We start from the raw sequence: 72,089 nt of genomic DNA on the forward strand, positions 1-72,089 counted from the left end.
ATCTCTAGTCTTTAGCCACAAAAAAGTGAAGATTGCTAAGGTAACACATGACAAAGAGAGGGAAGATATGTTTTTTTAATTTGTTTTTAATGCATCTTTATTGTATGATACTAAAATAACTTCTTTTTTGTTTTTGTGAGAGCAAGCTTTAGTTCATAGATATTTTAAATTTAAAGCAACAATTACTTACTCAACTAGATTTGGTGATGTAAGAAATAGAAAATCTAGTGCACACACTAGATTATTTGATGATGTGTGCAGATATAATAGGTAACTCAACTAGCTGGCCAAAAAATAAAATAACTAAACTAGATTTGATGCCATGTAACGTAACAAGTAAGTCGATCTGTTTTATATATATATATATATATATATTCTTTCTATTTAAAAATAAAAGGTATTTTTAGTGTAATTAATATGCCTTTTTTCAAAAGAACCCCAAATAAATAAATCACTTTATATATTTTAAAGTAAAATACTCTATTAAATAGAGTTAAAATGCCTTACATTTTTTAACGAAAGGGGTATAAAATTTTAAGATGTGTACTAATGAGTGCGTAGCTCAATTGGTAAGAAACTGTACTAACTTAATCAATAGTCTCGAGTTCAAGTCTTGGATATACAGCTATGTTAAATATTCATTAGAAAAGCTTTATAGCTAACATGGTCCTACTTGGCTCAACCCATAATGGGTAATTGTATTAAAAAAATGATTTCATGATGTGTGTTTCTATATTTTACACACACACTTTTATGGGAAAATTCTTGCATGGATCTAATATACCACATTATTCATGTTCTATTCAATAAAAAATATTACATTCATATGACATTAAATATAAATTAATTTAGTTATTAATGATAATAAAGAGAAAAAATATTAAATATTAAATAGGCATTTTATTAGAAAAAATAAAGTTATTAATAAAAATAATGAAAAATAAAATTTTATCTAATTGGATTTACGTAATCTTAGTGGATGAAATATGAATGATATGATGTACCAAATCTTTTATGTAAATACTATATGCATTAGATTTACTACTTACATCATCAAATCTAGTTGAGTCTGCCAACTCGAGAAAGGGAATGTTTGCCATTTCATTATCTGGTGGGAAAATATATTTTATTTTTGGGCTTGAGAAGCAAAAGGTTATTTTAAAATATACCTTTATTAATTATTATATTGTACTATGCAGGTGATTGGACAGTTCTTATCTGATATTATATTGATAATTAAAATATTACACATTAATAAATAATACTTTTTTCATTTAAAAATATAAATTATTTTTTGAGAAATTTGATGTTAAAAAAATAGAAGACATTTTTAATTTTTTGAAGTGTAATTACTACCTTTTTTAAAAGTGCCCTGATAATGACTTTATATTTATTATAGGATATTTAATAGGATAAATATAAAAAGATAAAGTTAGTTTGAAAGTAAGTAACTATTTTATTAAAGGGTGAGATTCGATTAAAAATGTTTTCTATTATTGAATGACTTTTGATTTCATGATCCATACTTTTTTTTTGTTTTTTTTTTATGAAATATGTGCCATCCCTGTTCAAATGGCAAAACATTTCTACCCATATTTCACATACTAGTAAAACTAGTGATTTCTTTATTTTTATAAAAAAATGACATGTCTTTTTTTCCTCAACTCTTTATTATGAAGAGTGAAAAGAAGTGTTTATTTCAATTATATTTTTCATGCCCACATTAATTAATATAAGGATAAATTTTTAAAAAAATACTAATAAACATCTTACATTTTGAATTGAGCTTAGTTTGGAAAAAAAATACATTATAATTTAGACCAATGGGAGTAAGTATTATTTTAAGGGTTACCAATAAATAATGAAACATTAGCAGAGTTCAGTTAATAATGTGAGAATTTAATAAATAAATTGATATAAGTCTTGTAAATTAATTTAAATGATCCATAACTAGAAAAACAGAAAAAGTGGAAGTATAAGAAAAATATTTTTCGCTAGATAAAGAAAAACGATTAACAGATACATTGATCTCCCTAGTCAGTGTTCCGCTTTTTTTTCTTTTTATTGTATGCAATTTTTTTTTTTAATTTGAGTCAATCCTACTTAAGATAAGTCAGACATGTCGGCACCTCTCTTGATAGAGATCAGCTTCGTATTTGCTTGAATAAGAAGCGCCACCATGCTTTTCTCGTTTTCCTAACAAAAACAAGAAAAATATACGATTGCGAGACTATTTAATTTTATTGTAACATTTAGCAAATATTATGGTGAGGAAAAACAGCATAATAATGTGTGTGTGTGTATAAAGAAAATACTCAAATACTTAAAATTGTCGTTTTTAATTAAATTAAGAAATGAAAATTTTTTATATATTATTTATTGAAAAAATTAATCTTTTAGTCCTTTAATTTTTAAGTCATTTATAACTCAGTCCCTCAACTATGACTCAGTTCCTCAACTATAACTTATCTATGATTCAGTTCCTCAACTTTTGAATCACTTACAAATTAGTCCGTTAACTTTTGTTAATTTTTTTTTCATGTTAGCTTATATCTCACATCAATGAGCAAGAGGAGGGTATTTTAAAATAATATATGAGCATTTTTTATCCCTCTTATTTAATAAGAATTTTTAAAAAAAAATTAAAAAATAAGAATCGAGTTATAGGTGAATCAAAAATTTAGGGACTGAGTCACAATGAGTTATAGTTGAGGGACTAAGTCACAAGTAAGTTAAAAGTTGGGGGATTAAAAGATTAATTTTTCTTATTTATTTTATAATAAATTATTATTATTAATATTATTAACACTTAAAAATTCACTTATTCTAATTTGATTGAAGCAAAATATATTAAGTATATAGCGTTAAGGATCTAAGTCTTGCCTTATATCTAATTATATCCAAGTTGAACCTTTCTTTTCAAATTGATCCTGAGGTTCTCTAATTAGACTTACACCTAAATTTTTTCATATTCAATTAAAAACTTAAAATAACAATAGGAAACCAAAATTAAAAAAACTCATGAATGTTACTTACTGAGTAATTTTCTCTTTCAGAATATGATGTTTTCCATGCGTAATTATTAAAAGTTTGTATAGAAAATACATATTAATTAATTAAATTAAAGTAAATTCAATAAAATTTTAATGTCTCCTCTTCTTTAAAAAAGAAAAGTTCCAATGCTTACCACTGAAGTAGAAATTATGTGTATAATTCTCAAAAGTTCCTGAAAGTACTCCTCTTGTTGTTTTGATATGGTGTTGAGTTCTGTTACTTGATATAGAATTCTCTCAACCTGCCACAATAATATCATTAATTAATTAATAAAGCTCTAATCTAATAATAATAGTAATCAAATTATAATTCTAGTCAATTTATTATAATAAGATTAGATATATTAATGACATAAGTTCACTATAAAATTATATCCACTTTATTTTCTCAAATTTAGCAGGTCGGGCTGTATAAAAATTATAGTATTCAAATTTGAACATTGTTGGAGATTCTAGTGAAGTGAATTAAAAAATAATATATAAGTAAGTTATAAAACTTTAATAAAGAGAATATATATATATATATATATTAAAAGAGTAACTGAGTAAGGAAAATTAATTAAATTTTTTTAACTCTGCTCTAATTTTTTAAATTGAACTCATTGGAATCTTCCGTTTTCTCTCCTTCATTTCCCCACCAACCAAACACTATATATGTTGCATGTCAAATGCTAATATATTTGGCTCTCTTGTTATATAATCCATATATGAAAGAATATATTTTTAATACTTCACAATTTTCAAGTTCAAACGTTTTAATTTTTTCGATAATTCAGCTAACTCACTCTAAAATTCAAAATCCAAGTAATCAAGCTACATATGTATATTTTAAAAAAATTATATATTATGAATAATTGAGTATCAAATCAATTAAGGATAGTTGATATCAAAATAATAGTAAAGGGGAAAAAACCTGAGATTGATATCTTGTTATGAGTGGATCAATGCTCTCCATTATTTCCAAGGCCGCTTTCATGGCTTGATGGAGAGAGTCCACGTCTACCTGAAAAAAGAATGCATAAGGAATAATATGAATTACAAAAGATGACACACACACACACACATATAATGGCATTAAAAAATAAAAAATAATTTTAAAAATGCGCAATAATTTTATACTTTTATTTCCTCGAAATAGAAAAATATATATTTTTGACCAACCGAACAAAACATTATATATAGAACAGGACTTTTTCTTGTGTTTTTTTAATTAGCCAACGTTAAATATAATTTTTAAATCAGAAAGCAAGATACAATTATACAAAGCAAACAATTAGACCATAGAAATTGAAAAAAAAAAACAAAAAAAAAACAGACCATTGAAGTAAAATCAGGCCCAATGCCAAGCATTTTTTTGGGATAATACTCACTCCATGCAGTCTTGACCCATAGAACAAGAGAAGGAAACTTTCATAAGACATGGTCATTTATTTTTTTGGATGAAGGACATGGTCAAATAAATTTTGATGAGTGTTGTCAGAATTAGGCTAGACTGAAGGGATTTTGGTTTTTCTCCACTGAACCTCCACTATAAATTTAAACTATTTATATTAAATTTTAACGATATATAGATCAAATTTCAATTATAAAATTCAATTTAACGATATATATCTGCATTGTTTCCTCCGTTGCAGTGGAGGGAAGCTAACACTGGAACTGAACCAGGAATTGGCTACATGTTCAATCCAGAACACCCCCAAAATTGGTTAGAAAGTGAATCAATCAAAAGTGGTAAGAATTGGTGGAAAACTGGTCTTGATTATTTTCCTAAAATAATTTAATAACCCAAAACTATATTATTTTATTTTTTATTTATCTTTTGGTTTCTTTTTTCGCAAGTGTCGTATATATTTTTATGTCCCATTGGTTGTTGTGGTTAATCATGGAAGTTTATGTTGGTTTGATAGTTAATATGATATTTCTGGCAAAAAAAAAAGATAGTTAATATGATATATTTGATTATTTTTCATGATTTGGGTGATTTTTAATAAATAATAAACACTTTTATTCGATCAATTATGAAGTAAACAAGTATGACAGGGATATAAATAAATATTATTTAAGATATTTTTTATTGCTATACAAATTCTTTAAATTATTTTATTTTATTAATTTAATTAAAAACAATCTGACCACAACTTAACAGTTTAATCACAGTCCAAAAATTGAATATTAAAGCGGTATACGTTGCTGATTCAATGCCTAGTTTGGTTTTAAAAGCATTGTTGATTATAAATTTTTTTCTATTTTTAAATAACACATAGATTTCATTCAAGGGGGTCACATTTTTGTGAAAAAATAATACACTTTAGATCAATTTCAAATTCTTTGCATGATTTTTTCTTAAATATATGTATTTAATTAATTTAATAAAAACAGTGCAAGATTTAGGCAAATTCAACACCATCATGAGATAAACATGAAAAAATAATTAAAAAATTAATAAAACCATTAACCATATCAATACCAATCTATCTAGAACATATGTTTCATTTTATTTGACTTTGTTATTAAGTTTTACTATTTGTTAATATAATTTCTCTTTTATTAAAAAAATCAGTCCAGAATATAAAATTTATAATAAATTTAAGAAACGGAAAAAAAGGGTGCAAAAGAGAAGTTTACCTTAATATCAAGAAAAGGCAAACAAATGGACAGAGCTGATAATTTTCTGATCAATCTATTGATATGTTGCTCATATTTTGTCTCCATTTTTTCCCATTCATTCAGGAGACACACTTGTGGATTCACCAGTTGATGTATTTTCATGCCATGCTTCACCTTTTGCCTTTCCATTTTCTTTTCTAATATTCTCTTTCTCAGCATCAGGATCCTCAAGCATACATTAAACAGATTCATCTGATCAATCACAAAGGACAGGTGTAAGAAAATCGCCTTCCTAATTAATTATATATAAATTTTAAGAAGCAAACCTTTGAAGTTGAAATCATGTGAATTCTGGTAAATTTTTTCTTTTTTAATATTTTTTTCATTTTATTATTTTTTACAAAATATAAAGTATGATCTATTTCTTTTTTTTAAATGACAAATTTCATAGAAATTCACATATTCTAAATTTCAGAAGATCCATTCCTAAAATTTATAACAAGCAATAATATTTTCATATTTTTATAAAAAATTAAGGGTCATTTTTGTCTTTGAACTGTACATGAAAGGTTACAAATGGCCCCTAAACTTAAGTATGAATTAATTTTATTTTTTAACTTTAAAAATTTTCTCTGTTATCACCTTGCTATTTTCTCACCATTAGAGGCTTCAATTATATTTTTTAATACTTTTATTATAAAATATTTGAGTTAAGGAGCAAAAATGACTCTTAACCTAATAAAAATATTAAAAAAATAGTGAGATCCATTAATGACTAACAAATGCTAAGTGTTTTTAATTTCAAGATAATTACAAATGAAATTTTTAAAGTTAAGAAATAAAATTTACTTATAGTTAAATTTAAGAGCATTTATTGTGATATTTCGTGCACAATTTAGGAAAAAAAAAAGACCCTTAACCCTTTCATAAATCATATTAGTGTATTTATTTATGTGGAATGGAGAGGCTGCCTATATATTTAATTGTCATACATCAAAATATCTATACTGTGTGTCCTTATGTAAATTTTTTAAATTATTCTAGCCTAGCTATAGTTATGTTTTATCATAAATGACTGTACCGAAAGATTTGCATAATTGATAATAAAGATTTAAGTTTAATGATCAGAATCATTTCTAAATGAGATAAGCTAGTCAAACATGTAGACTTCATATTATATTGAAGAAAAAAAATTAAATGATTAACTAAATTCCAATAAGTATTTCACATAAAAAAAACTAACATCAATATTTTTTTTAATGTCAAGAATATTCTTCAAAGTTTTATATTCTAGACAGAGAGAGAGAGAGAGAGTGTGCGCGTGTTTTTTAATGAGTTTTATTTAATCTTTTATCTCCGCAGACTTTCTCTACAAAGATCTTCTTCTTTATTTTTCCATCGGTATTATTGCAACGAATAAAGAAATCAAGCTATAGATGAGTTAATGATAAAAAAAAAAAAAAACTCAACGCCTGTACACGTTGATAATTGATAATATAAATATTCTAAATTATAATTCAGCAGAAGTAATGAACAAGAAGGGGGGGAAAATGAAAGATGCCAATTCTGATGGGATCACTCAGGCCAAAGTCAATTTAAAAGATCGATTTTGTTTACACCAAAAAAAAAAAGACATGTTTTGTATGAATTTAATTAATGGGTTAGTTATCCATGTTACATAATTTTTAGGGAACATTATGTTTAGACCCTAAGGAAAAAAATTATTTATCGTAAAATTTAAAAACTATATTAGATCTATTAGGATTTGAGTGTAATTTAAAATTAGAGTATAAAGATAATAATATATCCTTATTAAAAATACATTATATCAATTAAGTAATTTACAATTATTTTAACAGTAAATTATAACTATTACTTTAACTTTTTATAACTATAATTTTACGTATCTAATGATTAAATTAATCATATATTATAAGTTTAATACTAGTTATATACATATATCTTATCAGCAATTTAAAATTATTACTTCAACATTTTATACATATAACTTAACATATCTAATAGTTAAACAAATCATGCGTTACTAACAAAAGTTAATACTAATTATTTATAACTATCTCGTTAATAATTTATAATTATCACTTTAATATTTTATAATTATAATTTCACATATTTAATATAGTTATAAATCAATTATGTGCTATTAACAAAGTTTATTAGTAATTAATATAACTATAATTTTAACTTTTTACAACTGTAATTTCACATATTCAATAAGTAAGGGCAATATTATCTTATACTTGCATATCAACTTCAAATTATATTCAGGTCTAAAGGGACATGGTTGTGGTTTATAAATTTTGCAAGACTTATTTATAAATAATTTTATTTCACAGGATCTATATATAATTTTTTCTAATTTTTAATAGAAAACCTAACATGTTATATTTGTTACAATTACGATAAGGAGAAAATATTACTTTTTAGTCTCTCAATTTTCCTTAATTACTAAATTTTGACTTGAAAGTTGGAACAACTTAATTTTTTTATTTTTTTTTTTAATAAAAATATTTTTTATTTTTACTCCGTATAAGTTAATCTATAATTCCTTAATTCAAAAAGCTACGTACAAGAGGTGTATTAAAGTTCATGGAGTAAATCAATAATTAACAAAAGATTATAGACTAAAAGTTAGATTATTTCCATTATAACCTTCTTAATTAACTCATAAGTTAACAAAGTAAATATTTACTGACATACAGAAACTGAACCAGTTTAGCTTCTTTTTAAAAAATAAAAAATAAAAATAAATTTACCGACCTCTGAAGCCTTCTTTACATTAACCATGGCAGCCTCGCCTCTTGCGTTCACAAACCTCCACTGCAACAATCTATTATGCAATATCCTAAACCTGTGATGCTCATCTTCTTGTACCGACGACACTTTCTTTTGCCTGAAGTACTTCAAAACCTTGCTCACACCATTTCCGTGACTTTTCATTTTCCCTGGAGCCTCGGACGCCGCCACCGGAGACGCAAGAAACCGCCCCGGCGACAACGCCCATGCTGACGGAGACTTCGCCGTCACCCTCTTCGAAGACCCGACACCATCTGATGATCTGTTACTATTATGAGAGATCTCTTGGGACTTTCGAGGCGTGGTGCTTGAAGTGGGATTTTCGTACTCTCTTCATTGTTGAAAGTTCTTGCTTTTGATATCGATTTTGAACGTTTGGTGTTGTTGTTGATGAATCTCTGGCTTGAGCCAAACCTGCGTGAGCTGTTTTCTGGGGTTGTCAAGGACGATGATAAATTGCTCCCGCTTTTGCTCCGGCAAAGCCGTGGTGACGGCGATGTGGATCGCAGCACCGTCCGTGGGGTGCGGCGGCCGGAGATAGCGCCACCATTGTTGTTGTTGTCCTTGTCCATGCCAATTGATAGTGTCTTGTGATTTAGAAATTCCAGTTTGGAGTTTCTGCACAATATAATGGTAATGTTGTATATACGTATATAATATACAGAGACAGATTATCACGATCGAGTGAGAATGTTGAAAGCACGTAGTGCGATGGGATGTTGAAAACATGCCTTCACGTCATCGATTTGGAATGTAGTGTTGTTTCCTATTGGTATAAGGGTTGACTTTGTAACGTTCAACTGTTGATTTTTTTTTTTTTTGGGGGGGCTTTTGAACGGATACAATTATAAGCTGGCTGTAGAGAATACCTTCTGTTTGGTTCAATCTCATTGAAGCCCTGCAATGATAATCTTTATTCTATTACTACAGATGGATTATTTGGTTAGACTTATCATGATAAACATGATTGTAATGGTAATACCTTTTGTACACCAAGATGATAATCTTTATTCTATTACAGCCGCGATTAATGGCAATATACCACCACATACCAAGATGATGGTGTTATATTACTAGTGAATCAAGTCTTTGCTGGCTCAGTATAGGGTGGTGGTTGTTCAACAAATATCGAGAGATGCAAATGAAGTTGTTGATATTCTTGCTAAGCAGCTTCTTTCTTGTATTGTTGGATATCATCCTTTTTATTCCTCCCTTTAAACTTGTTATGCATCATTTGGTATAGAGAAATGTTTTTAATAGAGGTGGAAGTAGAAATAGAAATAAAAGTGAAAGTGTATTTAAAAATATGTTTAACATGTAGCTAGAAGTGAAATAAAAATTTTATTTAATAAATATATTTATATTTTAAAAGACTAAAATAACCCTGAAATTAGGGGAAAAAGTCTCAATCATCTCCCTCATCTCCCCAACTGCACCTGCCATGAACTCTATGGAAAGTCACTAATGTAACATCCTAAATTTTGATGCTAGAAGTTCAAGAATATGCTATAATTTAGCAAGTTACTTAGTCTAATTTATTAGGAGTCCTTAAAGTACCTTGAAAAGGTAGAATGACTCTCAAGGACCAAATAATAATTTGAGAGACATTTTTGTAACAAAGTGTAATATTTTTAGAAGCTTAAGGAAGCGTTTGTAATTAAGGAATGAGCAAGTTAAAGTTTAAAAAGTAATGATAGGCTAAAAGGAATAAATAAAGCCTAGGAAGGTAAAATATATCTAATATCAATTTTGAAAAATAATTAGTAAAGTTGCTAGATTATATGAGTAAGAATAAGATCATATCTAAGATTAAATAGTAATTATTAAAAGGCAAGGATATTTGTGGTTAGTGGGATGCAATTAGCAATGCTTAAATTAAATAAAAGATTAGATATTAAACTCTCATTGGATCCTAAGATGACCAACTTTGACTGAGCAAGTTTGAGGGTTAGTCTTACTTCTTATTCGTTACTATTTCCAAGATAGTATCACTTGAAACGTTACCTGTTTGCTTCACTTCTACTATTCTAATGGTTATATTATGCAATAGCTTACCTTAAGGTCCTTATTCCCCTCATATTTGGCCCTAAGTGCCTTATTTTTCTCTAAACACGACCTCTTAAGGTTTAAAGATATGATGAAAATATGGCTTGATTCACAATTGTTGAAACTCATGATACTCTTCTCAATTGTTACACATGTAAAGAGAAATCTATACTTTTTTTTTGCAAAATGCCTCATAAGGCATCATCTAATGTTGGAATAGCCACTGCTGCTACAAGAAAATTTGGTTAACATAGAGGGAGGTATTATCCTAACTATTTGTCAATCATATTCATACCTTTGGCATATCTTCCAAAATTCGAACAATTCGCTTGATCTATCTATACATTAGGTAATAATTGGTACTCAACCTTAAGGGCGTATTTGGTTGAGGTCCCTCCCTTCCAAACCTCCCCCCCCAAATTGGGGGGAGCCCCCCTCCCCTCCTCTTTCCTTCAACCAAACAAACCCTAACCGTGTCCTTATAGCCTACTACAATGACCCCCAAGAATTCCAATTTAATCTTAGGTCTCAACCTGTCACAACCTAGACGGTACCTTACATAGGCCTTACCATCTCATTCTCACACAATCTACTAGTTTCCTCAAATGGATATTGGCCTTATTTGACAATAAATGGTTAATCTCATGAGTTGATTGATGATAACCCAAATAGTATTCTAGCTTGCAGCCATATGAAGTAATCCATTATGAATTTCATGGTGGTATAGTCCCACTTTCGCTTTAGGACACCCTAATGATTGTTGAGCGGTTCTTATAGTGTTAAGTCAAGCATCACGTAACATACTTTGTCCTATCCTCTTTTATATTTGGTCAAAGTCAACCCTACCTTAAATTGTGACACATAGTCATATTCAGATAATTAGGGTAATCAATCCAATTAGCCTTCTTAAGGGATATTATCCTCAACTAAGGGTATTGGTTACAGACACTCTTTTTGTACCCCTTCGTACATCTTTATTGGTCATTTCAAAGGTTGTGGTCTAACCAGTTTCCTAGTCATTCTTAGATTTTTAACAAATTTTACTCGCAGAACATGGAACAAAAGAGTGAAAGGCAATGAAAGAAGAAAGGCTGTGTGGAATAAATTGGGGAAGAAAGACAATGAGGAAAAAGTAAAAAACAGGGGAGTTGACGGAAAGGGAACATGAAAATGACTAAAAAGCAAAGGCAGTGTAGCAACAATGAAGAGGCAGGCAAGAAAAAAGTCAGTGTAGAAACTACAGCAACCACAAGAAGAAACTACAACAAAGGTAGTGGTAGAAACTATAGCAACTACAGAAATGAACCCGATCAGCAACTAGGATGAAAGTTGAAAGAGAGACGAGAGAAAACTGATCGGCTAGAAAGGAACCAAAGTAAAAAATCTAGGGCAAGAGAGGAAACCTCTCCAGAGCAAGAGATATGAAGCTCTCCCTAGAGGAATCTTATTCTAAACATGAGATTCTCTTCAAATTTATTCAATTAAAGATGTTTACGTTGAATGATCAAGAAAAAGATATTTACTTTAACAATTAAGTTTAATTTCTTAAATATAAATTATAATTACAAATTTCAATTTTAATATTTTATAATTATTTTAGTATAAATATTTTTCATTGGGTACGGATGAATTTAGACGATCGAGTTCTCTTTCGGCCCCCTCCCTTGACTGGGGACAAATCGTCTTAAGGACTTCTCTGTCAGTGGCACATTGTAAATATCCTTTTCCCGCCATTTCTCAGCTTCGTACCTCGCCTATCGCCATTCGGCTTCTACTTCATCCACGAAAGGCAGGAATCTAGCAGTTGATCTTTCGTTTGGGTTTCGGACGGAGCGTTGATCGGCCATGACTGATTCATGGGTTCCTTCAGGGCAAAGCCCTCACTTTCATCACCCAACCGCTGGCATCATCAAGAGGGTTCGATTGGAGAACTTCATGTGTCATAGCAGCCTCGAGATTGAGCTTGGAGAGTGGGTCAATTTCATTACTGGTCAAAATGGAAGTTAGTCCTTCTTTCTCTGTTTTTCCCTCCCCACGTCGTTGGAATTCGGGTTTGGGATTTTCTCTGGCTGAACGTTTGTTCTTTTAATTTCTTGGGTTATGCTGTTTTCTTGGGATGAATGATGAATTGGCATTAGAGGAAATGGTTTGTCCATGAAAAATGTCTTTTTCCCCTGGAAGAGTGCAGTAAAATGGTTTGGGCTTGATTCGGAGCTGGTTTTCAACATTTTTTAATTTTCATTCAGGACATTGGGTTTAACAATTTTTTTTTTTGGGTCGTTGAGAGAAAAGAAAAAAGGGTAGAATTCATTTTAATGAATCCGTGTCCTTTTGTTTGGTTAATTACAGGTGGCAAGAGCGCAATCCTAACTGCATTGTGTGTTGCATTTGGATGTCGAGCAAGAGGGACTCAGAGAGCAGCGACTCTGAAGGATTTTATAAAAACTGGCTGCAGGTTTTTACATACTTATTCTTTTTTAAATTTTTAACGAGGTTTGAAGGGAAAAGTTGGGGTGGGGTCATGGGTGGCCGTGAATTGCGGGGGGTTTCCTTACTTATTATGGGCGTTGCATTCATATCTTCTTAAGTTGAGGTCTTTGCCACATCAGGTTTGGTTGCTGGGTATCCTTAGACTATGCCGTACCTATATAATATACATAACAGATTCACCTGACAATTCTAATGCAAAACTTTTCATAAGCTTCTATCAAGCTCTACATCTTCCTCACTGTCTTTCTTCAAGAAAAAAGTGTCTTTTTTAATTGATGATGAGCGAAAAGGATGGGAGGTTTGAACTTGAGACATAGACCATTAGAGGGAGTTATTTCACTGAAGTATTGAACCTATAAATTACTGATGCAAGGCTCATTCGCCTTTCTGAAGGAAAAGCATTCCCATGTTTTTGAAGTTAATTTGTGGTAAAGGGTCTGTTTAAGATGTTAATAAAATGACATATGGAAAAGTCAGAACAAACATATTGGATTATAAGCATTTGTATCATATTTGATCCAACCATGAGACGCGCACAAATATATGATATTTTGCTTATCAAACTCGAAAAATTGCATTACTTTCAATTATATTATGCTCTTTATGTCTTCATCCCAGTTTTATTCCTTTACTCATTCAAAACTGCATGGTTGATTTCTTTGGGTTCTGACTACAGTTTGATATTGCCTCTTGGCAGTTATGCTGTTATCCATGTGGAAATGAAAAATGAAGGGGAAGATGCTTTTAAGCCACAAATATATGGTGATATGATCACCTTAGAACGTAGGATATCTGAATCCACGAGCTCCATTGTGTTAAAAGACTACAAAGGTTTGTTTGTAGTTCTAATGATTTTAAATGTCAAGTTACTTCACTTGTGTGTATATATATATATATGTGATGCTATTGCTTTGTGGGGCTACTCTTGATATATTGTGAAAATCTTTGTTTTAATTCTTTGGTTTTGAGTACTTTACTTTGTTATTTGCTTTATGATGAACTTTTAGATTTGGAATGGAAGTAAGAGTCCAACGCATTGGTTTTTCCCCTGGTGCTTATGGCCTTGTGCGATTAAGGTGCTTAGATGAGGCGCCTTGCTTTATTTACTTGTTTGGATTTCACTTGGTTACAATTTCAATAATTAGGACAATGCAAACCAAATGACTATTGGAATCTTGAGAATCAAAATCAACCACACATATTGCTGAAGAAAGCGCTTGTATGGCATTGTTATCAATCACAAGTCATTTTTTCCTAATAATATTAATTTTTCTGTTGAGAAATGCTGAACAAGTATAGGCTTTAACTTTAGATGAGATATATTTTATGGCGAGAGATGAAGTAATTGGCTAGACAAATATCAAATATTATCAGAAATAATAAAAGGTATTATAGCTAAGATTTGAAGAAATAACAGGAGGTTGTTTACATAAAGCAAATTATCCTGCTTATAAGAGGTATTATAGCAAGAGTTTGTCTAAATTTTAATCAAAAATTGCTTGAAAAAGAATTTGGGTTCTTTCAGGGTTGCATGTTCGTTATCTTGATTTATGTTTGGTATTAATACGAGAGAAAAGAAACTAATAAGTTCTGTTAGTAGCATAAGAAGAGGATGGAAATTGAACTGAGAATGGATCTCAGTCTTTGATGAAATTACCTCACAGATAGCTTTGGAATGTCTGCCATGAAAGACTTTCTGCCTACTAAAATGTGCCAATGTGTCAAAGTTATGAGTCCATTCTACATTATTTTTTACAAGTGTTTCTATTGTTATTTTTGCTCAAGTAAGGTGGAGTGATCCCTTATTTCTCTTACAATAATTACAAGCCTATTTGCTCACTGAGGAGAAATAAAATTGCTTAAAAGACCTGTTACTTTTACTTTAGAAATTGCCATAGTGAGCCTTATTCCCCTGTAAAATCGTGAGCCTGCTTAATTTGATGATTTCTTTTTTATCATTCTCTCTCTTCAAAAATTATAAACCAAACTTGTGATATAGCTTTTTTTCCCCATTGTTTATGAACTAATCACTGATTTAATTTTGCGTGTATTTTAGTTTTTTTAATTGTATATTTATTTGTTTGTGAACTTAAACAAGTCTCTTTGATCTGCAGATACTGCATTCATTTTTATGTTCTATGTTAACAGGAAAGAAGGTTGCCAGTCGGAAAGCAGAACTCCAGGAAATGGTTGAGCATTTTAATGTAGGGTTCTCTCATCCTCTATAATGCTTATAATGGGTTGTAAATGAATAATTACTTTATAAAGGATGTAAATGTCTTCATGTGGGAATAATGTCAATAATCTAGTTGTTGGCAATCTGAAAGCCCTAAACTTGGGCCCATTTGTTTATGATTGCTTAATGTCCTTTCATAGTTTTTAGATTTTATTAGAATAATCTTGAGTTTATTTGTTATTGACTTCTTATTTGATTCTTGGACTAGCTGGCTTGTTGCTATTTTGTCTCCTTTGTCATGTAATCCAATATTGGGTTTCTTCATTAGTGTAGGGCCTTTGTTATAATGACAACCACTTAATGTTAGGATCAAACATGGTGAAAGTCAACTATCCTGTGTTCAAGTTTCTCCTTTATTAAGTTTCCGTCCAGCTGTACATGCTATGTCCAATCATGATGAATTGGATTCCTCAGATTGTTGATGGTAGCCATATTGTCATATTCTACTTCCATAGAACCCTATAAAATTGGTTCCCTGATTAACTATCATGTCTTTGAGTTTTCCAAGCCAAACCAAGCCATTCTCTCTAAATGCAAATGGATAGAAGTTTAAGGTTGTCTCTAACCCTTGCATTTCTAGCTTGAGATGTTTACAGTTATGATTATTGTATCTTGGAAACCCATCACCAACCACTATTCTATATATCTTAGTGGTGGTTTGCAACTGAAGCTTGTCTATCAAATGTACAGAAATGAAGTTATGTGTGGCATTGCTATCTATAAGCACTGCCAGCCACCTCTTCAGCTTTCAACTTTACTATAATCTTCTTTGTTTTATGGTTGCCTAGAGCCACCAAGGATAGGAATACATAGATTGTTCCATGCAAGTTTCAGGCTCCTCAACAGCTCCTTCTTCACCGTTCTTTCCCTCTTGTATCTCCTTCCCCATCAATATCCTGGCATTCTCTTCTTCATATATGGTAAGAACTATCATTTGCAATTGCAAATTGATTATTTTCTCCAACAGAAAATGGCTTACAATAGCTGGATTTTAGTTCACTTCACTTGGGGAACAGAGTTGTCTATACTCTTGCTCATTTTCTTCTGTGTTTCCTTTTCCAGCACTCAGTTCCTACCTTCTATTTGAGGTTTTCGTAATGAAGACTGCCTCATCACCTCCTTTGATTGACCCTTGTTCCTACTTCCAGTTTGAAGAGCATGTAGCTTGGCTTGCATCTCCATGATAAAATTTTTGCATAATTGCCATATTTGAGCTCATGCTATCTAGCTTCTCATTCTCTATAGCTTTGAGTACTGCCTCCATTTTGTTGCTATGATTCCCTTCTTCAAGCCTGGTCTGGTATCAAAACTGATGGGAATTTTGGAGCTTTGTATTATTTATGTAAAATTACATTTAGGCCCTGTTTGGTACGTAGACCTCAATTTAGAGGGATTGGTATTGGGATTGAGATTGGATTGGTAATGGGAGTGAGAGTTTAAAATTATGTTTGGTGTGAGGTAATACTTACAGAGAATACTTATTTTTATTTTATTTTACATTAAACGTCAATTATGAAGAGAGTATAATACCCCTTAAAATTTAAAAAAAAAAAGATTTGCATCTGATCCTCCTTCCTGTTCACCTTCTCGACAAGCTACAATGGCAAAGCATAGAATATCATCTTCTCCGACCACACTCCATGCTCCATCACCCCTTTCGCTATGAGTTCCAGAGGCGGGTGGTTGCGAGATCGGAGAAGGAGAAGGCGGTGGGGTTTTGTGAGACCCAGGGGCCAGTGGTTGCGGTGGGGTTTGTAAGACCCAGAGGCCGGTGGCTGCAAGATCAGAGGAGGAGAAGGTGGTGGGATTTGTGAGACCCAGAGGTTGGTGGCTGTGAGATCAGAGGAGGAGAAGGCAGCAGCGGCGTTTGTGAGACCCAAAGGCCAGTGGGTGCGAGATTGGAGAAAAAGGCGAATGCATTGAAGATGAAGGTGGAGATGCGAGATTGGACGTGTATGACGGATCTGAGCAAACTGAAGAAGATGATTGATGCGAGCAAACACAATGATGGAGATCATCTTTTGGAACCAGATTTGGAATCTATCGAACTAAAGACGACGGCAGTGGTGGCAGATCTGCATGGGAGATAGGGTAAGGGCATTTAGGTCTTTACAAAAATCAATCCTAGGTTTGATTTTACAATACTAAGGGTGGTGGTACTGAATATCTCACTTAGGTGGGATTGGGATTGGGGTTAAAATCTTCATTCCCACCTACCAAACACAAAAAGCTTGGGATTAATCTATCCCAATCCTAATACCACTCCCTCATTCCTCCATACCAAACATGACCCTGGATTACTGTCTGAATGAGCACAAGAATCAATTGAAAAAAAAAAAATCTCCTGATAGTTACAGAAAATGGAAATAAAAGGAAAATCAGAAAAGATGTTCTTCTGAGGTTTTTGGGTCCCCCGAACACTTCTCACACAATTTCCTTATCCATACTCCCTCTTGCACAGAATATTTTCCTCACATGTCGTTAGGCCCTGTTGTTATTTTCCTCTTCTGTTCTCAATCATTGAGTGTCCCTTGCATTGGGCTGCCAGCCACTCTCTTCCTTTTATAAATCATCTCAACTTCATTCTGGGCTCACTCTTTTGCCATAGTTTCTCCTCTGTTAAGTATCCATGGGTTGCACAACGATTTTGATTGTTGAATTCTGTCAGCTTTAGGATGCTTGAGTATGCTGAAATCAAGAACAAAAGTGATGGCATGGTTGATGATTGTCTTTTTTCTATTTTTTTTTTTTGATACATTGATGATTGTCTTTCTTTGGAACAATTTTTGCTATTTTTTATTAGGTTGTTAATGGTTTATTTCATTAATAATTAACAATTTTCTTTAATTGGATTTGCTGAGTGAGAACCTTTGTGGTATGTCATGTGATATGCCTTGTGAAAGTATTATTTCTTCCTACTCTGTTCATTGCTGACTAGAGTCTCCAAATATACATTTTAGTTAATATTATTTTCTTTGAGTTTATTTTTATTTTTATTTTTTTGCAGATTGATGTGGAGAATCCGTGTGTAGTTATGAGCCAAGACAAAAGCAGGGAATTTTTGCATTCGGGAAATGATAAGGATAAATTTAAGGTGATGTTTGCATGTCTTCCTCCAGTAAAGTTTGTTAAGGTGATCTACTGATACTAAAAACGAACTCTTACACAGTTCTTTTACAAAGCTACACTTCTTCAGCAAGTTGATGATCTTTTGGAAAGTGTTTCTAAAGGATTAGAGCATTCATTTGGACTTCTTGGAGGATTGGAGGCTACAATAAGGCCTGTAGAGAAGGAGCTTAATGAGTTGAGAGTCAAAATTACAAACATGGAACAAGTTGAACAAATATCACTGCAGATTCAGCAATTAAAGAAAAAACTTGCTTGGTCATGGGTTTATGATGTGGACAAGCAAATCCGGGATCAATATTCAAAGATTGATAAATTAAAGGATCGAATACCTACTTGCCAAGCCAAAATTGATGACCAACTGGTAAGTTTTCCTTAGCTGACATCATATATTCTTAATGCAGCATAAGGAGTTACATATGGTGCAAATTGATGGCTAGAAAGTTTGCTTTCATAAAGCGTGGACAGAATCTGCTTAACCATTCCTGCTTTTACAGCTCTAAAGTACTTCCAGATTTTAGTATAATAAATTTAATTAGAAGGAGAAAGGAAAATCATAGTGAGGGAGATAAAATATTGTCTTAAACGGAAAAAATGCAAGAATTTTTTCCCCCATTCCATAATATTTGCATGGGCATAATACCCTCCTTTAAAATGCTTGCATTGTATTGTCATGAGATGCAGTAGAGAATTAGTAAAACTGTACACCACCACAAAGTTTTAGCCTTTGTTCCTCCCAAAATAAAAAATTTATAATGAAGAATTGCTGCAATGGGCGAACACCAATTATTTACCAAGCATTCCGATCCAAACAGACTATTCTGTAAATTTCAAGTTGTAACATCCTAACAATTAAAATATTTATTGTTTTATGAATATACCTTTTTCATAACTCATATTAGGTTAGCTTTATGAGGTCTGGGAGTTTGCAATAATATATTAATATACATCAATTGAGTATTGATGTAAAAATTCCAAATGAAAATTTGACGCTATAAAATGTTCTACTATGCTGGATATTCAATGCTCTCCATCATTTATTCATTTTCTTTTTGCTGGTTTTTCTTTTCAACCGTGTTATATATTCATGTCACATATTACTTTGTTCTTCTAAGGACTATTTATTCTGCAGCATCGGGTTGAAGAGTTGAGGGCATATTTACATAATAAGAAAGGGCATATCAAAAACTTATTTGAAAAGACATCAGAAGTGAAGCAGAAGAAGCAAAATTTACAACAATCTATATCTATGGTACGTTAGATTTGAGGTGGTTTCCTCCAACCTTTTTAAAACGCATGAATAACAGGAAGATGAAAATTTCATCCTACAGTGAGTCAACTGTATGTTGAAACTAGACGTTTCTGTTTCTATGTGAGCTTAATGTTTTTAAGTTGTCAACTACACATTTTCTTTTTCTGTTTTGGGACTAAGAGGGGCTTAATTACTGCTTACTTTTTTAATGATTTCATTTGAATAAATTATTTTTTTAATCTTTTTTTGCTTAAGAGTTAGTCTGTTGGAAATCATTGAGATGATATGAGATTTCATTTGTCTTATTTTATTAAGTTATGCATTATTTGTTTTATCATTTAAGATATTCCTTTTCTTTTGTTTATTTTTGGGATTTCACATACGATAATGAGTCTAGCCAGATTAGGTATGATTTTAGTGGTAGAATTTTCTGGAATCTTGACTAAAATAAGGTAGGCTTGTTGCCTTACCTATCTATATTTTTTCTAGTTATTGAATGAGTAAATTTAACGCCCCAATGTTTTTGGCTGACTTAATAGAGCCATAATTAAGCTTATTGCTTTCCAAGCCATGACTATTGTGTCTCGTTACTAGCAAGCAACAAAATCAAGGAAGCAATGTGCCACCTTCACTGGAGCCTAATAAGCTATGATCATGTATGATCGTTCGGCATTGTCTTGATGGACAAAACTATCTCTAGTGGCCACAAAGCTTCCTCATGTCTGTTTGAGGAAAATGGAATATTATATTAGTTGGAAAGTATTAGCACTAAGTGTTTATGATCATTCACGATGTCGGTGGTTGAGAACAGCCAATTCATGTCTTGATTGATGAATTTTTTTGTGGGATTTTGAGGGGGAAAATATTATTCTTATTGATTCAAAATTGTGTGTTACAACCGGTATATATACACTGAGAGATAAAAATAATAAATATTAATAACTCCTAATAATCAACTAATAATCCCTAATAATCAAGGTAGAACATTTACAATAAATTCAATATCACCATACTCTTCCTTGAGTTGAATGATAGACGCTAATCATGTCCAACTTGTTTATACAACTTTCAAATGCAGGCTTATGGAGCCCCTTAGTTAGAGCATCCATAGCTTGAAGATTGGTAGGGAAATCAGTCAAGCATATGATTCACTCTTTCACAGTAGAGTTTTAGTGATAAGTCTGCCTTGACATGTATCCCTTCCATTATTCCCTGAGCTAATGCTCTTAATTCAGACTCAATACTGCTCTTAAAGACAATTTTTTGCTTTTGACTCTTTCAAGTAACTAGGTTTCCCCATACTAAGGAACAATAACTAGAGGTTGATCTTCTATCGGGATGAGTTCCTCCCCATTTTGCATCTATATAAACCTCTATGGTTCTCTATTCTTGTTTTTGGAATAATAACCCTCTACCAAGAGCACCTAGGTACCTCAAAATCTTTTAGGCTGCTTCCGTATGCTTCTTCTTTGATTCATTCATGTATTGGCTAGCCACACTCATTTCAAAGGCAATATCTGGTCTTGTATGGAAGGGATAAATTAGCTTCCCGACGAGTCTCTATTTGTCAGCGGCCTCTTCTTTCTCATTATCTTCTTTAACCTTATCGTCAAGATCTTTTTCTTCTTCTTCTGACTCTTCCTTATTCTTCTTAAGGCTTCTTTTTCTTTGGAACCACAATAGGCATTCTAGTAAGCCCACATCCTAACATAACTGTTTCCTCTAGAAGATCAAGTACATGCTTCCTTTGAGATGTACAGATGCCTTTCTTTGACCTTGCGACTTCCATCTCAAGAAAGTATTTTAAGTTACCAAGGTCCTTTACCTCAAATTCTTTTCCCAGAGCAATCTTTATTCTTGTTATTTCCTCGAGATAATCTCTTGTGAGCATAATGTCATCAACATATATATATAATGAGAATGCACCTCTTCCTCCATCAGCTTTAACAAACATTGTATGGTTTGACAATCCCTACCTGTAGCCCTCTAGCTTGAGGAATTTCAAGAGCCTGTCAAACCATGCCTTATGAGACTGCTTTAAGCCATATAGAGATTTCTTCAATCCGTATATTTGATCACTTCTGCCCTTACCAAATTCCAAAAGTAGAGTCATGTATACTTCTTCTCTAAGCTCTCTATTTAGGAAGGCATTCTTGATATCAGGTTAATAGAGCGGCCATTCTAGGTTGGCTGCCACAAATAATAAAACTTTGATGGTGTTTAATTTCGCCACTAGTGCAAAAGTTTCTTTGTAGTCAATACCATATGTCTAAGTGAATCCTGTTGCTACCAAGCGTGCTTTTAACTTGTCAAGAGTACCATCAGCCTAGTACTTAGGGATATAGACCTACTTGCAACTTACAAGCTTCTTGCCACTCGATCTTAGAACAATCTCCCATGTACCATTTTTCTTTAAAGCTTTCATTTCTTCCATGACTGCATTTCTCCATTTTGGTATTTCCAGTGCCTCTTGAATGCTGTTGGGAATTACCACTTTATCCAAATTAGTGACAAATGTTCGGTAATTTGGAGAGAGCCTTGTAGGACATATGCTTCTATATTGGATATAAGGTGCAAGATCAAGGATGTTTTTGGAGAGCAATGGGTAAATCAAGATCAAATTGATCACTTACCTATTTAGAAATTTGCAGAAGTGGTTTAGGAGCTACCATTGGTTTAGACTCTTTTGGTGCTTCAGATACAATGTGCTCGCCTTCCTTGGACTTTTGCTTTTGTAAATAAATCAACGAGTCTTTTTCTTTTTGCTTCCCTTCTCCCCCTTCTTTTAAGTTATCTTTTGTGACCGGCATAAGAGATGGTGGGATTGAGGGTTCTGGTGAGGGTGATGGTTTTGGTAATTGTGATGGTAATGGCTTTGTTGTTGTAAACCAAGGATCAATGAGCACACGTTTGTTGCTAGTTTCTTGTTCCTAAGCCTGAGATTCCCTTATCTAAATTGAAGAATTGGATAGAAAGGTGTGTCTTAATGAAAAGTAACATTAAGGCTTACAAATGTGTGTTTGGAAACAGGATCAAAATATTTGTATCCCTTTTGAGTGGGAGAATAGCTAAGGAAGATGCATTTTGTAGCATAAGGTCAAAGTTTACTTTTTGGATGGATATAAACAAAGGCATTGCACCTAAACACACGAAGAGGAAGGTTGGTTTCAATATGAGATATGGAAAAAATACTTTGCAATTTTTGGAGAGGAGTGTCAAAGGATAAAATACGACTGGACATTCGACTGATGAGGTAGGTTGTAGCTATGATGTCATCACCCCAATAAAACATTGAAACATTGTGGGTGAACATGAGTGCCCCAGCAACTTCAACAATGTGTATATTTTCTTCATACAATCCCATTTTGTTGGAGTGTATGGGCACAAGTACCGTGATTGACAATACCATGTTTGAGTTAAAAGGCATGCGAGATTTGGTTAAAATATTCAGTGCCGTTGTTGGCATGCAAGACTTGGATGGTTATGTTGAACTGGGTTTGTATGATGGTGAAGAAATTGATGAACATTGACGTGGACTTAGACTTGTCTTTTAAGAGATACACCCAACAAACTGTCATGATATATTTTAATTCTCTCACCACACTGTGGCAACATGTGGATTTGTACAAAGTGCATAGTTGGGTATGTGTTGAGGATGCTAGATACTGTTGGGAGATTGTTGAGAATGAGTGAGTTTATAAATTTTGACTGGCTTGAATCTCAAATCCACAGAAGTTAGGAGCAAATTGATGGGTGCTTAGTCTCTGTGAACTCTAAGAGAAGCACTTGCAGTTGTCGAAAGGGAAGAAAGTTGAAAGAGTTTGCTTTCAGATTGGTGAGAATTAGCCATGGCTATTTCAGGGAGTACCTTCGGCTGATAGTAAGCAGAAGAAAGGTGGCCAACCCTGCTGTGACCTTTACAACCCTGATAACAATTAAGGGTGTTGGAAGCTTCAGGTCAACAACCTAAAACAAAAGCACAGGCCTAAATGTGAAGGAAGTCTAGCCACAAATGAAGAGAAGCCTAAACTTGACCTTTACCAGATCAAAGATCAACTTGATGGTTGCAAAAAGTTGATCAATCACCAAGAAAAGACTCAGGTAGCAAGCATGGCTTAGTAAGGTAAAATGTCATTGGTATTTAACACTTAAAATGAATAATAACTTGCAGATTGTAGACCCTAGAACAATTGATCATATGAGGGGCGGTTTCTCAAATTTAGAGAATGTCACACCATGTAGTGAAAAATTGGCTAGTGGATGTCACGAGTGTTGGAACAGTAACATCATCCTTCATTCAATTCTAAATGTCTTTTATGTGCCAAAGCTTGCCTACAACTTTTTATCTGTTCAAAAATTGGCAAAACGAAACAGTTGTGTGGCTAAATTTAAGGCAAATGCTTGCATCACTTTGGGGTGAGATTTGGGAAGATGATTGGAAGATGTGAAGAAATTAAACGTCTATCCTACATTCAAGGATTTGAGTAAAAGAAGGAAGTGATTGCAAAGTTTTCCCTTGATGAAATAAAATTGGTGGCATTTTCATTCTGGGTATCCCAAGTTAGATTATCTTGAATGCATGTACCCCTAAATTTATAATAAAAACGTTTCCAAAATTCAGTGTGAAATTTGTCCCCTTGCTAAACACATTGGAAATTCAGACCCTATCCATAAGTACATGCGTGTGCAACCTTTTTTGTTCATAGTGATATATAGGGTCCCTAAAATGTGCAGAATGTAAATGGGGCGTTGTTGTTTGCAACCTTCAAGGATGGAAATTCCAAATAATCATTCAAATCCAAACAAAAATCAAAATTTTACACTCAGACAACGCAAAAGAATAATTCAGCTCTAGACTTGAAATATACCTTGCCCACCATGGAATAATCCCTCAAGGTTCTTGCTCTTATATCCTACAACAGAATGGAGTCTTTGAAAGAAAAAACTGGCATGTCCTAGAAGTAGCCAAACCCTTCTTACTTACCACAAAGGTCTCTAATTACTTATCGGGGGAAGAAGTATCACCAATCACACATCTTGTTAACAAAACATCAACCAAAGTCCTAAATTACATGATCCTAGTTTCCCTTAAGACATGTTAGAGGCCTATTTAGGCCATCAAGCATTGATCAATTTTCCCTTAACAGTCTTTGGTTGTACATCATTCGTGCACAACTATATATGAGGGGAACTTGATTCTTGAGAGACTGAATGCATCTTTCTCGATCATTTACCCATACCAAGGGATACAAATGCTACAATCCAATCAATCAAATTTTACACCACTTATGGCTTTACATTCTATGAAAACCAACCATTCTTTACCAAAAACACCTGTTCAAGTGGAGCACCAAGACACAATGGCTGTTTTGGTGCAACCCTCAAACTCCACAACAACAACATACTCCCATGCTGATATGCAGTAGTTGTGTATGCACCAAATTAAACTAAGTGGACACCCTAATGTGTATAGGGAGCAACTTAGGTTGAATCCCTTAGTGAGTTGAATTTTAAATTGATTAAGAATAACTATTAAATGTGTTATAAACAGCAAGGGAAATTGGTTTGATTAATTGTTTAAAGAAGCAATTAAAACTTTAACTAATGTTTATGCAATTATGGTTTTAAGAGAAAATGAGTGAACAAATGAAAGTGTGTTTGCAATAATGAATGAAAGTGATCCCTAAGAGTATGATGGTGAAGAAATCCTCATTCAAAAATTAATTTTGTGAAATAAATGCTCTCATTGGCCAAATGTAGTTCAAGACCATCGCAAACATAGCTAACAAAGCCACACACACAATCCTAACCATTAGTAGTCATGTAGTGAATAAAGCTCCCAGTATGTTATTGGTTAATTGATTGACTTATAAAAGTATCTAAAAAATATTTAGCCAAGAATTAATTCCAAATTAACCTCAATTAGAACTTGTGAGGGCATCACAATGTAGCTATGCAATTTCCAATGCCAAGAACATTCAACAATTCAACACAACTATGCATTAAACCATTGAATTCAAAAATTAAGCAACAATTCTGGCAATCAATCGACCCAATAACGAATATCCTCAATCAAAATATCAAAGGCATTTAATCAAACACCTTGAGTGCAACATTACAACTTTACTAATTCAACTATGAAAAGAGAAATTGCAAATAGAAAAATCAAGCTAGAGTCTAGAAATCCTTAGCCATTGAAGTCCATGAACTCAAGCTTCATCCATCTTCTCCTAGGAATCAAGTGCCTCTAGCCATGCATTTTCAGCACCAAACCAGAAAACCTTGAACACGTTCAGCCACGAAAGCTTGAAACAAAGTGTGTGATTTGATGAAAGAAGAAGATGACCAAAATGGATGAGAGGATTTGAATTGGATCTGAAGGAGATGAAGTCAATTGGTTTGAAGTAGAGTTTGGTGGAGGAAATCGTGTAGAGAGAGAATTGGTGGAGAACGATGAGATGCCATAGTTGAAGTGTCTATGAAGTCAAGAATTGATGGAGAGAACAATGAATGAATGAGACCCGTGAGAACCCCTTAATTCTCAAAGTGAATTGTCTTAAATGGAGAGCATGTGCTTCTTCAATTCAAAAGGAAAAGAGGCGGTGGTAATTGAAGAGAAAGTTTACATGAATTAGTGAATTGTCATCCTATTTTTATTTTCTGGAAATTGATTCCAGATCTAGAAAATTAGCTATAGGGTGATAGTTCCAAAACTGATGGAATGGAAAATGAATTGCCATGTGAAAAAAATTAAAAGAGTGGAAAGGAAGTGGAATTGGTGAGAAGATGGAATGAAGTCCAATGGAATCAAGAATGGCATAGGAAAAGTATTAAAAAAAAATGGAGAAGAAAATGACATAAAAAGAAAGAAAAATAAGAGAAAGAGATTTTCCTACTTTATCCTTTTGCTTCTTCTTTTTACCACATGGTCACCTACAATAAAATAATAAAATCAATAGAAAATGTATTTTAAAAATAAAAAATAATATTCAATAAAATCTGGAAAAATATGCAATAAATCTCAAAAAGTTTCTAAAAATATTTCTTTGCCCTTTTACCACAAATATTACCTATTTATTCTAAATTATATCAAAACAAGTGTTAAAAAGCCAAGATAAGAGAGGTAAAAGTGTGTAAAATGTATGAATTATCACATGCCCTAGGCGAAGCCTACAACTCATTCTCAGACTAAAGCAGCACCTGAAAATGTTCTGGAATATCCTGAAAACGCCTTTGCCTGTCCTGAACACCACCTTTGTCCACCATGAAATACTTGAAAAAGAGGAGGAAGCTGAACTGCAGACTGAGACTTTGCAATAGCAGCAACAACACACAGAGGCTGTGCAGTACCAGCAACACAGTGGGGGAAACCTGGCAACTTCACAAGATCCGTGCCAATCATCAACCCTAATGAAAAATGTCATGGATTAATTTTTATCGATCATAGAATATTTTATTATACAAAGTAGAGAAAGAGGTGGATATAAATTGAGAGGGTGGAGGTGGAGCTGGAGTGATATGTAGCACGCCCCACTTAAGTGAGAAACAGGGAAATGAAAGCCTATTTAATCCTAATGTCTATAAAGAATCAAAAGGAAAGAAAATAAAGTAAATTAAATGGAAATGACCATTGCAGAAGATCTGGGCTTTAAGGGAAATGTATATTTGATTTGAGATCAATTGGATCAATCCTGGAAAATCTTCTCATTTTTGACCAACTGATCAATTCTGATACCAATACCTAGGCTCAGATCCATCTATGGATGACTTGTGTTGGCCTATTGCAATAAGTGGAAGGGCAAGATTTTGTAGATGACATCCAATGGTAATTTTATCTATTGAGAAATTATCTCCTTATATGAAATTATTTGCCACAAGCATTTTAGCCAAAAAATTAAGAAAGGATGTTTGCAAAGCTGTGAAAAATCTGGCATCAAAAGTTGTGGTTTATGGTGAAATGGAAGCAATAAGGAAGAGCAAGACTTGGGAGGTGACTAAATCATCTAAGGGAAAGTGAAGTACAGGTTGCACCTAGGTTTTTACCATTAATTTTAATCCAGATGGAAGCATCAATAGGTATAAGGTAAGACTTGTTGCCAAAAGGTTAACTTAAACCCTTAGCATGGACTTTCAAGAGACGCTACTGGCCAAATTCAAGATGATCAAGCTATATTCTCTGGTATCGAATCTTGGTTAGCCACTAGTTTATTTAGTTTGTTGTTAAAAGTGCTTTCTTGAATGGATGCCTAGAATAAGAATTATTAATGGATATTCATCATGGCTTTAATTCAATGTAAACCAGAACAAAGTCTATAGGCTGCATAAAGTTTTGTATGGGCTAGAGCAATCACTAGGAGCCTGGTTTGAGGGTTTCACAAATATTTTAAAGGGAAATGGGTATAGTCAATGCCAAACAAATCAACTATCAGGTATTACACATTTGTGTTGGGCAATTTGGTCATTTGGTGAATCTGGAATCAACCTATGGTGGTGCATAGACATGTGCTGAAGCTGAATTTTGTACTCTAGCCTTAAGAACTGTGAGAAAGGGGCGAATCTGTTTTGCAGGTGGCATGTGACATTCTTGCAGTGGTCAGATTGTTGTTGGACTTGGGTAATATACTGATCAAAGGGTGGTGATCCTTTCTATCAGGGCAGTGATGCTTGGAAGCTGCTGTGAAGATATCCCAAAAACGAATCCTCTCTCACACTCACTGTATCACGTGCAAAAATGTAGAAACGAAGGACAAAGGATAACCAGAATGTTCTTGCTTTGATACCATGTATAAAATATGAATCAAGCGTGTCTCACATTTTGAAGATCAAAATATATACAAGAGGCTGGAGCCTTGGTATTAATGGCTCATAATGACTCAATTACGGTATCCCTATGATTATAATGTGGATTACAATGTCTACATAGTACATAGTAAATCTTCTAATATCCTATAGTGCTGAAGGTCCTATAGAGGTCTTTTTTGACAATGTGACAACAATTAGATAGTGAAGGATCTCATACATCATGATAGATCCAAGCAAGTTGAAATTTTGTCATCATTTCATCAAGGAAAAGCTCGTGTCAGGAAAATAGAGGTGTCCTACACATCTACAATGATCCAAATGGCTGATCGTTTGAATAAAGTTGTACCCTGGGTGAAGTTTGAATAATTGGGTAGCAAGCTAGGGATGATCAACATCTACTCTCCAACTTGAGGGGAAGTGTTATAAATGACCGAGATAATCTCTGAGATTTCATTTCATTTTATCTGTTTTATTTTATTTTATGAATTTACGCATTATTTGTTCTATCAGTTAAATCTTTTATTTCAGATATTATATTAACTCTAGTCAAAGTAGATAAGAGTTTAGTGATAAAATCTCCTAGAATCTTGGCTAGTATGAGACAGGCTCTTTGCCTCACACATATATTATTTCTAATTATTGAATGAATAAATATAACCGCCTGTAATAGCCATTTTTGGCTAATTTCACAATCAAACAAGTGTATTCGGTTGTATCATTTTCTTGTTATGTTTTACATACTCTCCCTTCATTTCATGCTTGTCTTTGACATTTTCATTAAACTGTGATTCATGAATTTTTTGTTAATGTGTTTTTTAGTTTTCTAGTCAATGTCATGCTATTTATTTGCATTATTAGGAATTTTTTATTTGTTTATTGCTCTTGCCTTTTTTTTTTTTTTTTGTGGCTGAAGGCTAGAAAAGAAGTACTTGAAAAAGAACAAGAGTGCAAACGCATAACTGTCAGTATTGAGAAGATGGTAAAGCGTGTTAGGACTCTTGAAGAACAGGTGCAGGATGTTTATGAGAAGCATGCACAAAGTACTCAGGTTATTGCTTCTTATCTTTATCTTCCTGTTTTCTCTCATTCCATCATTTACTCCATTTTCTTGCTTCTGTCTTTTCCTGGTTATTATGATTATTCTTTCATTGATTTTCTCTTGAAAGGTGTTAGTGAGCAGATTTCTTTTTTGGGTTATTGACTTATTGCATGTTAGCTTAGCTTAAGGACTTTGGCCAGCATGCTTTAGCTTTTTAGGTTTGTGGCTTTACTTGGCTTAATCTGAATTAGTCAAGGCCCAAAGCAGCTTTTGAAAACTGGTTGGTATATCCAAATAAAGAAAAAGAATAACATTCAATAAAAACAAAACAAAACAAAAAAAGGATAACAATCATAAAATTGAAGCCATCAAATCCCTCTTAAAGTCAAACTTAGCTTCATAGAAATACACACAAGCCAAAGTGCCAAACGTCAAAGAGAAGACAAGCTACAATCATATGCTGCAGTTGGAAAGTAACAGAATCTGTTCCTTAAAAGTTAAATAAAGGTGCGCGCATGACTTCCAGTGCAATTTTTTTTTTTAACGACTGCATCAGTATACACTTTTACTAGATCATGCCTTCTTTGCTTGTTATGAGCGGAAATGGGTTGGGAGTAGTTAAGCACGAAGGATGAGGCCATTGATGAAGATGGAAGACTGAATTCTGACAATGAAATCTAGAGGTCATCCTAGAATTAGGAAATCACTATTTAATTAATTGATTTCTATTGCACAGAATGTAAATTATTCCAAATTTCTTTGCATTTACTATTCTACCAAAATATTAGTTGAGTACGTATGGTTTGTGGCAACATTTTCAAAATCAGAATGATCATTGAACTAGTAAGAACACTGATTCAAGATTCACTAGTTAGACTGTAGTTGAATTGTGGTTAAATTGGTTGTGACTAAATTAGTATATTTTTAATTATTTTAATATGTTAATATTAAATTAAAATATTATTATATGAGAAATAAAAAATTAATAATGAAGAGAGATTATTTATTACTAACATGAGACTGTGTCAAAGAAAGGAAACTGAAACATTCTCTATCTTGTAGCTATTATTTTCAACCATTTGTTTAATCTGTTGGTTCAACAATATGGGATTGTTTAGTATACGGCTTCAGCAAGGGTCATGGATGAAGCTTGCAATATGGGCCGAAAAACATGATGAAGGTGGAAGGAAAAGGAAGGAGCTTGGCCAAGGAACCAAACAAACTCACTGAGCACAACACCTGGAATAGAGCATTGAAGTGAATGAATCCATCGTCCATGTTGTAGGGAATGAGCTCAACTGACTTTGGACACTGTTCAAGAGCTTTTTTGCTTTCATTTCAAGATTCTGTTGAGCTCCTTTTTTCTTTTCTTTTGTTTTTTCAAATAGAAGTATAATTGACAAAAGAGCAAAAACCCCATTCATAAGCAGTAGAAATAAAGGGTAATTTGGGCAATTCAAAAATAAGTTAAGAAAATAAATCCTTTAGCAGTACCACACTTGGATTTGAAGCCTGAATCACATGCAAAGCTATTGGTCTAACTTGCACTAGTACTTAATTCCATTCTTGTTACATATCCTAAAATATATGTTGAGATGAAATAAGAAGCCAAAATTTCTTGCCTTTTTTCCCCATTCAATATTTGTTGCAAATTTAATTTATTTGTTTATTCATTTATGCATCACCACCCTTAAAATTCTTGGGTTATTTCAATTAGAACCACCCAAAGACATGTATATCCTAGTGGGGTCCCTCAAAGGATAGGCCCATATAATTCTTGTGGTTTTTAAATGGCATAGTTTTTGCTCCCTTACAAGCTAGATTTTTAGGGTGGATTCCCCATGTTTGCTCAAGCCTTTATCAAAATCGATTGATATCTGAGCTGGATTGGCCACAAAAAGCATTGGCTTCCATGAAAACACTGCCTATAGCAGAGGGTGTGACCCTGTGGTCAAAGTGAGTAATGTAGAGTGCAGTTGATTTTTTAGAGGCAATGCTGCGATGAAGTCTCTTATTAGGTAGTCACATGTAATTTTGGTGGTATTTAACTTTGAGTAGCATCATTCTTTCCCTTTACTTGTGGGCTTTTTATTTAGTTGTAGTTTCCCTATGCTTGTTTAGGTCTCCCATCACATATCCTTTACTTTGGGTTTTTTATAAGTGACCATCTCCTTGACCTACAGCGTTTTCCTAAATGATTATTAACCTAATTATGACTGTTTTCTTAACATGCAAAACCTTAAATTTTTTATAGCAGTCAACAGGTTGTTTCATGAATTCAATGGCGTGTATATAATAACAGTGTCAGTAATTCTCTTACACGTCAACATTAGTTCCTTTCTTTTAATGTAATGGTGCAGGCTGAAGAATCTGAGATAGAGGAGATACTGAAGGTGCTCCAAAACGAGGTTGCTGCTGCTGAATCAGCTCTGACAAGGTTAACAATTTATCATGCAGTTATGTTAAGTTTGTATTTCCTGTTGATTTTTATAAATTTCAGTTCTTAGAAGTCACTTTGTGATTCAGGTTGAGGGAAGAGGAAGCTACACTATCTGACGATGTTCAAAGACAAAGTAATGAAATAAAGAAGATTGCTGATGAAGTATGAAGATTTTTAGCTGTTTTCATTTTTATTGTGGAGATTAATTTCCATTTCTCTGGAATTTTGAACCTCTGAATTGGAAGTTCCTTTTCTTTTGCTTGACTTTATTAATTCATCTTCTACTTTGTACAGAATGGTTTGCATTACTGAATCTAGTTTTTTGTTTTTGTGAGTCCTGTTCTATTATGCTAGTCTACATATATTATTAACTTGTTGGATTTCTCTTGAATTTCAAAGCTCCCTTTAAGTGGTCTTTCATTTGGACTATGGTACCTAATTGCATCATTCCAAGTTTCTAACATGTAGTTTCCTAAAACTGACCCAAAACCAGAGCATATATGGATGTATAGTAGATATAAGCAATTGGCATTGCCCACCCCAAAGAATAAAAAAGATTTTCCTTCGCCCCCTCCTCCCTTTTGTTGCACAACAGCAGCAAAGCACACAGTGAGTAGTTGGGGAAAAAAAAAAGCTTGCAAAACATACTTTTTTATTATTTTGCAATAGTTATAATCTTCTCCCTTTAACAAAGTCTTTAATATTATTTTATATATAATATTTGCATGTCTTTTTGATAAAATTTAAAATTTATCCTAAAATTTTAATCTGTTTCCGTTAATATTTTTGAAGGCTTTTTCTTTGGTCTGACATTTAGGAACATACTTCAATATTAATAGTATAATTTACTCTTATTCCCACTCTCTTATAAAATCTATTCCTTTGCTATTTCTTTCACGGTGCTTTCTACCTATTGAAAAATTTCCTTTTTATAATAAAATAAAAAATTGTTGGTGCAAATTTTGTTGCCTTTATTAAAAAAATTATTGAAGAATTCTAGTTAACTAATGAACAATGAATTTGATGATTGTAATGCTTGACAATTTGGTTAGATCCCTAATGTATATTTTTTATATCAAGACAATTATATTCAATGTGATATTATTATATTTCTAACCTTCATTATCATTATAAAGTATCTTTATTTTTGAAAATTCAGTTATTTTAATATATGCTATAAATATTTAAGTTAATACTTTTAATTTTAATTATTGTGAATTATTATAATTACAATTTTTTTCCTCCTCCTCCCCCAACTTTTTTGTTGCTGGTTCTATCCCTGTCTGTGATGTGTTGTTGAATTTAGAAGTGGCTGCATAATTTGTTTATGTTTAGTGATGATGATAATAAATTCAAATAGATTTTGTGGAGATTTTTGTAAAGCATGGGTTTTCCTGCAAAGGTGGAATATTTCTTGTTCATCAGCTTGAAAGTCTTTGACGTGAGTAATCCTCCCATTGTCAATTTTCTGTTCTGATCATGGTTTTGGCAAGTGATTGGGCTATCTTGGATTTTCTTTGATCTTGGGGTGCTTTGCTGCATGGTTCATTTAAAGTACTTTTGGGTATATTATACTTATGTTTTTAGTTTCCTTTTGAGGGATGCCTTATTTCCTTATTTTTCTCTTAATATTTTTCCCTCCTGTCCCAAAAAATAAATGAAACGAAAATAGAAGTTCAGGAGTAAGGAAGGAAGCCTGTTATTGCTGTTTTCTTTGTATCCTATCCCATGTTTGTTTCACATGAAGTACCGACTTGAAGGGCGGCATGCTGTTTGACACATGTTGAAGAAAAGGAAAACCTCATATTTGTACCTTTTCTGCCTCGCTTTATTTTTCTTTCTCATTTTATTTTAAGAGGTTGAATAATCCTACTTTCCCTTGTATCTCTTCATTCCGTCTATAACACTTGTTGATTATTATCGTTCTCTTGAACCCTAACTGCACAGACTAGGGTTTCACCTTTTCTGGTCATGATCACATCATCAATGATGTCTGATGATGTGATTGGCATCCTTAAAGGAGATCAATGGCTACTTCCCTGATTCTGGGTTGACCCCCCCAGAGTGTACTCTCCTTTATTTCTGTTTATTGTGTGAACTTTCTTTTCCTTTTTGTTCTTATATGGTCATATGTTTTTTATGTGTAAAAGATGATGGGCTGGTTTGTGGCCCTAATCTGTGTTTTCCCATGTAATCATCAACAATACATTGAATATAATCTTACCCCAAAATAGAAAGGGAAAAATATTGATTCAGATATTTGTTCCTTTCACCTTGATTCTCTCACTAAACTACAAGTATTCTATTTCTCCCTCAAGAGATTGCTCCTTGCAAGTTTACTAGATACGTGAGATGTGTAATGACTTTTTGGCTAACTAATTTCATTCTAAATCTTGTATGTATCTAGATACTCATATAAGGTTGTTAATCCGTATGATGCATTTTCTATTAGATTGAAGGACATGATAGACGTTATCGTGATATCAACTTTTCCATCCGTGAGCTTAAACAACACCAAACCAATAAGGTATAACCAATGTTGTTGTTATGGATGTTATTCAAATGGAATACTTCTTGAAAGAAACATGCACATTCAAATTAATACTTAATTGATTTTTTATTTGGGCAATAGATTAAAAAAAAAAACAAAACAAATGCATACAGGAGCTTCATTTTTTTATTGTAGTTTTGCTTGCTATGACAATATTGTCCTGAACAGGTCGCAGCTTTTGGAGGAGATAGAGTGATGAACCTACTGCGTATTATTGAGAGAAGCTGTAGGAGGTTTAAGAGGCCACCTATTGGCCCAATTGGTGCCCATCTGGTACCACACTATTATATTTATATTGGATTGTGTTTTTTCACTTTTGCGTATGTGTGATTGGTTGAATTTAAATGAAGTTATAATTGTTGACCCATTAAATAAGCATGGAAAAGACTTTGCTGATATAGCTATGATTTTCCACTGCATCTTATGTAAGTAATAGATGAAGTTATAGATATTTGGATTTCATGTCTAAAAAAATTCCTCCTATTTATCATGTCAGGTTGTTTTCTGTATTAATTTGATAATATGGTTTAACAGAACCTGGTCAATGGTGATAAGTGGGGTGTTGCTATTGAGCATGCAATTGGGAAGATGCTGAATGCTTTTATAGTGACTGATCATAAGGATTCTCTTCTTTTGAGAGAATGTGCAAGGGAAGCAAACTATGGTCACCTCCAAATTTTTATTTATGATTTTTCAAGATCACGGTAAGTTATTAACCAGTCTCCATCTCTGTTGCCTCCTCCCTATCTATGTTCTATCTTCCAGTTTTTTATGTTGGTTTGGCTTTGTTGATTACTATGATTTTTTGGTTAGAATTTTCCTTGATTATTTAATCTGTACTTTCTGTTGTAGATTGTCTTTACCAACACACATGCTTCCCCAGACAACACATCCATCGATCCTTTCTGTTTTATATTCAGCGAATGACACTGTGATTAATGTCTTAGTGGATCTGGTAATACTTCAACTACTAGGCCATTTATGCTTTTGAAATTTTTCATTGATGATCTATTAGTTTTCCTCAATCAGCTTCATTTTCATTATTTTGTAGTGATTCTCAGTCATTTTGGCAAATATATCAAGTATTATCTAGTTTATCCCACTTTTATCTATTCATTAAATGATTGTTTGTGATCTCCCAAAATCTGTCTTGTGACTTGTCTATTATCAGCCCCCCCCCCACCCCCAACCTCTTCTTTTGTTGGGGGGCTGGTGGCCAAACTGCTTGAATATAAGCCCTAATTTTAAGAAAAATTTTGCAAGGAAATTGTAAGAGAGAATCTTTCATGCAATGTCCTTTTTGTTTTTGTTTTTGTTTTTGTTTTTACCTTAAAGTGTATTACCCCGCCCCCCAAATCTCACAAGTACATTGTGATATGGAATCACTATTTGGTTTTTGATAAATAATGAACAATTATCTTCTTTACAAGTTTATTGGTGAAAGCAAATGCTAGAGTTTTGAATTTTTATTTGATTCTCATTGCTAATTTCCTGGTATCTAGGGAATTTGATGAATCTTGAATGTGGTTATATTGAGTATATGTGTGATAATGTAGTTTTAATGGGTTGTATAGGTTGAAATATTGGATAAATACTTTGATTTAAAATATTTTTGATTTGGCTCTGACACTTTGCCTTGCTTTATAATATATCAAATAATTATTTTTTTAACTCTATTATTTTCTGTCACCAATATATACGGTTCAAAGGATTTGTGTTCAGTATTAATTTGCAACAAATCATTATCGTGAAAAGTTAAAAGAAAAAGTATTCTATGGTCTGACCGAACAGAATCAAAGAAGGCTTCAAAGGAAATGAAGGCAAATCATGATTCTGACTCTATTTGCTTGCAGAATTGCTTTAAATAAGGTTAAAATCTTTTCTGTTTTCACTTGAGTGCAATCAAATTATGTTTTTGGAGTCACATATTGCCTGCAACTCTGCAAGAAAAAATAGAAATTCTTATGAGAGATTGACATGACATATTTTTGGGGGAATAACGGATACTGTTTATCACCAACAAAAAAGACATCGTTTGCTAAGAATTTGGAAGTATCAAGATGTTGGAATGTCAGGTATATTGATGAAGGTGTGATTCTCCTCATTTACCCGTGACAGGGAGAAGATAGGAAAATATTTTTGCAGAATGGTCTGTTTCACTATTTCTAACATATTTACTGAATGTCTAGGGGAGCATTGAGAGACAAATTCTTGTTAGGGATTATGATACGGGCAAAATGGTTGCATTTGATCAAAGGATTCCAAATCTGAAGGAGGTCTTCACCTCAGATGGATATAAAATGTAAGCTCACGCAGATTGTTATCGCCCCCACATGCAGATGCTTGTGTCTTTGTTAGTGTCTCAGGGATTAACATTGCCAGAAATAGGAATATGTATAGAATTACATGGAGATTGAGTGAAATATAACTCGATGATATATATGACAGGTAGAATATAAAGACGTAAAGGGATTAGTTACCTACCTGCACTACCCACATCCAACCTTTTCTTGCTCTGCTACCATCTCTGATAGAGTTCCGAGATAATGGTGATCTAGGAAGATAAATATTATAAATAAATATTATTTTTAATTTATTTTAGATATTTTATATTTAATAATATTGTTTAGATTTTATTAGGTATTAAGTTATCTAAATTTTATGTAGATATTTAGATATCTATAAATTTATCCATATATCTAGTTATTTAGATTTTATTCAAATATCTAGTTCTTTAGATTTTATCTAGTATTTTACATAAATATAGATTCTAGGAGATTTTATTCAGTTTTATTTAATTGTCTAGTTATCTAGATTTTATTCATTTTTAAATTGTATTTAGCATTATAAATATGCTCAGCAACTTAGAACTAGAAGCAGGCATATCATGAATAAAATAGACTTTTGAAACTTTTGGCTCTTTGGAGATTCTCCTAAGTGTGGCTATCGAGAGAAGTATAAAAACAAGATTCTTGTTTTATATTATCTTGATATATTTATTTCTTCTACTTTCTTTTATCAGTTCTATGTTCTCTTATTAATATTATGAAGTTAGATTCTGATTTTATATGTTAATAGAAATTTATCTTCCTTAGTGTTCTTTTTCTCTCTTTAATCATCTTGGAACCTATCAATCTCATTTTTTGGTTGCTTAGTGTCTTTTGGTCCCTGTTCCTCCTATCCCAATAGACCCTTCTCTTTGGATTAGTGTTCTTGTGAACACCAGACATACAACATAGCCTCCTCTTTCCACTTACTAACAATGATATTAAATTCTTAAGATACAAGATTTAGACTAACAATGATATTAAATTCTTAAGATACAAGATTTAGTTGACACAATCATGCATGATTCTGCTCATGCATTATCAGACTGCATTATTCATTATGCTTTTTCTGCAGCACCCATGTCAATTCAATAAAGTAATTAATTCAAAACTATTTATCTTAGTTTATCTGTACCAGGAAACTGTGGCCTGGAGTAATGTTACTTAAAGTTTAAACATTCGTAGTGTATGCAGTATGCACTAATCTTCTATCAGATAAATAAATTGGGGTGGGTAATTTTTTGTTGAATTTCTTGCTAGGTTTTCTCGGGGCTCAGTGCAGACTGTTCTTCCCCCTAATAAGCGGCAGAGAACTAGTCGACTGTGTAGTTCTTTTGATAATCAAATTAATGTTCTTGAAGTTGATGCATCCCACGAACAAGAAGCAGCTAATCGCTTAAAGAGAAATAAAAGGGAGGCTGAAGAGAAGCTTGAGATTCTTGATAGGCAGCTAAGGCATGTAAAGGTAAGATAGTTGCCAAAATTCATCAAGTCAATGCTTTGTTTAGCTCATAATTTTTATCCTTTGGCCATTACTAATGGATAGTTTGCAATCTGCCGTCTTCATGATGACTAAACAAAATGTAGGTCCTTTTTAAACTTGTATGGGGTCTTTAAATAGATAGATTTTGTAAAGAGCAAATGGCTTCCGAATGTTTTCACCAAATGAAGTTGGAATATGAGCTCTTACAGTTATATATTGCTGATGTTATTAATGATACTTTTTGTGACATCTATGATAAAAGAGGGATAAATATTAATGCAATGCAATTATATGTGGATTATTTAATCTCGTTAACATTATGAAGTGAACTCTTTTAATGCAGCAGTGGATCACTATAGTACATATTTTGATAAATACAATAGAGCAATGCACAATGAATTGTATAAGAGTCCAAATTGAGAAATGCCTTATTTGTACAAGAACCTTCTTTGCAATGTTCTATATAGGATGTATACCAATTTCAGGTCAAGCTTTTGTTCTATTTACCAATCAAACTGTTTATTTAACAGTTAAGCCTTTACTGTTGCATAAACATTATTTGAGCTTGCTTCTGGCATTAGATATTTGAAAACTGATTTAAAATATAAGAGGGGTAAGGCTGGTGCCAGAAGGGTGAGCGGCCCATGTATCATAATGTTTTGAAAATGTTCATTGAAACAGGATTATGACTGTACTTCCTCTTTTTTCTGTCTTGGATTCTCAGATGTACTGGGTTGAGTTTTTTGAGACATAAAAAATGTAGCCTTAGGATCCAAGTAATGCAGAATAAATGGATTTTTTTAAATTTTTCTTTTGTGTTCATTATATCCTGATGCAATTACTATAGTTATACATGGTTAAATGATTGGGTAATTAATGTTTTCTGAATTATTGATATAGCCATTTAAGCAAAGGGATTTGTTATCCCACTGCAAGTCTGTAATGTCCCAAGTGGATTAGAATTCTCATATCAGTGTCAAGATGTCAATAGGATTTCTTTTTTAGGGTGCTTGTTTATGGGCCTCTTGCGTGGTTTTATTTTTCTTTCCTGCTTTTAGTTTAGAGTTTTGGCTTTTTGGTTCCTGTCCTGCTCACTAGCTTACAGCTTTGCTGTTTATAATGAACAGTTAATCCGTTTTTTGAGTGAGATGCATCCTTGGGCATGATGCACTGACTTTCCTTGTTTAGGATGGTTCAGATGCATAGGTAGCTAGTCATTGGGAAATGATCCTTGTAAACGTTAGAGTGTTTCTTCCTTGAGACCCTTGTTAGTTGGCACCCGGGCATCCTTGTGATGCTCACATTGCAACATCTCGACATTTGCCAAATAAAAAAAAAAAAGTGCTTCTGCCTATGATTGAGGGCTTGGTCTGAGTGTGCACTTTGAGAGGGAAAATACCATTTTCATTGATTCAAAAAATATGAGTTACAACCGGTATATATACAAAGTTGAGAGATAGAATAATAAATACTAATAACTCCTAATAATAATAATTTCTAATAATCAGGGTAGCATATTTACAATAAATTCAGTATCACCACATCCCCCCTCAAGTTGGATCATAGAGGCTAATCTTGTCCAACTTGCTTATGCAACTTTCATAGGTGGGCTTATGAAGCCCCTTGTGTAACACTTGCCCCGAGTGTTATCCAAAAATCACACAATTCAAATAAACTAAGTGTGGTTAAGGATTAATCTAATCCAAAAATCAACTTAGGAAACAAACCATTTAAATCACTAAGCAAATACACAATTGTAAAGTAAACATTTAAAGCCTTTAAAAAAAATTTATAGGTTATACTATAGCACACGGAAGCAAGCTAGACGAAAGTGAAATAAAAAGATGCTGTCATGACAGCATTAAATTGCTGTTATGACAGCCTTCCTGGGCCAACTTCCGGGAGGCACCGTTTCGTCATTCGACCTTCGATCGAAGTGATTTTAAAGCTCACACGTCACATTCAAAGGGTACTATAAGTATATCAAATTTCAAAAAGATCCAACGGTCGGATTGAAAAATTAGACATGTTAAAAAATTGATTATTTTTGCTGTCATGACAGCACTTCCGGACCAACTTTCGGAGTGCATCATTTCATCATCTGACCTCCGATCGGAGTGATTCCAAAGCCCACATGTCACTTTTAAAGAATACTATTAGCATACTAAATTTTGAAAAGATCCACGGATAATTGAATTTTATGCAGGTTACAACATCAACATTGTAGCTGTCATGCTGTCATGACAGCACCTCCAGACCAAATTCTGGTGTGCATCGTTTCTCCGTCCGATATCCGATCGACGTGATTCCAAATCCCACACGAAGCTTATAAAAGGTTTTACTTGTGACCCAAATTTTAGAGAAATCCAATGGTCAGATTAAGATTTGGACACACGGATGCAAAAGTGCAGTTTTTTGGTAAAAATCATTTTCAAAATTTTCCAAATCTCATCCTAATGGTCACAAACCTGTGGGAACACTTTGGATACGTCAAATAAGACTAAAAACACCTGATAAAACATTCAAATGATGGAAAACCTCCATGCATCAAATTTGATCACCCGGGGTGCCATTTCCCAAAATGGATCCTAAACCCCCAAAATGCACAAATCATACAAGAGTGGTCACAAATCAATCTAAATACCATGTATTTATATAAATACAAATGCTAAACATTTTCACTTGGCTCAGAGCTCCTTGTAGGGCCCACGCACCCACTCTCTCTATCCAAGATGTATGTTTGCCCATAGCACACCATTTGCAATGCAACCACTTTGCAATTGCTTATAGAATCACACACACACACATATATATTAAAATAAATATCTGCTTGTAATAGAAACTTGGTCTACTAAGTAAATCCATCAAAACCACACACCATAACCAAGTTTCCTAGTCACAAGTCTACAAACAGACAAAAATTCATACACAAGCACACAATCCACACATATTCACACACATACATAATCATATCCTATTGGCACCCTAAATTTTAAATACATTACAATATATTTGCTCAAAAGAAAGGGGTTGCAGTTCTTTACAAATCACAAGCAAACCCCTAGCTTTGCTCCTTTCCCCGTTCACCACTGGATCCTTCGCTTGGACCTAGAATATTGAAAAGAAAGGGGTGAGACAACCACAGTCTCAGTAACAGCGAAATCTACATTGATTATTATAAAGTAAGCCATAATCAAATAAACGAATAATAAATTCAACATAGTATATAATTTAGCCATTTAAAATGCATGAATGCATGACCTTGGCCGGTATGGCCTTTCATGACCAACAGAATGCCCCCTGGCACTCTTTAACTCGCAGGTAAACCTTATACCTACTTGTACCTCCACAGGCACAAAACATAATCTAAGGCATGATCTAATCCACCGAACCTCCTATGCCCCTTCGACGTGAATCTAAGCAGTTGAAGCTAACTCCCTTCCAGAGCCAGCCCAACTTACTTTCCATGTGAGGGCTACCTTGGCCTAGGCACTCAACCTCACACTTCATATGTTGGATTCCCTCCCCCACTGAGAGGTGTCGAACACTCAATACACTAACCACTTTAGTGCACTGAGCTCACAATACGTAAGACAACATTGAGTACTGACAGTGTGCCATAGAATATCAAAAATCCACACCTTCTCATTGGTGAACTCCCACCGAGATCATGCCTTTTACTCTTGTCTACTTTTCCTGAGTATTGACCATTCAACACTCTAAAGTAGTATAATATTTATAAATCTCATTTTCATAAAAACATTGTTATTAAACAATTAGAAAACATATTTGCACTATAATCAAAGTAGTACCCCATAACCCCTTATAAAGCACATTTAATCTTTTAAAACATGTAATGCATGATAACTAGTAATATTTATTCAAAAATAGCTAAAACAAAGTAATAAGAAATATAAATTCCCTGTTACCTCAACCCTTTGGTACAAAAGGGTTCCCCTTGTACAAAATAGGGCTCGGCTTGTTCCTTACTTCTCAATAAGTTCCACCAACAATTTCCTACAACATATAAGTGATCCACATCACTTATCATGACAAATAGCATTAATGAAGACTATAACTCATACCACACAACTTGGGTCAATGAGTCATAATCCACCCTAATGGTCCATATATTAAACCAAACATTCACATAGTATCACTTAACCACCAAAACCATTTATTAGCCATCATTAGGCTAATTTCCAATTATATAATTTTTTATCAATTAAACCTTCACTTAGTGTCACTAACTTTCACCATTAGCCCTTATAATGAAAACCAAACCTTAATTTAAATCTTATTAGGCTCAAATAGAAAAATTATAACTAAATCAATAAGCTTAAACCATTGAAGAGCAAAAACCCAATTTCTCAAGGTTTATTTTGTGCCCAAAACACCTCTTTTCATCCAATTATCCACTCAAAACATTAGATCACTATATAGAAACTCAAAACATGCTCCCTAGGATCCAAAGAAACAAAAGCTTACAAGAATAAAGCCTTTGAGATCAAAATCCAAAAATATCCTCTTCCAAAAATTGAAGAAAATCAAGAGAAAGGGAAGAGGATTGAAGTAGGGAGTTTACCTATCGTGTAGCCGAGCTCGCAACGGTCGCAAAGACTCCTAGATCTGAACCTAACTCCCTCTCTTTCTCCTTTCTTCTTCCTCTCTCTCTCACGCGTTTCCTTTCCTTTCCTTGTTTTCTTTTCTGCATTTCTGGTCTGTTTTGCTCTTTAAAACTGATGCTAAAACATTTTGGGGCAAATTACAAGAAAGGGCCCAACATTTTTTTATTATTGCACAAAAGCCCAGGTCAACTTTGGTAATTTTTTTCATAGTTAAAAATCAAATAAAACTAAACTTTTGCTTAGTAAAATTCAAACTTTAGACCTCTATCAAATTATTCTAAATTTTAATTTAATTATAGATATTTTATTTTATTTTATTTTTATAAATCCGAGTCTTTAAAATTTCAGGATGTTACACCTTGGTTAGAACATCTGCAGCTTGAAGATTGGTAGGCAAATAAGTCAAACATATGATTCCCTTCTTCACTTTTTCTCTAATCAAATGCCTATCCACTTTTACATGTTTAGATTTCTCACGTTGAACCGGATTTAGGGCCATGCTTATAACCGCCTTATTATCACAATAGAGTTTAGTGGTGAGTCCACCTTGACATGTATCTCTTTTAAGACTCATTTCAAACACAAATTCTCTTTTATTCCCTGAGCTAATGCTTGTAATTCGGACTCAGCACTACTCTTAGAGACAACTCTTTGCTTTTGACTTTTCTAAATAACTAGGTTTCCCCACATGAAGGACCAATAAGTAGAAGTTGATCTTCTATTAGGATGAGTTCCTCTCTAATTTGCATCTGTGTAAACCTCTATGGTTCTCTGTTCTTGTTTTTGGAAGAATAATCCTTTACCAGGAGTACCTTTTAGATACCTCAAAATCCTATAGGCTGCTTCCATATGCTTCTTCTTTGGTTCATTCATGTGTTGGCTAGCCACACTCACTGCAAAGGCAATAACCGGTCTTGTATGGGAAAGATAAATCAGCTTTCTGACAAGTCGTTGATATCTTTCTTTGTCAGTGGCCTCTTCTTTCTCATTATCTTCTTCTTCTTCAATCTCATCACCAGGATCTTCTTCGTCTTCTTCTAACTCTTCCTTATTCTTCTTAGGCTTCTTTTCCTTTGGAATCATAAGAGGGGTTCAGCAGGCTTACATCCCAACATACCTATTTCCTTCAAAAGATCAAGTACATACTTCCTTTGAGATACATAGATACCTCTCTTTGATCTTGCAACTTCCATCCCTAGAAAGTATTTCAAGTTTTTGAGGTCTTTTACCTTGAATTCTTTTCCTAGAGCAATCTTTATTCTAGTTATTTCCTCGAGATAGTCTCCTGTGAGGATAATGTCATCAACATATAGAATAAGAATGCACCTCTTACCTCCCTCATCTTTAACAAACATTGTATGGTCTGACAATTCTTGCTTGTAGCCCTCTAGCTTAAGGACTTTCGAGAACCTATCAAACTATGCCTTGGGAGACTGTTTTAAGCTATATAAGATTTCTTCAATCTGCACACTTGATCACTTCTTCCTTCATCAAATCCCGGGGGTAGAGTCATGTATACTTCCTCTGTTAGCTCTCCGTTTAAGAAGGCATTCTTGATGTCAAGTTGATGAAGTGGCCACTCTAAGTTGTCTGCCACAAATAATAGGACTCTGATGGTGTTTAACTTAGTCACCAGTACAAAAGTTTCTTTGTAGTCAATACTATACGTTTGAGTGAACCTTCTTGCTACTAAGCGAGCTTTTAACTTGTCATTCACTTGCAGCTTACAAGCTTCTTACCACTCGGCCTCAAAACAATCTCCCATCTTTCATTTTTCTTATTCCATGACTGCATTTCTCTATTCTGGTATTTTTAGTGCCTCTTGAATTCTGTTGGGAATTACTACTTTATCCAAATTAGTGACACATGCTCTGTAACTCGGAAAGAGAGCCTTGTAGGACATATGCTTCTATATTGGATGTAGGGTACAAGAGCGAGGTTGTTTATGAAGAGCAATGGGTAAATCAAGATCAAATTGATCACTCAACTGTTCAGTAATTTGCTAAGGTGGATCATGAGGTACCATTGGCTCAGTCTCCTTTGGTGCTTCAGATATAAAGTGCTCGCCTTCATTGGACTTATGTTTTCGTGAATAAACCAACAAGTCTTTGTCTTTCTGCTTCTCTACATCTCCCCTTTCTTTTGAGTTATTTTTGTAACTGGCACAAGAGATGGTGGTATTGAGGGTTTTGGTGAGGGCGATAGATCTAGTAATTGTGGTGATAACGGCTCTATGGTGTAAACTAAGAATCAAGGAGCATTTGTTTGTTGCTAGTTTCTTGGTCCTAAGTCTAAGATTCCCTTATACTCTCCCCTGAATTGAAGAATTGGATAGAAAGATGTGGCTTCATGAAAAGTCACATCAAGGCTTACAAACATGTCTTTCGAAACAAGATTAAAACATTTATATCCTTTTTTAGTAGGAGAGTAGCCGAGGAAGATGCATTTTGTAGCATGTGATCCAAGTTTACTGTTTTGGTGGATATGAATAAAGGCAATGCACCCAAACACACAAAGAGGAAGGTTGGTTTCAATATGAGAGGTGGAAAAAACACTTTGCAATTTTTGGAGATGAGTGTCAAAGGATAAAATACGATTGGGCATTCGACTGATGAGGTAGGTTGTAGCTATGATATCATTACCCCAATAAAACTTTGAAACATCGTGGGTGAACATGAGTGCCCTAGCAACTTCAACAATGTGTATATTTCCTTTCTACAATCCCATTTCGTTGGAGTGTATGGGCACAAGTACCGCGATTGATAATACTATGTTTGAGTTAGAAGGCATGCAAGATTTGGTTAAAATATTCAGTACCGTTGTTGGCATGCAAGACTTGGATGGTTGTGTTGAACTGGGTTTGTATCATGGTGAAGAAATTGATGAACACAGACACTTCCTCAGTCTTGTCTTTTAAGAAATATACCCAACAAACGCGAGTATGATCGTTAATGAAGGTAATAAACCACTTTGATTTTGTATGGTTCGGGAAACAGGATAGTTTCCACAAATCACTATGGATGGTAACAAAAGGCTTTGTAGGTGTGTATGGTGTTCTACTAAATGATGTTCGATGGTGCTTTGCTTGTTCACATACCTCACATTTGACATCATAATCAGTGGAACCAAGGTTGGGCAACAAATGAGATAGATAATGGAAATTAGGATGACCCATTCTCTTGTGCCATAACAGAATATTCGTATCTTCAGAGGTTGATATAGAGTTACATACACTAGTGGCTTGTTGGGAACTCACTCCAACATTGTCAAAGAAGTAAAGCCCCTCACATTCTGTAGCACGTCCAATCATCTTCCTGACGATAAATCTTGAAAGACACAATGGGTCGAAAGAAAATTAGCACAATACTTAGACTGCTTGGTTAATTGGCTAATAGATAATAGGTTGCATGCTAATTTTGGTACATGAAGAACAGACTCCAAAGTGATAGATTCAGATATTCGAATACTCCTTTTCTAGCAATAGGAGCAAGAGATCCACCAGCAATTTTGACTTTTAAGGTTTCCAGCACATGGAACATAGGTACAGAATAATAGATGGCAATCAATCACATGATTTGATGCTCCAAAATCAACAATCCACAGGGATTTGTTTCGAGAAGTTTTTAGGGCCTGAAGGAAATTACCCGTTTTGGCAACAAAGACCAAGGATAGTGACTCACATCTCACAATTACAGCAGCATGTGATGATTGGAGTACCTTTTGTCTCTTGAAAGATAAAGAAACATAGGACATAAAATTGAAAATTACCAAACACACCACTCTGGATCCTTCCAATGGCTCATGACAGAAGCTTATGAGGATCCATAGAGATAACACATACACTGAATGAAGACACCATAGCAATGAAGTTTGAGAATGATGCTCCCTAGGCTTGGTAACGTAGGGATCTTGCTGGAACTAGCTGTTGTTGCTAGAAGAAGAAGCTGCCATCCGTCCGATGTCATGCGCCGCTTAGCGTTCATTGGCGCAGAAACTTCAGTTGGCGCATGTGAGATCCACGCGCCGTCGCTGGCCTTTGTCCACCTAAGTTCTGCCGATTGGATGTTGGTGAGTCTCCTTAGGCCGGCGGTGAGAGTCAAGAAACTCTCTAGCATTAATGGCTAGAGACATGATACTAGGGTTGCCGCGCAAGACATTGCTAGAAACTCTAGACAAAATTTTCAGATCCTAATGCTCTAATGCCATGTGGCACTTTGAGAGGGAAAATACCATTTTCATTGATTCAAAAAATGAGTTACAACCAGTATATATACACAAAACTGAGAGACAGAATAGTAAATACTAGTAACTCTAAATAATCAACAATAATCCCCAATGATCAGGGTAGAATATTTACAATAAATTCAATAACACCACACTGAGATTACCAAGGACTTGTACTAACTCAACCAAACCACTTATTAGCAGAACATCAAATCTTTGTTTTTTCCCCAGTACCTCTATTTTTATCATCAATGTTTCTGATCATTTACTTTGCTTACTGTACCATCATCTGATACTTTGTTTTGTTTAGAGGCTTTGTTCAAATGCAGTGAAGGATTTGTCTTCTAAGAAATTAGCATTCGAAGATGAGAAGAACCAGCATGCTATGGCAAATCAATCATCACCTGCATCATCTGTGGATGAGATTCAACAAGAAATTTCTGTCTGTTTTCTATCCCACACTTTTCCTTCAAATTTTACTTGTCCTTCCCTATCCCTTGAATATAAATCCAGAATTTTAAATTGAATTTTTTTACTACAAAAATTATAATTTAATATACTAGTGACTTCTATTTGTTAACTAGTGGTTCTCTAGTAATGCCTTTTTTTTGCATAAATACTGTATATGCTACTGTCATTTGGCAGAATACATGTCAAATGGACTTGTGTTATTCTACCTGTCATTATGTTATCTATTTTAACATCATCTAATTTTTTTTTTTTTTCCTTTTGGCTTGCTTGTTTTCCTTGTTTTATGAACCTATTACCTATATTCATGGATTCTTTAGGAAGGATTCCTTGCTGATAAAGAAAGGGATTGGAGTGCTTTCCAGAGCTAATTTTTTTTCCTGTTCTCCTTTTGTCTTGTGTTCTGTTTTACTAGTGTTGCTCTTTGCAATACTGAAAGATGTCTTCTAAATGCATAATACAAATATGTTTTTAATATAATAATGTTTTTGTTGTATTTGTTGAATATTAGGAAGTCCAACACGAAATACAAAGGAAGAGGGAATTGTTGAAAGAATGCCAGAGTAGGAAGAATGAAGCAGCAGTAAAGGCTGATAATCTTAAAGTATCCTTTGAAGAACTATGTGGTATGATACTATTGGTTTCTTGTTTTATATTGAGCATGATTTTTTACAGCTTCCTTTTGTGTAGAAGAATTGATATATGCACCTTTTTTTCATTGCATGGTATGTTGAATATGTTAATTATATTTAGCATCGACACAAGAAGAGATCAGTGCCCTTGAGAAAACAGAGAATGAACTAATGCAGATTGAACGGGACATGCGTTCAGCAGAAGAGGTTCCCTTACATGATGTCTTACTTGTCCTTTTCAGTGCTCAAATGTCAACTAATCTTTTCTGATCTGATAATTATTTTTCTTACAATTACACGCTTTTTTTGTCTTTTAATTTCACAGGAGAAGGCTCATTATGAAGGGATCATGCAACGCAAGGTACTCCCAGATATCAAGGAGGCAGAGGCACGCTACATGGAGCTTAAGCAGCAACGAGAGGTGCTTTTTGATATGCATCGGTGATATTAATTGGGAAATTTGAATTACCATAAAAGCTAAAGTCATCTGAGCATGGAATCTCTTAATTTGTTCTAGATATAAATAAAACCTTCTTGTGGACTTGAATAGGTGCATTATTCAAGGAAGAAGATTAGTTATTTAGTCAAGAAAATGTCTCCAAGATTTATCTACCATCAAGATATCCCGTTCAAATTTGATAAGAGATCCTTCTAATCTTAAACGAAAGGGAGAATGGAGTCATAACGGTGATGAATAAATTCCCTGGGATCCCTTGGGAAGAAGGACATTCTAAATAGGCATCTCATTTGTTCTGATATAAACCATATCATTTGCAGCAGTGAAGAAATCTTGAGAAAGATACCATTCTTTACCAATCTAAATAGGCATCTCATTTGTTCTGATATAAACCATATCATTTGCAGCAGTGAAGAAATCTTGAGAAAGATACCATTCTTTACCAACCAAAGGAATGTTTTTGCCCCCATTGTTCCCAAAATCACAAGGTTCCCATCCTAGAAGGTGATCTGTGCACTCATTTCTCAAACACTTGACCAAAAAAGTCTTGTGTTCATTTCTAACATCAATGACACCAGCTACCGTATGAAAAAGATTCATATGCCCTTATAATTTTCAATGACCACCCGGATAAACATGTAGCTGACAACCTGCTATTGCTAAATTGTGAGGACCATGTAAAACATTGATGAAAGATGAATGTAGTAAAGGATGCATAAATTCTACATTGAGTATGGAATGCTATATGGGATAATTAAGCGGGTTAGTTCTTCAACCTCAATGGCTAGCTCTTAAAGAAGGATTCTCTATCCCATGAGTACCGACCAATTGGCATAGGTTTTGGTGGGCAATAGTTTTGAAAAAGGCTAACCATGGACGGTTATGACAAGCAAGGAAGCTTGGGGATGTGTCACAAAGTGTAGCCGTTGGGGTGTCAACTCTTCAAGGATTGATGGAGACTAAGGGCTTCTTTGGCATATCTTATAGGATAAGGCTTGATGGCAAAATACTTGATAAGATTTTGATACTATCTATATTTTGGACTAACATTGTATAAAATACTGTATTGTATAAGATTATATTATACTATCTTATGTTTGGTTATATATGTAATAACACTAGATTTGATAAAAAATAACACATTTGACAAACTAGCCTTTAGTTACAATTATAATATATGTTAATCTAAAATAGTTATTTTGCTGTATTACATTAAGTTTTAGAGAACTATTATTTTTAATGTTAGGATAATTAGTATTTTTTATTTTAAATTTATAAAGTTTTGGATGTAATCTTCCAAATAGTTTATCCCTCAATTCTAAACATTCAATTTTCATTAGTTAATTTCAGTAATGCAAGTCTTGTCATAGCAAAAACTTCCAATAGCTAGGCTCAAACATCTGTCTTGCCTTTTGATGCATCTCTGTAATTGTGACAGAGATAGCGAGATAGAAGAGAGAAGGGAAAGAGGTAGAAGAAGAGAGATAGAGAGAGTTCAGAGGAGAGAAGAATAGAGAAGAGAACAAGGAGAGCAATATGAAATACTTGCTCTATTGTTCAAGATATAATCTGAATTTACAATAGGTATCTATTTATGGGCCAGGCACCTGCCCACTAACGGCTACTAACAGTCACTACTGACTTTTATTAACTAACTCCATAATGTCCTTTCCCGTCATTTATATTTATTATGATTATACATCAGTACCCCCCTTCCTAGAGACCCATGCCCTTATGGGTCAAGTACGACAATAGATGGGTACAACTAAAATTTAAGCAGAGAAATGTGGGCATTAAACTCTGAAAGCTGTTACTAGCTATTACTTTTCACTTTTCAGTGCAGGAATTAATGGAAGCAACTGAACTAGACTTGATCCTAAAAGCATTTTTATTAATCCTCCTCAGTACCATAGGAGAACAAATAAGTGGGTATGGAGAAGCTGAAGACAAAGAAAAGCCCAATAAGACAGATTCTTCTATGGCCTGGTGGTAATGTCATTGAGTGACATTGGGCCCACACAATTATCCCAATTCAGAAGATGGTTCTGGTCCATTAAAGATAAAAGGTACAGATCCTGCTTCTGAAATTTCCACCTACATGACAGCCATGGTTTTGACTTCTCAATCTGTATATGACCTAGCCACGTAACCTTTTGAACAGAAAGGACAGGGAGTTCCTTTTTATTTCTTGAAGCTCGAACACAATCCTCACTTCGCAAAACCTTAGGAGCACAAGAACTAGCAATGGACAGCCACAATGATGACAGAGCAGGGACACATGGTGACTGGCAAACAGAACCCAGCAATGTGGAAGAAACATAACTCAGCAAAGGTGAAAGAGAAGCAAGAGCTGAAGGCGACAACAAAACCAAAGAAGACTGCGGCGGAAGAGGGATTGAAGGTTATGAACATAAAGAACACTGGTGAGAAGACTAAGACAGAGGGTAACGGTGGCCTTGTGAGTTGACCAAGCTGCATCTTTTACCAGCTTTGGGTCCCAAAACTTAAGCCATGATAGATGGGTTTGCCAACACCTGCTGTTAAAGAGTTTGAAAGGTCTTGTTTGTAATACCCCAGCCTCCTTCATTTTAGAACTTGCACAAAGAAACTTTCTTGAAATCATGGACTCTCCATTCTTGCACTTCGTTGCGCGCTTTTGATGATAGCAAGGAAGACCCAACTTCCTTTTCAACTTCAATTGTCATATTTTTGGGATCCCCATTATTTCTAGAGTTATTCTGGGCCTTTTGGCTCCCACAATCTTGTAGGAATGTTTTTCCTTCATCCAGCTCCAAAAATTCTTGTGACCCACAATTTCCTTTAGGTGTGTGTGTTCCTTTCCACCTTGTTGACCTCCTCAACCCATCTTTGAATTGAAGTTTCTTGCATGCAAGCAAGACTTGCTTACAATAATGTAAGTGGCTTGAAGAGACACGTTGACTTTACAATTTCTGGCTTGAGGCCCGCCACATACATCAGAATCAAATACCTTTCAGGCAATCTTAATTGACTAGTGTGACTATCAAAGAATTCATTAAATTCTCACGCCGCCCTGCTGACGAGCCACATCTGGTTGTTGTTTTAATTGTGGAATGGAGTGTTTTTCATGGCCTAGGATAGCTTGGCTTTGATACCACTGATGCATCTCTGTAATTGTGACAAAGATAGAAAGAGAGAAAAAGGGATAGAAGAGAGAAGAGAAAGAGGGAGAAAAAGAGAGATAGAGAGAGTTCAAAGGTGAGAAGAGGGAAGATCATAGAAGGTTGGAGAAGAGAACAAGGAGAGCAATTTGAAATACTTGCTATATTATTCAAGCCATAATCTAAATTTACAATGGGTATCTATTTATAGGCTAGGCTTTTGCCCACTAATAGCTACTAATAGTCAATAACTTCATAATGTCCTTTCCCGTCATTGATATTTTTTATGATTATACATCATGTCTGGTGCCAGCCATGAAAAGATAAAAGGCTGCAGGGATTTGTGAGGAAGTGCTAGGCTTATCATGTTCCACTGAAGACAAATAGCATCCAGCCATATGATGGCCTGCTTCAACAATATTAGCACTATTTTACTTTGTGAGCCATAACTTGTCTTCAATGTTACTGTAAAAACGGTATACTTTTTGTTACTATCATTGCCTGAGAATCAACTCTCAAAAAATGGGATCACATCTCGCATTTAGAATATGGATGCAGCTACAGTAGAGCTCTACTTAAATACTTCAATAGTGGCTTCAATGGCATGCCAAAACCTCGATAAATCTGGATCTATAATTTCTGTCCATGTTTTCTTGGCAATCAAGCACAGCAGTCCATGATCTTTACCCAACAGTGATTCCATATAATATAGTCTTTCCACTGCCTGCAATCAAAACCCGTTTGTTAGTGCAACAGGTTGAGTGCATTTGTGCCCCCTACGTTCGAGGCCCTTATGCCAAACAGACTTTAATGCCTAAGTCTTACATTGAATTGAGTAGTATGGTATGCTTTTTGGGGTATTTTAGTGGGTTATTTCTCCTACCTTAGTTCAGTTGCTAATTTTTCATAGAGGATTCCTCACCCCACTTGAGAGCCCATCAAGCACTTTCAATGAATCCTCCACAATTACTATTTGCGAAATTATTACAAATCAAGAGATAGTCTTAAAAATATGAAAATAAAGAAAGTGTGTGCGAGGTATCTAGTGAGATGAAGGGAGTATGAATTCCTAAGTTTCACATTGAGCAGTATAAAATGCTCTTTTGTATATCCAAGTGTGTTGGTTCTTCCATTTCAATTGCTAGACTTTGAAGGCTTTCAATCCCTTAGGGTGCCCATTGTTTGTTGTTTAAGCTAAGTGGTCTGTGGCTTTAGAAACATCTATAGACAAGTATATCGATAGAAACATCTTTACATGTCCTCTATCAACAGCTTTATTGTCATTCTGTTCAAAATGGGGGTCACTAAAGTAAATGAAAAGGGGTTCACATGATCCCCTTGCCTTTTTGTATTGAAATACAAGTATTTTGTTGCTTGACCCCTTTCTTCCTTGAGTTTAACACTTATATTAAGCTCCTGTTAATAAAGGATGAAATCATGGAAACACCAAGATGACAAAACCTGGAGGGCTGTAACCCTTTTTCTCCACTTAACTCTAAAGGTCCTTTCCTGCAAGGACCTTATCGAAAACCCCATCTGACTCAAACATTTGGTGAAATTAAAAGAGTATCATCTGGCTGCTCATGCATCATCTACTTTAGACATAAGTTAAAAAAAAAAAAAACCAAACAAATGAAAAGAAAAGAAAAAAGTATCGTCCAGCTGGTTACTTTTCATTATTGACCTTTTAGACTTTTTTTTTTTTTTTTTTTTTTTGAGGAGGGGGGAGGATTTTGCCTAAATATAGTTGATTTCTACTCTGGTTGAATTTTGCAGGAGTACAACAAAAAGGCTTCTATAATTTGTTGCGAGGATGAACTTCAATCTTTAGGTGGTTGTGATGGAAGCACACCAGAGCAAGTCAGTGCACAGATAGAAAGACTAGCTCAGAGACTCAAGCGTGAGAGCCAAAGGTCTGTCATTTTGATTGAAGTTCATTTTCAGTTGTTTCATCAGCCGGGCAGGATCCTTTGACTACATATCTCTGTTTTTACCCCTCTGTAGATACACAGAATCATTAGATGATCTCAGGATGTTGTGTGAGAAAAAAGAACGCAAGATCATGAGAAAGCAGCAAGCTTACAAAGCCTATCGAACAAAGTTGAATGTATGTATGCTTACTTTTTTCTTATCATGATAGATTATTAGTGGATATCTTGGCCTCTAATTTTTGAAAATCAGCATTCTGTATTACTTAGCTAATTTGATTTTATTGTAGTTCCTAAAAATTGTTGCTTTTGACAACATTGACATCAATTTCCTTCCTCATTTCTGTGAAAGAAAGACTTAATTCTCTTAGGAGGAAAACTTTTAATTGAGACTTGACATCCATTCTTGCTATTAGTTTTTGCCTTCAAGAAAATTATCTATTAATTATAATATTGGTTTTTTTACCTTTATTTGTATGCTTGTATACAAATTTCTGAACTACTTGTTTGGGAAGATGCAAATCCTCAAAATATATTGACACCCATTATGATACTCTTTCATTTATATCACATTTCAAGGAACATGATTTGTATATTTCTATTCTGCCCCCAAAAAATCATTCAAATCCGATATTCATATCATTTTTGTGATTTTCTTTGATATTTTCATTAAGGCAAAGCTGGCTCCAACTAAAGATCTGTTATTGATGGTTTGATGTCATGCTGATGTGCTGTATTAAAAAAAAAAAAATCATTGGGAAAGCTTCGCTGCAATGCCACCCTTGCAGCCCTACCTAGCTCACCTTGGATTAGTTGGAATCCAATTTATCTTTTGAACAAGGGTGGTTTGATACCAAAAGTTTTTTGTGCTATAAGTTGCTCTGATGAACCATCTTTTGCCTTGTTACTGATTAGTGACCCCTTCATCACACCCATGACAAGAGATAGCGAGAGCGCAGCTTTCTATTGAATTATTTGATTCTAGAAAAATTAGGAGTAATCAGAACAATGCAATAAGATATTTATCTGTTTTAACAATTAGCACTATTTAGCTAAGCATAGACCACTTGTTCTTTGAATTGGTATAGGTAGTAAATATTCAATTTTTTGCATAAAAAGGTATTTTCTTTGCACAAATCAAGGGATTATTAGAAGAGAGAATTTCACCAATTAAGGCTAGAGGTTAGGAATTAAATTCTGATTGTTTCTCCTGTATTTTGCTAATCATCAATGAAACTTGACATATTTCACACAAAGTGTTTGTTCATGCACTTCTTGTTAATTGGGTCCTCTGTAGTTTATTCCATGCGTTTTAACACTTTGTGGTCTGCTTTTATATTGTTCTCACTTTTTTCCCACTCATGTTGAACAAATGCTCATCTCTTCATGATGTTTTCATTGTTGAATTGTTTCTTATGCAAGTTTAGTCATTTCGTTGTTCAAGTTTTATTGCTAATAAAACTTTTATCAAGTTTTTTTTCAACATTCATTGCAGGCTTGCCAGAGAGCCTTAGAATTGCGAAAGAACAAGTTTCGCAGAAATGCAACTCTTTTGAGGCGCTTGTTGTCTTGGAAGTATGATTTTTTCTCGGCATGGGCCATCTTTTCCTCTTCTATTTTTCTCTGTTGCATTGATATTAGACATATATTTTCATTTATTAAATTATGATCTTGAGTAGATTTAATGCCCATTTGGGAAGAAAAGGATTCAGTGGACTTATCACAGTCAATTATGAAGAAAAATCCCTTTCAATCAAGGTAAGTTATTCTCCTTATGTTATACTGTTCTTCTTTTGCTGCCATTACATATAGGAAAACACTAAAATGTAGAGAGAAAGGAACAGGTAAAAAGGTTTAAAACAAGAATCTTGGCATAATAGGTGTGACTTCTATTCCATTGTCTTCCTTTACCGTTCCTAGGTAGAAAGATGAAGTGCTAACGATAAGTCTCTTCAATTTTCTCATAGCTGTTACACATATTTGCTCTCCTTTATCTTCCATGTATAGGTGCAAATGCCTCAAGATGCATCGGGATGTGCTGTTCGTGACACACGAGGCCTTTCGGGTTAATTTCTAGCATTTATTTATATTATGATTTAGTTAATAAACCTACACAAGAGCTCTACGTAGCAGCTCCAATGTTGTTTTATGAATGATGTGTGTGGATTATCAATGAATGATCCAATCTTTTTTTTGTGGACTTAATTGTATTGTATAAATTGCAATGGAATTATGATGAATTTGCCTCTCGTTATACATTCAGTTATTTTGTGTTACTAATAGGATGTTCCAATATGAATAAAGACTTCCCGCCACGTCTATGACTGGTGTTTGTGCATGATTCCTATCCTGTGTTTGTCTATGTTCTTTTACCTTAAATTCATGTATATTTCATACTTCTATTGATTATACAGACACATATAGTTCATATAAATCACAATGTATATTTTTAATTATTTTGATAGAGCACAATGGCGTCTTGCAATCCATGTAGCCGACCCCACCTAGTGGGATAAAGGCTTGTTGTTGTTGTTGTTGTTGTTGTATATTTTTAATTATTTCTATAGGGAGCAGAATTAACCATTTGAAGTATTTTTTCTATAATTTTACACCTCAAATGTGATTGACTTTATGGTATAGTTCTGACTTATTGGTCCCCTTCTGATTAAAACTTGCTTGTGAAATTTGTGAAATGCAAAACCCATACAAAATGATGTAGCTAGTACATTTGATTGTTTCCCTTTTGATTGGATAAGTTCAAGACCGATGCTGAATCTTTAGGCCCCTGCTAGTTGTTCTCCATCATAAGCTTTTTTGTGCCAATCAATGCTCTACATTCAATGACTTTCAAAAATGTCCTTCTTGGTCTCCCTCTATCTCTCTTTATGGGGCTAAGGAGAGATAGAGGGAGACCAAGATTGCAACGGGCTTCTTAAATGACTTTCTTCTCCCGCCCCTCCTTAGACTGCAATGGCCTTCCTAGTACATGACCAAACCATCTTAAATGATTTTTTACCTTTTCATGCTCAATAGATGCTACACCAACTTGTCCTTTTATATGATTATTACTTATCCTATCTCTTCTTATATGACCACACATCCATTTCCATATCATCATCTCTGCTGCACCTTTTAATTTTATGCTTGTGTTACCCTTTCAATGCCCAACATTCACTACCATATAACATCATTGATTTTATAGTGGTCCAATAAAACTTCTCTTTAAGTTTATTAGGGCAAGTTATCAATTGTCCCAGTAAGACATTTATTTCCTGAAATTCTTGATCAGCATTTGCTATGCATAAGCCATGTGAAATCCATGTAGGCTTGGATTGTGAGAAGTGCAAATGAAGCAAACAGAAATTTAATTAGTGATGCATCTTATACGATGCAGATTTTTATTACTCCCCCCTCATTTGCTTTTTGTCCCACTTTCTGCTGAGTCTATGTTACTTTCTGCTGTTATAGTATTAATTATGTACCCACAAAGAACATCTTCGTTCCTTTTTCTACCAATTAAAGCTATTATTTACCATTCATTTCATGTTCGTTGTTCCTTCTCTTTAGGTGGGGAGCGTTCTTTTTCAACATTATGCTTTACACTAGCCCTTCATGACATGACAGAATCCCCTTTCCGCGCAATGGATGAATTTGATGTTTTTATGGTATGGTCATGTTTGTCTCTTTTGTATTTCTCTCTTCATGCCTTTGTGATTGGAATTGATAATTGTTGGAAAAATGGACATTTCTTTTCATTCATCTACAGGATGCAGTCAGTCGAAAGATTAGCTTGGATACTCTTGTGGATTTTGCTGTGGAACAAGGATCCCAGTGGATATTGATCACCCCACATGATATTAGGTACTTGTTTCCAAGTAGCCTTGACTGTTGTTGTCAGGCTTGTATTGATGGTATCCCCATCACACCCTAGTCATTAATTGGTTAATTTAATACTATATTCTTTATATCTAGAGAGCACAATTGCATCATGCAATTCATGCAGGCAATTCCACCTAGTGAAATAAAGCTTGTTGTACTCTTTATATTTATCATGCCTCTCCCAAATTAGTCGTGTCACTCACTACATGGCTTTTAAGGGTAGGCCTGGTTGCATGATGGAAAGGGGAATGGAGAGGTGCTGTGAAAGATAATAAGTCTCAAATGCCTGCACAAAAAAAGCAATAAAAAAAGATGAAATTTGTTGAATAACAATAACAAAGGGGTAATACAATTTGGTGCTTCGTTTTCCGTAAGGTGTTGCCAAACATAACTCTTTTAGTGCCTGGCGTGATCCATCTAGTGAGAACCTGGTCATTGAATATAGAGTTGAACTTCTCACTACAAAGGTTCTGATATAATGTCAAGACCATCTCAGCTCAGGCTAAATCTTTTAACTGAAGGATTTTGATTTTTCCCCAAGTTCATTGAATTTCCCTGTATTACGAATTATTATATACTTCTGTTATACTTCTAACATTTCCTTTTCATGCTTCAAAATGCAGTATGGTTAGGCAGGGAAACAGGATAAAGAAGCAGCAAATAGCAGCTCCCCGTTCTTGATCAATAATCATCATCTGTAATTTATTTGAATGTCTGCTTTAGGTGTAGATGTGTAAGTATGGTTCAAAGCGTTCTACTGTTGCCTTCGGTGCCAACACAGCACCAATGACCTTTTGCTAAGGCTCATTGGACAAGGTTGCGGGTTCTATATCGCCTGCCAAGGTAGTGTGTGTGGGTTATGTATGTTTTTCGAAAAATGAACTGTTCGGACTTGCATGACATGATGTAGATATGCCTGCCATTTTTGTTGCTTGACTACCATTTTTTGCTGGCACTAGTGAATGGTAAGCAGATTTACATATTCCTGTAGGCAGTAAAACTGAGGCAGACTTTTTAGCTAACCACAATCAGCTGTTGCAAGTCAATTAAAATGCATTGGAAGTTGGGTAAGGGAAGATATTTTCTTCCTTTGAAATATCACATTATTGTAGAAGAAAATTTTATACATAAAGCGTGAAGAGGAGGATGGCCATCTCCCAAATTTTTCTCTCCGGTCTCTTTTATAAGGAATCTGTAACTATTTGGTCAGAACTATGGAAATCGAGTTGTTATTAATTTTATGAGAAAAAAAAATAAAATTTTAATTTTATTTCTATTTAAATTAAAAAAATAAACTTGCATTATATTTTCTCTCATAATTAATAAATTTAAATAAACGTAATATTAAAAAATGTAATTAATACCATATAGTGCGGCTTATGTTTCTAGAAGATGTCTTGTAACAAAGGTAGGAAATATTTGAAAATCTGAAATATTTCACACATGTCCGCAGAAATATCATCGTGCCTGGTCATAGAATGGAGAACGAATTAAGTGAGCAAAATGGTCTATTCCATCATGGGTAAGGAAGAAACCAATTTATATATTATACATAAATTATTCACATTATTAGATTTATATTATTTATATATTTTTAAATAAATTCAGTATTACATAACAAAAATTACATATAAAATTCGTGTCCTTTTTATATAATCCACACTAGTTTCAAACTAGTTTTTAAAATTATGCATTCAAATACAAATTTTGTTGCAATAAATAATTTCACTAAACTAATTTTTATTAAGTAAACTTTGGGCAAATAAATTTTTGGCCAACAAAAAAAGCCAAACATTCGTAATTAAATATTATTTTGTTTTCATTAGCTTGGACATGATTAATTAAGGTCCTCAGTAACATCCAATAGGCACCAGAGAATCCAAAGTGGAAAAAAGCACTCATGGAATGAGAAGCAAAAGAGAAGTTAGTTTTGCCGCATGGCAAACAACCAATTCATTAATTAGTCATTTGTTAGTTGCTCAAGTCTTTGCACAGACTTGTGAGATAAACTATAATCTGACATTTGTATCTATCCTTGGCAATCTTAATTGGAATCTTCAACATTTCGACGTAAAAAAATTCATTCTTGATTGGTGATTTAGCTGAAGAGGTAAATATGAGTTTACCACTTAGGTTCAATGGGAAGAGACAAATTAATTAAGTAAACAGACTTGAGAAACCTCTATTGTGGGCTTAAGCCATGTCCCAAAGCATGGCTCAAGAGATTTAAATTGTTGTGAAGGGTACAAGTGTTGGCGGTAGTAATCAAGTTGTTTGGTTTGAATCATGCTCAAAGATACTGCTCTTTGAGGGTTATTGATTAGTCTTGCAAACAATACATTTTAACACTTTCTCCTACCTTATATGAAGGGACTAGAATAATAGAGCTCTAGCACAATTAACAAATAACTTGTTTTTGCACCGTCACTGCCAATTTTAAAACAATGAAGAAACACAAATAAAACCCTCCAAAATTGATTTTCTGCTTTCTCTTGTAGGTCTATGCAATTGAGGTGATTGTTGAGGCTATTGAGTTTGTTCTGTAAGAATGTTTATTTGATCTTCCATAGAAACAATTACTTGATCTTGAATGAAGTTTTGATTAACATTATCTTGTAAGAATTGGTTTTGGAATTGAAACCAACTCTTCCTTAAATATAATTTTTTCCAATCTTATTTCTCCTCCAAACTCAACAAGAAGAGGGGTCTCTTCATTTTTTATTTCCATTTTCACTCTACTTCCTAATCATAACCATTTTCACCACTGCATTAAATGAATTTTGTTTTAGTCATAAATTCAATGAATGGTCATAATTAAGAAGTGGAAGAAAAATGATGCTAAAGAAAGGAAGAAACCCCTCTCCCAACTCAACATCTTCAAAAAAGCATGCAGTTCCTATCTCAAACATAGTTTTAAGTGTGGGATCATAAAACTTATAAGCCACTAAAACGTTCAAAGTAACCAATAAAATAACCACCAACAGTTTTGGAATCTAGCTTCTTTTCCTAAGGCTTATAAGGTGTTTTAGCAATTGCTTTAATTGACACTGTTCAAAATATAGGCTATTGTTTTAATTGTCTGTTCCTAGAGTGACTCTATTAAGGTGGAATGACGAATCATACTCCTCACCATATCTTGAAGAGATTGGTTTAGCCTCTTAATTCTTTTATTGAATTGATTCTCAACTTCTTCCTTAAAGATTTTGAACATATCCAAAACTTGTGATTTTTCATAAATTAAATATATATACACATACTAGGAGTAGTCATTTATAAATGATATAAAGTATTGTTGACAATTCCATGAAGACTTATGAATGGTTCACACACATTTGTATGTATCAATTCTAAGACAAATTCAAATAAAAAAAAGTTTAAATACCCTAGGCGTTATTGACAATGGTTATCTATATAAAAAAAATATCCAAGGCATTATTGACAATGGTTCTATGTTTGTGTTACGTTAAAAAAAAGCCTTGGATATTTTTTATTATGGAGAACTAACTAAGCCGGATTCAAATATTGTTGGACTTTGGCTAATTGAGAGTAGCTATCTCACAAACCTTTTTTGTCTTCAAACAAGTTTAATTAAAGGAAGAATTACATCTAAGGACCACTTAAATAAATTGTTCATAAATAATGACTAACAACAAATTCTATTTGAGAAAAATAAATTATATTTTCATTTTAACAATAATCTATTGTGTATTGATCCTTATATGTAAATAATTTTTTTGAGTTATCCTTGGATGTGATTCTCCCTTAATTAAATTCAAAATCTCGTATTTAAATGGCAATAACTTCTTTAACTAGAAGCAATTTCTATTGATCTGAGTAATTTGACATCATGTAATTAAGAAAATACCTGTGACAAAAACAAATGCGACGACAATGATTTTCGATTTGTACTGTTCGACACTATAAACCCAAGAAAGTGATCTTAATTTGGAGACAAATCCCAGCTTTACACGTTACGAGTTCAAGTTTTTTGAAGAAAACTATTTTAAAGGTGATAATATATTTTTTTATATGTGCGCTTGTTTTTTAATTATCTTTTGTTTTTATTTCTAATTTTTGATTATTTAAATTTTATACATGCATGTGTCACTGAAATGTATGTCCTATAAAATAATGGCCATTGAGAATATTGGTTATACCAAAAAGACTATAAAAACCACATGTGCCATGAAATTGACACTTCCTCACTCACTAATTTATTAATTTAAGGCATTTTCTCTCAACTTTGTAACTATACATACTTTATAACCTTAAGCTAAGATAGTATAATCCTTCCCGTTTATAATACAATATTGTTTTTTTAAATTATTTTCGGTCTAAAATTTAGGATGCTTTATAGAAGTCTCAAGAAATATATTTTTATTCTTACCTCTATGTTGGTGAGTTGGTCAATACAAATTGAATAATTATGTTAAGGAAATTATGCTGTTAGTTGTTGGTAAGGGCAAAATAAATAAATAAAAAAAGCCACTTTTTCATGAGATTAAAAAAATAATTTTTCTTAATATTGATAATACATGTTGAAAGTGTCTTATACTATATATGAACATGTGGGAGTATATAGTGTTTAAATAGGAAGGGAAAAAAAATACAAATTAATTATTTATGATTGCTAAAGAGCATGCATGCATTTATATGTCCCTTTGACCATTCAAAAGATTAGGTAAATTTAGTTTCATGCATTGCAAAAAACTAGATTTTACTTCGATGCAATGCACGCCATTACAAATAATTCAAAAAGATTTCACGAAAATAATATCATGAATTAGTTGTAGTATAATGAAAGACTTTGTAGAAGAAAGATTAATGCAAATGTTAAGAACAATATATTATTCAGCTATATTATCAGAATTATAATGCATCGAATTTAATAGATAATAATATACTTAATTTTGAAATAAATTTGTATTGAGTTCTCTTGAATTATATTATAATAGATATAATTATAATATAACGGTCTAAAAGATAAAAATAATTCAATTTTTATTATTACGTTGATTTTAATATTTTAAATCAATTTAAATTTGATCTTTATGGTTTAAGAGATTAATTTCTATCTTTAATTATCCATACAAACTTTAGTCCTAGATTAATTTCTATCTTTAATTTAAGTGAGATTGCTTTTGGTAATAATAATCCTTCACAATGACGATTAAGATTAGTCTAGATGGAGATAGTAATACCCTAAGATTTTTAGGAGATAGGGTGATGAAATTTAAAAAAAAAAAAATCATAAACATAGGCCCCACCTATAACGAAGAAATTGCTTTTCCCTTTTCAGGTAATTACTAACTGCCCTAAGCTATAGTAACCAATAGTTAAAAATGTGTGCAAAAAATAGTTACCGTTAAAAATATTAAAATGCTTTCTCAATAATTGGCCCTGCTGAATTTTTCCATGCCCATGCGTGTTATTAATTTTTTTTTATCTGGTCAAGATCACACTTAACTTATTTATTTGCAAAACTTAATTGACTTAGATTAACTTTAATATTTCTTAACAACTATATATCACATACTTATTTGATATTAGCTATTGACAAGTAAATACTTGGATATTGACCTGGAAATTAAAATTGAATATGATATATTATATTATTAAAGTGGCATCAAGTTTTTGATGGTGTGGTGATTTGGGGTGGTATTTCATATTTTGCCTGCACAAAAGTTGATAAAGAAAGTTAAGCAGTGGTTGGAGCAATTGCAGGCCTGCTATTGTGTGAGGTGCTCAAATCAAAAGTGTAAATTTTAAATGTGGCTGAGATTAGGAACTCAATATGTTTACAAAAGCCTAAGTGCTAAAGTGATTGTGCTTCCCAACTTTTAATATCTACTCCTCCTGGAACACACAATATAAAACATATTCTAAAAGTTTTATTTAGTTCAAAATATAAGATATTTGATAACTTTTATAATTATTTTTTTCAACTACACACCTATTTTATTTATTACTTTTTTAAAAAAAATTATCTATTAAAATTTTAATTATTATTATCAAGGTTTTTGTAGAGAGTATTTAATGAGGTTTCAAATATATTTTTTAAAAAAAATTAAGGTTTTAATTAATATTTTTTAAAATAATGAATTAATTATTAATGTCTTATATTTTGGTCCGGAAAAAGTATATAATTTATGTGTGTGTGTGCATGCTCCCTCCACTTAATCACATTTTCTCAACATTAATTTTATTTAAACTCATTAATTATGGAGAAAATGTAATATTTTTAATTTAAAAATAGGGATAAATTAAAATTTTAATTTATTTTTAGACAAAGTTAATAACTAAACTATCTTTCAGTGTTTATGGTGAGAGAGTTATATATGTCTTGTAATAAAAACTGGAAGGAATATATAAAAGATCAATTGATGCACATACAATATCCATGCTATGTACTCCTCTTGTTTTAATTTCTAAGATCATTTTTAACAAAACTACATATATCAATGAAGCACGCATTAAATACAATTTATAATTTTAATTTTTTTATGAACTTTTAAAAATATGTATCATTAATAAGGCAGACTAAAAATAAACATAGTTAAGAAGTGAAATAATAAAGTATAATATTAAAATAATTATCATTAATAAAAAATATATTTTTTATAAGTCCCCAAAATTCAAATAAAGAAAACTAAAAAAATTATAGGGAGGGGTCAAACTTCTGGAAAAATCTTATATCTTATATTGTAAAACTAAAAAAAACTAAACAATAGCAATAATTAAATAGAATTTATTATTATTTTATTATTTAAATATATAGAAATATATAATATATATTATTATATAAATAGAATATTTACATATTCGAATTTTATATACAATACAATTTGATTCCTTATTGGTCACTTAATTAATTATTACAATTTTCAAGAAGTGAAATAATAAAGTATAATATTAAAATAATTATCATTAATAAAAAATATATTTTTTTATTAAAATGTCTTATATTGCCACCTTTCCTCCAACAATCATATTCTTTCTAATGCATAATACATGACACTTTTTAAAAGTATTGTTTATTCAAAATATTGAGCATTTGGATAGTTCTTGTTATTCTTTTTCAATTATACTTTTGTCTCATTTATTATTCCTTTTTTTATAAAAATAGTTCATTAAAATTTCAATTGGTATTATTATTAAAAAATTATGAAATAATTGCCAATGCTTTCTATTACAAGCCAGAGGGAATATATTACTAATTTTGCAAAGGCTGTAGTAGGCCATAAGCCCATAACAAGCATGGGCCTTGTCTCCTTGAGTGAGTTAATCCAGATGTATAAATATAGTTGTGGTTTTATTTAAAGTAGGCTGAATTATTAGGGGATCTACATCCAAGTGATGAATATAATTTATGGTGTGTTTGGATACCTATACATTTGGATTTGGGATCAATTTCTATTTAGGTGCTTAAAAATTTATAGATTATTTATAGATTTGAATTTTGATCAAATTCAAATCTATTTTTAAAATTATAATTATTTTATAATTTTAAATTCTCCCTAAACTTTAGTAAGTTAAAATTCTAACAATCAAATATCTTGTTCTCTTCACATTTTTATCATTGATATTTTGATAACTCTCGTATCTTTTTTCATTTATTATCTATGGCACTTTGGATGAACTTGAGCTTTTTACAGCTGCTGTTTAAAGGTTTGTTTTTGTTTTTTAAATTTCTACATTTAATTAAATTTTGCTACATATATGATTTTTGTTGAAAGGCATATATATATATATATATAATGAAAGTACGTACAATATTTGAATTTTGTGAATGCATTTTCTGGTGTTTCAGGTGGGACATCAATGCCATACAGGTTCTCACAGAGTATATGAAGGTGTGTTTCCTTGCTCTGTACAACACTGTGAACGAGATGACTTATGAAGCTCTGAAAGATGGAGCATGGCCAAAATATACAACCCTACCTCACCAAAGTGCAAAGCAGTGAGTACTCTGTCACAATAAATACGACACTTCAGAAATGATTGTTTAAATACTATTTCAGTTTGGTACTAAACGTCTGTTTTCTTAAATTATTAAAATGGACAGACATGTTTAAAGCATCTCTGACGGAATAGGTCCCCATCCTGTGAATACCTGATGGAGGTAGTTTTTGTATATATGAAAAGTAGATTTGAGTGATAGAACATTGTGAGGCAAAGCATTTTTCTCATGTTTGATATATTGATTTTTAATATAAATTCCTTGTATAGTGACTTGCATATATATATATATATATATATTTGGTCGTATAGGAGATAACTTCCTACCGTGAATTGAATCCCACTTTGGCAAAGCTTAATGAAAAAATATAATAAAATTTTTTAAATTATATAAAGGATGATTTAATTTTTTAAAATACCATAATTATATTAAAATTCTTGAAGATTTTTGTGTTAACAAATTTTAAATTAAAAGGATTTTTTTATTATTATTAAAAATAATAAATCTTAATCACAACTTTTATTTAAAAAATAATAATTTTTGTTCTATAAATCATAAAAGTTGAATAAGAAATTACAACTTATTGGATGTAATTTTTATTATTAAAAATAAATTTTTAAAATAACAAGTTTCAATCATAACTTTTATTTAAGAAATACTAACAACTTTTGTTCTATGAATCACAAAAGTTGAACAAAAAATTATAACTTTTTCAGTGTAGTTTTAGTTACTGAAAAATAAATTCTCAAAATAACAAGCCTCAATAATAACTTATGTCTAAAGAATAATAATTTTTATTTAAAAAAATGCAATAAATGAGTAACAAATTATAACTTATTAATGAGGGGTAAAATAATTTTTTTAATTTAAAATTTAGTAATATAAAAAAATTAAAAATTTTAATAAAATTTTGACATTTTAAAAGAGGAAGTTGTTGTTTATATAATTTTAAAAAATTATAATCATTTTCATTTCTCCATCCTGAATCCGCTCTCTAACAATATCTTGGTCTGACAAACTGTTCTTCATTATATGACGGGCAACAATTGATTCGCAGCAAAAAGATTTGCCGTACACGCGCGCTTCCTCTCCCTCCCCCTCCCCGTTAAAAAATATAAAATATTTTTAATGCCCCCTCTCCCTCCCTCTCCCTCTCCCTCTCACCCTCTCCTTTGTTAACAAATATAAAATATTTTTAATTAAATTTTATTTTTAATAAAATAATTATTTATTTTTAAATTAATTTTATCTTTTCATATTCACTTTTATTAAACACCCTATAATGAATATAAAATTATTATTAATAGGGACACTTAAAAAAAAGGGTAATGACTACATCTCGAAAAATTAAAAATATCTTACATTTTTTAACATCCAACTTCTCAAAAAATGCCTTAATTTTTAAACGAAAGGCCCGTCTCTATATATAAAGTGCTTTTAACCAAATCCTGTATATCAATAAATATTTATTATTTAGTTAAACTCACATAAAAATATGATAATTTTTAATTTTACCCTAATAATATCATAATTAATATCATAATGGTGATAAAAAAGATATATAATTAATTAATTATCTATTTTATTTCTTAATATAAGAGTAAAATTATTTAATTATTTAAAAATATTATTGCTATATTTTATATTTAAACATAAAATAAATTTTTAAAAAATATTTATATATAAAGACTGATGGGGTATATCGCCCATTTGCTCTTCGCTTCCTTGTCTGGTCACTTCAAAGTCAATTTCATTGCTGATTACCATTGAACGCCAATCTTGTAGGTCAAGATCAAAACTCAAACAGTTTAGATTTAATATAATTTTATTTTTACATTTTTAAATTTTAATAAATTATTTTTTTTACGAATTAAAAATAAATATAATCTTATAAATTGTCACTTTGTCATAGAAATAATTTTATTAAGTAAAATTTTTTGAAACCCAACCTTTAAAAAAAAGTATAAAATTGTTCCAGTTTTAGTATCATCATGAGCAAGCGCCATTCAGAACCATCGACCATGACAGTTCAGCTAGTGATTGCATAAATCTTATGGCTTGGGATATTACCTAATTTTAATTTTTTTGCATGATTTTATGGTGATCTTGTATTAAAAAAAAAAAAAAGAAGAACCATCGAGCATGTCAATTCAAATACGTCGTGACGAGTGAAGAATCAGGACAAAAGTCACGGGACACGGACCAATGAATTATAATCAGCTACGGACATGTCATAATCAATTAGTAATCTTTTAAATTTATAAAATATTTTGTTTAATTATTTAATTCTAATATTTTAAATTTTAAATGATTATTTTTTACATAATTCATTGTTATTTAAAAAAATTAAATTTAATATGTCAATATTTGAGACACCTATGCACTTGCCTCTTGAAAACTTGTTCCTTTAATATTTTATTTTTATCATATTAAAATTTAAATATGCTCTGCACTTGCCTCTCCAAAAAACCTGTGCATCAGAAAGAACCTTACCACTAGTCCATGATTGTAAGCCCGTGTCATTACACTTAGAGATCAATGGATTGAAGTGTTAAAATGTTGAGATTCTAAAGTTGCCCAAGTTTGTTCAGGAGAGGTGTTGAGAGGTTTTACCTAAATTAATACACCTTGAGACTAAACACATTTGATCCTTGGGACTAGGCACATATGAGGCCCACCTCAGTGACATATTTGAAAGTTCAATGTAAAAATTTATTAAAATAAAACTAATCATGTTAGGGTTAAAAGACTAAAAAATACTTTATAAAGTTAAGAAATTAAAATAAAATACTGTGTAAAATTAAAAGATGAAATGTAATTTTCATAGTAAGATGACTGAGGGAAAAAATGCTAGAGAGGGCCAATTAATTTAGTATTTAATATCTAAATCTCTCTATAATTAACTATACTTGTGAATACCATATTTTGTTCGAACTTTTAAATGTAAATTAAAAATAAAAAAAAAATCCAATAAAATTAAGTAAATTAAATAAATAAACTAAATAAAAAGTAGGATTTTATAAAAATTAAAAATAATAAAAAAATATCTTCATAATTAAAAAAAGTTTTCCCCTTTTCATGGCCTCCAAATCTCCACAATTATGATTTTATCAAATTAAATGCTATAATTTGATTTTGAAATAATTAAGGTAAAAGTCAAATGAAAATTATTAATAATTTGATATAATTATAATTGATTGAATTATTAATAAGAGAAAAACCCTAGTTGGATTGATAAAAGGAGAAGGCAAAGGGAAATGGGGAAAAAAAAAGGAAAGAAAGAAAGAAAGGAAAAGCTAGGTTAAAAGATCAAGAGAGAAAAACATGAGAGAATTCTTAGCTACCATATTTTCTCTTGATGAAGGAGTGTTCACACTTGGTTTGATGAAGTTGCAAACTCATGAAGTTGTTTTGTAGGCATTTGACTTCCTTGTGTAGATCCAAGCCTGATAGCTATTATTTATTTATTTTCTTTTTTTATAATAATTTCTTTGTAAATTTGAAAGTGGCTTAGCACACAGTAAAGTATATCCCTATATACCTTGATTTTAGTCGTCTTATATTTTTAGGCTTTCCTATTATACTCCACTCTTAAGATGATTGGTAATATTTCTTTTATTTTCTTCTTTTTTTTTATTGCTTTTGGTAACCATCTTGGTTTTCATTTATTTATGCGTGTAAGGTGAGGAGCATTTGTGCGTTCATCTGTTGGCAGAACATGGTGATTTTATTTCATCCAAAAAAAAAAAAAAAACAGAGAGAGAACATGGTGGTTTTAATATGATTACGTCATTTCGGTTAGCATGATGAGGATGCTTTTCACTTCCAAATTTCCCTTTTATTGAACTGTGTTATTTAAAAAATGATTATTCAAAAATAATTATCTTCCATTGCAAAATATGACATTATTATTTGTCCGAAACAAATATATGACATTATTAATTTTCTTGAGCAATACGTACTCAATCATCATGGGCATATTGAACCACCACACTTATGTCAAGAAAATTGTCTGTATGCATTATTTCAAAATAATAAAATTTACTAGCATATTTTTAGGTTATTTCATGAGTGATATTAAATTATCATAAATATCTAAAAATATTAATTAAGATATCGTGAATAATACTAAGTCATCGTAGGTAAAAAAAAATAACAATAATAAAATTATTGGCATTTATTTAGGATATGCTATAAGTAATACTAAGTCATTGTGAATTCCTAAAATTATCAAATTAGATGTCGTGAATAACACTAAGTCATCACAGGTATTAAATTTGTGTATGAAAATTTCATAGTTAAATTATTATAGAAAATTTACTTTGGAAATTCCTTTAGGATTTGTCATGAATGATACTAAATTGCCGTGTACACTTAGAGTATCAACCAGCGGATTGTGAGTTTTACTAATTCACTGTAGCTTCCAATACTAGTTATTTTCTTTTTACCCAAAGGTACTTTCTTATAAAAAAAATTTATTTAGGAAATGAATACATTTATATAACACAAAATAACACTCTTTTCATAAAGAAATTAATTAAAAAAATTTAAAAAATAAATAATAATATATCGAATTACATGAACTTTGATCTCCATCACAAGGTATATAGGTTCTAAGTTTTGATTATAGCTCAAGTTCTCTCATGTAAATAAATAATTTATTTTTCTTTATTTTTGTTAATCTTTATTTTGCATGTGGAACAAAGGGTAATTAAGATATTATTAAAAGGCCAATTGATTTTAGACAATCAATTTAGGATAACCGTTCTTATGAACTGGTGTCGTGTGTAAGGTCACCCTTACTTATCCATAATTAACTCCACAAAATCAAGGTAATCATAAGAATAACTCAAATGAATTACCAAGTTTGTAAAATTTTTATAAATGGGATCCCAAATTTGCAAAACTTAAAATGCTATAAAATCATTTAAAAAAATAAAATCAAAGCAAAACTTGCATATGAAAGCATGAACATCATACAAGATAAGATAAAATCAAACTAGGGTCAAAATATCAAAAAAAAAACTAATTTTGACACAATTATGCTGCAGCACAAAATTTTATGATACAGCGTAAATAGCAGAATTCATGACATGCTGTCATGACAGATTTTTTGACTAAACTTTCAACGCACACCAAATCTCTATTTGACGTTGAGATGATCTAGGTGCTATAAAAAGCTTTTTTCGAGCTTTAGCTAATGGCATTAGTTTCATATTCAAATCATTTCTCAATCAAAAGTTGGACACCAAAATGTAAACTCACTCATTTATGCTTTCAAAACACAACTAGGGTGTCCAAAACTCAATCCAAGTGCCAAAAGCCTACACTAATTTTTTGACTACACTCAATAGACTTAGGACAACCTATGTAACATACCACAACAATTAGCTATCACATATTTTACAATTTCAACCTTCAACTCCTTGATCTAAGAAATAACATGGAAAGGTATCTTGACTTTAAAACTCAATATAATCTAATACAACCATGCATATAGTCAAATTTATACTTGTACTAGTATTTTGACCTTGCTCATATATTTCAACTAAAATGATACCACATGCACTAGGCTCAAAATACACATTTTAATACTCAATATTCAATAGTGTAAGTAATAACAAAATATGATCATTCTAGTTCGCAATATCAATTAATTACACATATACAACTAAAATTATGAGAGGTTTATAATAGGAAACTGAATTTCCAAGCCTTTAGTGCTTTCCTTTTGTCCTAATCGAAACTAGTACTCGTAAAATGTTAAATAGAGGGGTAAATAGAATCACTAAGTAACCAAATTTCACGTAATCTATACTGTTGCATATCAATAAAAAAACGGATGCAATTGGCAATAAACACACATATAAAGTATGTATGACAATGTATAGCCTTGGTCATAATAATAACAACTATGGAACCGGGCTTTAAATACATAATCATGTATATATGTATATATATATATCAATAATGCACAACTTGGGGTCGTAATAATACCAACCATGTGCCTCTAATCGCACCGAACCATAATACTAACAACCATATGGTAGGGACTAAATGTATGATCATATGCCAATCTTATACCCTCCTAATTACTTCTAAATTGAAACTAATGGTTATTCGTGGCTACACCTTTCACAAACTAACCCAACCTTTTACTTGTAAGGAGCTATCGGATCAGGGTCAACTCACTCACTTGTATAATTCAATTTCCCCTAATACTAATAACAATGGGGTGTCGTATTCTTAATCTAGCCTCCTTATGAACTGGTGGAGACTAGTTAGGTTTGAGTCCCTCATAGAACAAGTAGGACAGTCTTAAATTAACTATGGGACAAGAGTTACCTCTCAATTCTAATGGTCGATGTCAAGGTAAGCTCCCGATTCCAACGATTACTATCAATACAATATGGATTTATTAATCTAATCCTCTCTCTAAGTGAACTCTTATTAATGATCATGCTATGCACATATTATGCAAATGTGACCAAAATTACAATCTCA

The 72,089-nt window shown here is 32.6% G+C and overlaps 2 protein-coding genes across 3 annotated transcripts; one reads left to right on the forward strand and one right to left on the reverse strand.

The window, feature by feature from the left end:
- Positions 1 to 1,943: 1,943 nt before the first annotated feature.
- On the reverse strand, positions 1,944 to 8,626 carry LOC129312345 (QWRF motif-containing protein 7). Its single transcript, XM_054954903.1, has 5 exons — positions 8,442 to 8,626; positions 5,679 to 5,912; positions 3,967 to 4,056; positions 3,188 to 3,295; positions 1,944 to 2,196 (listed from the first exon to the last, which is right to left on the reverse strand). Exons 1-5 carry the CDS (start codon positions 8,619 to 8,621, stop codon positions 2,104 to 2,106), a joined length of 705 nt encoding a protein of 234 aa, XP_054810878.1. The 5' UTR covers positions 8,622 to 8,626; the 3' UTR covers positions 1,944 to 2,103.
- A 3,536-nt stretch (positions 8,627 to 12,162) lies between these two features.
- Positions 12,163 to 58,890, forward strand: LOC129313062 (structural maintenance of chromosomes protein 6B-like). 2 transcript variants are annotated; one of them, XR_008593848.1, is made up of 29 exons: positions 12,163 to 12,525; positions 12,873 to 12,978; positions 13,711 to 13,844; positions 15,162 to 15,217; positions 18,257 to 18,343; positions 18,419 to 18,739; positions 19,508 to 19,627; positions 29,343 to 29,477; positions 31,829 to 31,905; positions 31,995 to 32,070; positions 34,361 to 34,435; positions 34,628 to 34,732; positions 34,994 to 35,163; positions 35,312 to 35,414; positions 36,649 to 36,761; positions 38,047 to 38,251; positions 47,432 to 47,563; positions 48,101 to 48,215; positions 48,343 to 48,428; positions 48,547 to 48,642; positions 53,595 to 53,731; positions 53,823 to 53,925; positions 55,242 to 55,321; positions 55,426 to 55,504; positions 55,754 to 55,811; positions 57,314 to 57,411; positions 57,513 to 57,607; positions 58,249 to 58,468; positions 58,617 to 58,890. XR_008593848.1 is itself a non-coding variant. In XM_054955897.1 (28 exons), exons 1-28 carry the CDS (start codon positions 12,369 to 12,371, stop codon positions 58,304 to 58,306), a joined length of 3,177 nt encoding a protein of 1,058 aa, XP_054811872.1. In that variant the 5' UTR covers positions 12,163 to 12,368; the 3' UTR covers positions 58,307 to 58,890. The 2 variants fall into 2 exon arrangements, 1 of the variants encoding a protein (XP_054811872.1); XM_054955897.1 differs by having other exon boundaries at positions 58,249 to 58,890.
- Positions 58,891 to 72,089: the final 13,199 nt, after the last annotated feature.

Source organism: Prosopis cineraria, unplaced genomic scaffold (assembly GCF_029017545.1).
Source record: "Prosopis cineraria cultivar Desert tree isolate PC_DT_omini unplaced genomic scaffold, ASM2901754v1 PC6, whole genome shotgun sequence".
Lineage (NCBI taxonomy): Eukaryota > Viridiplantae > Streptophyta > Magnoliopsida > Fabales > Fabaceae > Prosopis > Prosopis cineraria.

What these genes read in the sequence shown, in the direction of transcription:
- LOC129312345 (XM_054954903.1), bottom strand. Translation starts at nt 8,621, where the DNA reads ATGAAAAGTCACGGAAATGGTGTGAGCAAGGTTTTGAAGTACTTCAGG. An exon ending in TAACAAGATATCAATCTCAG is followed by an intron (nt 3,296 to 3,966) that starts GTTTTTTCCCCT and finishes TTATTGTGGCAG; the next exon opens with GTTGAGAGAATTCTATATCA. An exon ending in ACATAATTTCTACTTCAGTG is followed by an intron (nt 2,197 to 3,187) that starts GTAAGCATTGGA and finishes TGTTTTTGTTAG; the next exon opens with GAAAACGAGAAAAGCATGGT.
- LOC129313062 (XM_054955897.1), top strand. Translation starts at nt 12,369, where the DNA reads ATGACTGATTCATGGGTTCCTTCAGGGCAAAGCCCTCACTTTCATCAC. An exon ending in CATTACTGGTCAAAATGGAA is followed by an intron (nt 12,526 to 12,872) that starts GTTAGTCCTTCT and finishes GGTTAATTACAG; the next exon opens with GTGGCAAGAGCGCAATCCTA. An exon ending in GCTGAATCAGCTCTGACAAG is followed by an intron (nt 31,906 to 31,994) that starts GTTAACAATTTA and finishes TTTGTGATTCAG; the next exon opens with GTTGAGGGAAGAGGAAGCTA.